This window comes from Schistocerca nitens, chromosome 7 (assembly GCF_023898315.1).
Source record: "Schistocerca nitens isolate TAMUIC-IGC-003100 chromosome 7, iqSchNite1.1, whole genome shotgun sequence".
In the NCBI taxonomy this organism is placed as follows: domain Eukaryota; kingdom Metazoa; phylum Arthropoda; class Insecta; order Orthoptera; family Acrididae; genus Schistocerca; species Schistocerca nitens.
In genome coordinates, this window is record NC_064620.1 from 87,228,873 (window position 1) to 87,300,961 (window position 72,089).

At 43.3% G+C, this 72,089-nt stretch overlaps 1 protein-coding gene across 1 annotated transcript; it reads left to right on the forward strand.

Annotated features, from left to right (window-relative positions):
- The first annotated feature begins 3,834 nt into the window (after positions 1–3,834).
- On the forward strand, positions 3,835–42,797 carry LOC126195483 (uncharacterized). The gene is made up of 3 exons (XM_049934112.1): positions 3,835–3,902; positions 18,904–19,356; positions 42,653–42,797. Exons 1-3 carry the CDS (start codon positions 3,835–3,837, stop codon positions 42,795–42,797), a joined length of 666 nt encoding a protein of 221 aa, XP_049790069.1.
- Positions 42,798–72,089: the final 29,292 nt, after the last annotated feature.

Here is a 72,089-nt window from a genome sequence, read left to right on the forward strand (position 1 = left end):
TTCACAACTGCAACGTTATAACAGCCTCTCTGGTGACTTTGTTTTTCCTAAAACCAAACTGAACGTGGTGTAACACATCCTCACTTTTTTTTCTCATTCTTCTCTATATTATTCTTGTCGGCAACTTGAATGCATGATCTGTTAAGCTGATTGTGAGAAAATTCTTGCACTTGTCATTTTTTGCTAGATTTGGAATTGTGCGGATAATGTTTTTGCGAAAGTCTGATGGTATATCGTCAGTGTCATACATACCGAACCAGGTGGCCTGCGTGCGGCCACACAGATTTAGATTTTTCGTGATTTTCATAAATCGCTCCAGACAGATGGGGGAATGGTTCCTTTGCAAGGGCCCGGCCGATTTCCTTCCACGTCTTTGACGCAATCCGAGCTTGTGCTCCACCTATAACGACCTCGTTGTTGACCAGTACATTAAACCCAATTTCCCTTCCTTTACCGATCAGAGAAGCCGGGTTTTTTTGCCACATACCCCGGTGATTTTAGAAATTCCAATGGAATGTTATTTATCCCTTCTGCCTTCTCTGCTCTTAAGTTGTCCGAAGCTCTTATAATTTCTGATTGTAGTACTGTATCCAGTATCTCTTTAGCGTGGACTCCTGATTCATCTTGAATCACAAGTCCTAACCTCATAGAGACAATGAGGTACTTCTTCCACCCATTCGCTCTCTCGTCTTTATTTACCACTGGATTTCCCATTGTACTCGTAACGTTATCGCCCCTGCTTTTAATTTTACCGAACATTGTTTTGAATTTTCTGAATGGTACGTTATTGCTTTCGACAATCATTTCTTTTTAGATTTCTTCACATTTTTCAGGCAATGAGGACACTAGACGGTCAGACTAACGACGAATGCTTGTGCGCTGTACACCTCCTACATCCGTCTGTCGGACGATGCCATTGCTCTATAGCTCCAGTTTCTGTGGTCGCGGCCATAAAAGTTACGCGACTACCACACACTATATTTACTTCATCGGTTCACCGGTGCAGTGCACGTGAGCCCCACTATCTTGGGTCAGAAATTAAGTAGCCGTCATTTCGTCACAATAGGAACACCAGCAGTCATTTATTATCATTGCTGTGTCCATGTTATAAAACAAAAACATTCGCTAAGTCTCCCTCCACTGTTGCCTTCCGCCTCTGGAATGAGTTATCTTGCTCTCTCCGCACAATTAAATGCCCTGTCGCTTTTAAATAAAAGCTGAAACACTTGCTTCTCTCACCCTCATATTGTTTCCGCAAAAATTAATGTGTTTGGCAGTTTCCTGTCTCTCAAACAGTAAAGTAAATGCTCATATCTGATCCCATTTACACGTCTTGCTGTTTTGATTTCTAAATCAGTCATTTCTCTTTCTCTTGCCTTATCTTAATTAACTATGTTCTATTATGTTCCTCTATCTCTCCCTCTTTCAACCCTTCCCCCATACCATTCCTCCTAGCACACCTAGCTTAAATCAACCTTCCTGCAACTTCTCTATGTTTGCACCCATGAATGAATGTAAAAAATATATATCTTTTTTCCTAGTTTTTCTGTATTATATTACTTTATAAATCGTTTACAATGTCTTTTATAATGCCTAAGGGAATGGGACACTTAAAGTAGTAAAGGAGTTTTGCTATTTGGGGAGCAAAATAACTGATGATGGTCGAAGTAGAGAGGATATAAAATGTAGACTAACAATGGCAAGGAAAGCGTTTCTGAAGAAGAGAAATCTGTTAACATCGAGTATAGATTTAAGTGTAAAGAAGTCGTTTCTGAGAGTATTTGTATGGAGTGTAGCCATGTATGGAAGTGAAACATGGACGATAAATAGTTCGGACAAGAAGAGAATAGAAGCTTTCGAAATGTGGTGCTACAGAAGAATGCTGAAGATTAGATGGGTAGATCACATAACTAATGAGGAGGTATTGAACAGAATCGGCGAGAAGAGGAGTTTGTGGCACAACTTGACTAGAAGAAGGGATCGGTTGGTAGGACATGTTCTGAGGCATCAAGGGATCACCAATTTAGTATTGGAGGGCAGTGTGGAGGGTAAAAGTCGTAGAGGAAGACCAAGCGATGAATACAGAAGGATGTAGGCTGCAGTACGTACTGGGAGATGAAGCAACTTGCACAGGATAGAGTCTCAGGACTGAAGACCACAACAACAACAAGGGTTACGTCTTTATTAATCAGAACGTTCTGTGCCCTGAGTTCGAACCCAACCGCTACTTAAGTTTTAAATAAAAATCATGACCAATGTTAGCCTGAAATTTTCGTCATAAGAAATTACCCACTTTCTGCCAAAGGCCTTGTCAAAAAGATCGGACGGAAGGGCCGAGGTTCAGGCCATTCTCTACACGATGTGGAAAGAAAAGGAAACACTGCAGTAAGACACACGATGTGCGCTCACAGGACATGAGATATACAACTGAAAACTTGTCATGATGATCTCTCCATTGAAAAAAGATTCTGGACATAGACCCTCACTGGCATTCTGATAAGCGCAATAAGGGTTAACGAAGAAAAACACCCCAATACCGTAACACCAGTTCCTCCGAATTTCGCTGTTGGAACTACGCATGACGGCAGGCAAAGTTCTTCAGATATTCGCTAAATCCAAACTCTTCCAGCAGGCTGCCACAGGATATAGCGTGATTCGTCATTCCAAATCTCTCTTTTCCAATCATCGACGGTCCAGTGGCATCGCTGTTTACGTCACTTCCAGAGTCTGTTACCACTGACTACAGAAATGTGTGGCTATTGAGGGGCCGCTGGATCATTTTATCCCATTAATTTTTATTCCCTACGCACAGGCATTCTATTAGCTGGACTCATGGCAGCACTTTGGAGCTCAAGAAGATTTCCCACCGCAAAGGTCGGAGGTGCCCGTCCGTCCGTACATGAGGTCAGCTTGGTCTTGCTTGAGCTGTGTTTGCTCTTTCACGTTTCCACTTCACTGTCGACTATGGCAGCTTTAGAGGCGTCCAAATGGTTTAAATGGCTCTGAGCACTATGGGACTTAACTAACTTCTGAGGTCATCAGTCCCCTAGAACTTAGAGCTACTTAAACCTAACTAACCTAAGGACATCACACACATCCACGCCCAAGGCAGGATCCGAACCTGCGACCGCTAGGTCGCGCGGTTCCAGACTGTAGCGCCTAGAACCGCTCGGTCACTCCGGCCGGCAGTCCAATTTTTTTTTTTTTTTTTTTTTTTTTTTTTTTTTTTTTTTTTTTTACTCGGGCAACATTCAGTAAACAGTTCACCCTTGAACTCAGTGAGCTCTTCTGACCTACTGTTACTGCTTTTCTGCTGTCAACACAATGCTCCTCGCCTCTTTTTTCACTCTCGAGTCCATATAATGGTCAGTTCTGCATATCATGCATAACATAGGAGTGTCCGGGTACTTTTGATCACTAGTATACGAGTGGAAGGCAAAAGTCCCCTAATGGATGAGAAGATTGCGTCGTTAAGAATGAAACTTTTTTTTGTGTTTGTACATGCCAGCCAACTAAGTAAGGCAAGTGTCAACTTGATCTACAGAAATGTTATGCAGTTGTTAAACAGCCTTGCCTTCTTCTTTTCCTTCAAACGAATAAATTTAAATATCACACTATCATAGTTTCTTTTGTGTTTTGCTGTTTCTTCCACTTCATAAATCAACCCAGAACACTTAAAAATGGATGTCTAAAATGTGCTGAAGGTCTCTTGAAAATTAGTCACCAGCACCACTTACAAAACTGCAACCACACCACACAACATGATATTGGCGATCGAAAGTGCGCCAACACAGTGCTGTGAATGAGGCGTTGAAGCACCAATTCACACCAGACATGAAACAGCTGTCAACATGGTGGCTGGCAACTGATGGCCCTGCAGCACAGCCGGCCGAGGTGGACGAGTGATTCTAGGCGCTTCAGTCCGGAACCGCGCCACTGCTACGGTCGCAGGTTCGAATCCTGCCTCGGGCATGGATGTGTGTGATATCCTTAGATTAGTTAGGTTTAAGTAGTTCTAAGTTCTAGGGAACTGATGACCTCAGATGTTAAGTCCCATAGTGCTCAGAGCCATTTGAACCCGCAGCACAGTAGAAAGCGTTTTCAGGTGCCAGAGAGGATTTGATGGAGTAAAAAGGGTTGTCCCAGTTGATCACCCTCTAACTTCTAGATCAGTGCTTTCGAATACTAATCAAGTGTTTGAATCAAATCGATGAAAAAAGTACATGACAAATTTATTCATTAAAGCACAAATTCTGAATCTGCCATTTTTGTATAATTATTCTGTAAGTTTAAGAACGTGTAATGCTTCGAGAAAAACTTGAATAACTGTTTGCTTGCCATTTACCCCAATGATGTTAAGAACTCCTATGAAACGTTATATATCTCTTTGGCCTTATTTGATCTAAGGGATCCCAGTGTTATTTCAAATTCTGACTCTGTTACTTTATCCTCTCTCTCTTCCATATCGATTCAAAATTCGTCGCCTATCGTTTCATCGGACAAGTCGTCCCTCTCATAGAGGGAAACCGAAGGTTTCTTTGACTTTTCTGTATGTTGAGTCTCTCCTTCCGATGTTCATTTCTTCTCCGTTTTCTTCACATTTTTCCTGCAGCCATTTCGCCTTGGCTGCATCGCATGATTTATATCGGTATATTCCTGAGCCGTGGCTGGCTCGTGTTATGCTTTGCATTAAACCTTGGTTGCTATTCTGTGATTAGTCTCCCGCGGTTATCGCGATTATGCTATTATCCTCTCTATCCGCGAGTCGCAGCAATAGCGTGTATCGATATTCGCACCCTTGTACTATTTTTGTCCTCGCGCTTATAGTTTCCGGCTGTGTCGTGTGCGGGCAGTTGGACGGTTGGCGTGGAGCAGCAAGGAAGTCTCCGTGGCGCGTGTCTGGCCGGGGCCGCTGGTGGCGTCCACACGCGGTCGGAGTGTGAGGGGCTGATCCCATTGCTATGGGGTCTGTGGCTCACCGATCCCGGACACGAAAGTTGAGTCTCTGCTTAACCTACCGGCCAGCCCCAACTGTTCACATTCTGTCGTCTGAATTTCGTTGTGGGCTGTTGGGACATTCCCGTGAGCAACAACGTGTGTTTTAAAGTTAGCGAAATTCTAGCCGCTATCCTGTGGAGTTTAACTTAACTTGATTATTTTTGAATTGAATTGCACCAGCGGAATCTTCTGCCTTGTGGCCGTTAACGTTCCGATTACCTGCCCTGGGCACTGATGTAAATTCAGGCAGTGTATTTTCCTCTTGGTGTTGTGGCTGTCCAGCCTGGCGTGTAGTTTGACAGCTGAATGTGTAATTCGTTGTGGGCGCCGATACCTTCTGCATTGTTCCATTGAACTCCCTGTTGTGTGCTGGTCGGGTGGAGCGGAAGTTATCCTGTCACTTGGTCCGTTGACTGTCTGTCAGTTGGGTTGCTGTCAGACTGAGAATTGTTGGGCCGTCTGCCTGTCTCACCTAAGCGAGCGTTAGTGTTTGAATTCCAGGCCAACCCTTGGAAACTTCTGAGCGCCGTTTGATGTGCTGCCTTTCTTATTTGTCCTTCTTGTTTGTTTATGTATGGCTTCTAGCCGATTTTAAATTAAAGTTGTTTTACCCTTAAGGCATGATATTGTTTGAGCCTTCAGCCTAATTTAGAGAAATGTTTTAAGATAAGGCCTTCTGCCTTTTAAATTCAAATTCCTGTTGAGTCTTGAGTGATTGGCCTTCAGACGGTTTTAAATTAAAGTTGTTTTGCCCTTTATGCGTGAGATTGAAAAGCGCATTTTGCCGGGAATTAAGTTCTAAAATTAATGTTTGGCTTGCTCTGTTTTTAATGTTTTCTTTACTCTTGTAATGTTTGTCAGATGAATAAAATAGTATGTTCGAGTGCAACTGACAGCCACTCATTTTGGCCCCTTTCCACAAATTAAACTATCTGCCCTGCCCTGCGGCTATAGCAGGGGATCTCAATTCCTGTCTTTCCCAGTAAATTTTTGTATTTCCTTCTTTCGCCGATCAGTTGAAGTATTTTGTCTGTTACCCAAAATTTCTTCGCATTTTGCTTCCTCATATCTATGTTTCGGCGTCCAACATCTGCGATTGCGCACTATAGAGATCTCCATTCCTCTCAAACTGAACTGGTCACTCTGGTATTCCTTATCGCAGTATCCATATTCTTAGCGAACATCTCATCTTTCCTCAGTACTGCAGTATCCCACATCCTTCCACACTGATTTTTCCTGGCTATTCTCTTGAACTTCAGTCAACTCTTCGTCGTTACTAAATTGTGATCTGAGTCTATACCTGCACCTGGGTGCATCTTAAATCAAATACTGCATATGATTTGAAATCTATGTCTGATCATGATGTAGTCCAACTACAATCTTCCCGTGCTCCGAGTCTTTGACAAGTATACCTCCTCTTCTTTTGATTCTTGAGTAGAGTATTCGTTACTACCAACATGACAATGCCCAACCAACATCGCTTCAATACTGTGGCAGAGCGGTATGTGGAATATGACACTGACACGAGAGTGCCTTGGGACCACATCCCCTCCCCTCCCCCCTCTTCCCAGGCGCGGATCCAGGGTGGGGGGAGGGGGTGCGCCGTAAGTGTTATGACCCCCCTACTAAAAAAGAATCCGAATATGTATTCATCTTTTCACATATATAAATTGTCAGATATCACACCTTGCTTTTGATGAATAAGGTAGAATCAAAATTGTCTCGAAATGCCACGGAATTTTAGAAATTGCACGCTATGGACACAGGATACTTTTCAGGTGACAGCCAACATTCATGGGCCTCCGACCTGACTGGATGCGGAGAATATTACAGACAGGGATAACAGCACATCCACTGGCTGACAGTACCTGATCTCACTAAGAAATCCTATGTAGACCGTGAGACCACTAGTAGAACCGGCAACCAATGGGCACTTGAGTAGACACAAACAAAATTTCTGACGTCCAGAGTATTGGCGGAAAGCACTGACAGAAAGAGTATAACCTCAATTTATGCACTCGCATAACTAGACCTGTGCCTGAAATCGTAATTTTATGTAGTGAATTACTGACAATCATGAGATTACACTACGGTTTAATGAAGTTGTCAAAGATATCAGAGGTTTTTGCTATTGAGATTCTTAAATCAATTGCATGACACATATACTTCCCAGTTTTTTTTTCTTTTTGGACGAATCCTTTTCTCCGAATTACAAATTCTCGGAAACTATGATAAAGCGATGTGCTAAGCACTGATATAATCAAATCATCTTTATATTAACATTAAAACATTTACTTTTTTACTTTTAATATTATTAACATGGCAGGCATATGCCGCACTTTAAACATAAAGGTGGCAACAAGTTCTGTTCGCATGTGTGTGTCTGTGTGTGTGTGTGTGTGTGTGTGTGTGTGTGTGTGTGTGTGTGTGTGTGTGAGTGTGTGTGTGTATGTGTGTGTCAGGGAGGGATTCATATTCATATACTTACTTATTGCAAAATTATAGATCTGTTAGCTGATGTTTTAAAAAGGGTCATACATTTTACAGTTTTCGTTTTTCATGTTTTTTGTAGTTTTTTTATTTTGTTTTTATCTACAACATTTTACAACTAACAATACCGATTGTGACTGACGGCGAATATCACTGAATGGCTGTTGATCGCGTCACAAAGTAAAATTTTGGGTAGTGGTAGAGAAATAGTATTGCTAATCCTATGCATTAACTTTAGGTGCTTGTTCATGTACAATATTTGACGCTTGCTTGGTTAGATCGCCAGCACCTTACGCTTATTTACTGTTACACCTCGTCTTTCTCATCCTTCTGTTCCTCTTCAGTGTCACTGTTTTCGCTTTCACTGTGAGTGTCGCTGTCCACCCTCTGGAGACTGTTGTCGTATTGCATGTAGGCACGTCTGTTACGTCGTGTCTGCAGGTACTCTTCATGTGTCGTTTTTGAAATACTGTTTGTCAGTGCGTTCAGTTATCCCCATCGTTCTTCGTCTCTTATTATTCTGTATTTATGCATGTCTGTCTGTGTGTAGTTTAAGCGTTCTATTGTTCTCGTATTTCCCGCAGAAGAAGACAGTGTGTTCTAGAGAACACTCTTCCCCGCGTGTGTATGTAGACTCACGCGGTTTAAGTACGTGTGATAAGGTCCGTGTCCGGTTAAGAAATGTACCATATCGCGGCTGGTATCGATACGTTTCTTTCTCCCTTATGTCAGGGAGGAAGTTGTGCAGTCTACGTCCCTTATCACTTACATCACACACGCCTTTTCATGGATCCAAACGGCCGCGCGGGGTGTTCAAGTGGTCTAGGGCGCCTTGTCACGGTCCGCGCGGCTTCCCCCGTCGGAGGTTGGAGTCCTCCCTTGGGCATGGGTGTGTGTATTGTCCTTAGTGTAAGTTAGTTCAAGTCATAGCAAGTAGTGTGTAAAGACTCGTATAGAACTGCAGCGAAATGGTCATCGGCCAGCCCAGTGCCAGCGGCATTCCCACTGGGGTTAGTCGGTAGGAAAGGCCAGCAAAATTAGGTTTGTTTCTACTGGCACACCTGTAACGCTGCACGTAGAGTAATCACAGTAACATACCAAAAGTAGTATTCTAGTTTAACACTTGTAGAGGAAGATATAATTCAATCATCATAAACAACATGTATAATAAATAATAGTAGATTAGTCCCCATAGTGGTGAAGGAATTGTAGTATTAACCTGTAGTGTTAGAAATTAAAGCTGCAGAATTGTCAATTATTAATAGTTGGAATTATGACCTACTAATGTATTTAGGTAGTAGGTTAACATGTATAATTATAATGATTGAATAACGAATTTTTTAAAAAAAAGTAGTGTGCAAGCTTAGGGACCGATGACCTCAGCAGTTTGGTCCCACAAGACCTTACCACACATTTCCAAATGTATCCAAACGCCGAATTTTACATTGACTTGTCGTCTGTATCGGTACACCAGTTATTGTGTGTACCTTATCTACTATCCCCATCTTCAACCGGTACCTTTCAGCTCTGTTTTTGATCGTGGTATCTATGGAGCTTATCCCCAGCACCACACACAGTGTATCCACAGAGGTGGTGCCGAAGGCTCCAGATAACCTAAGTAGCACACTTCTCTGCCCTCGTCTGACTGATTCTTTGTTGGTAACCAGGTTCAGTCTGTACTGATTCGAAGAGTGCTCGGTGGTGCGTCCGTATGAATGGTAGAGGTAGTCTGTACCGTTCTGAATTTAGCCTCACCAGTTTATTTAGTAATTTTCTGCTTTGTGTCTTGTTAGCCTTACGTGTTCGAGGAAATTTAATTTCTCATCTGTATGTATAGATAGCGGGTAACATGTGCTCGTTTGATATTTGTGTCCTTATTTTAACCGAAGGGTTCCTTAGAAGTGATCCTTTCTGTAATGTGTATGTTGTTTTCGGCTATCCTGAGTTTTTTCTTGTGTCACCATTGGATATTTTTTGCAGTACTCCACTGGCTTTCTCTTCTAGCTGCGCGGGGCGCGGGGGAGGGGAGGAGGGGGAGAGGGGGGGGGGAGGGAGAAGGTGAGACAGTAATGGTTGTGGATCGCCCCGTGCCTTCCTGGAAGCGATCCATGATGCTTTGTGTGGTGTCACCGCCAGACACCACACTTGCTAGGTGGTAGCTTTAAATCGGCCGCGGTCCATTAGTACATGTCGGACCCGCGTGTCGCCACTGTCAGTGATCGCAGACCGAGCGCCACCACACGGCACGTCTCGAGAGACGGACTAGCACTCGCCCCAGTTGTACGGACGACTTCGCTAGCGATGCACACTGACGAAGCCTCGCTCATTTGCAGAGCAGGTAGTTAGAATAGCCTTCAGCTAAGTCAATGGCTACGACCTAGCAAGGCGCCGTTAGTAACATTGCATGTATCTACAGAGTCTCACTTGTATCGTCAAGAGCGATGTACAACAAGGATGGATTAAAGTTAAGTATTCCAGGAGCTACGTACTTTTCTTTATAGCATTCATTACGTATGCTGTTTCAGACCTATCTACTAGCCTGCGTGAGTTAACGCGTGCCTTTCGGCTACTTCCGACTGGCGTGGCTGTCTTGTTACGCCACAACACTTCGCCTGCCCTGAGAGTCTTCTGAAACCTACTGGATACATCTGAGACGTTACAGAGCGAAGAGACCGCACTTTGGAGACAGGACCGACCGATCTGCGTAAAATGGCGGCAACCATTAAGCGTTTCTTTTGAGAAAAATATGTTATCTGATGTGGCAGCCATCTGACTTTTTCCAGAATTGCAGTTTCATCCGGAGTACGACAGGGTGTGCACCGGTCGAAATATCAGTGTTTGTCGTCGACGCCACCCGGATGCGTTCCATTAAGTTGTTTGAACACTGTATACGCCGGCAGAAACTCAGGTCTCACAGTATTGTTCGTGTTTAGTGTTGTTCCCGGGGATGAACAGTGTCAGATTTTGAGCGATCATAGTGAATGACACGGAGATACCGCGTAGTCATTTGAGACAGCATTATCAGCGCGTAACAAGAAATCACCGAACTATCAGTTTAATAAGTCACAGCTGCAAAATACTAACGCGAATTCTTTACAGACGAATGGAAAAACTGGTAGAAGCGGACCTCGGGGAAGATCAGTTTGGATTCCGTAGAAATGTTGGTACACATGAGGCAATACTAACCTTACGACTTATCTTATAAGAAAGATTAAGAAAGGGCAAACCTACGTTTCTAGCATTTGTAGACTTGGAGAAAGCTTTTGACAACGTTAACTGGAATACTCTCTTTCAAATTCTGAAGGTGGCAGGGGTAAAATACAGGGAGCGAAAGGCTATTTACAATTTTTACAGAAACCAGGTGGCAGTTATAAGAGTCGAGGGGCATGAAAGGGAAGCAGTGATTGGGAAAGGAGTGTGACAGGGTTGCAGCCTCTCCCCGATGTTATTCAATCTGTATATTGAGCAAGCAGCAAGGGAAACAAAAGAAAAATTTGGAGTAGGTATTAAAATTCATGGAGAAGAGATAAAAACTGTGAGGTTCGCCGATGACATTGTAATTCTGTCAGAGACAGCAAAGGACTTGGAAGAGCAGTTGAACGGAATGGACAGTGTCTTGAAAGGAGGATATAAGATGAACATCAACAAAAGCAAAACGAGGATAATGGAATGTAGTCAAATTAAATCAGGTGATGCCGAGGGAATTAAATTAGGAAATGAGACACTTAAAGTAGTAAAGGAGTTTTGCTATTTAGGGAGTAAAATAACTGATGATGGTCGAAGTAGAGAGGATATAAAATGTAGACTGGCAATGGCAAGGAAATCGTTTCTGAAGAAGAGAAATTTGTTAACGTCGAGTATAGATTTAAGTGTCAGGAAGTCGTTTCTTAAAGTATTTGTATGGAGTGTAGCCATGTATGGAAGTGAAACATGGACGATAACTAGTTTGGACAAGAACAGAATAGAAGCTTTCGAAATGTGGTGCTACAGAAGAATGCTGAAGATAAGGTGGGTAGATCACGTAACTAATGAGGAGGTATTGAATAGGATTGGGGAGAAGAGAAGTTTGTGGCACAACTTGACTAGAAGAAGGGATCGGTTGGTAGGACATGTTTTGAGGCATCAAGGGATCACAAATTTAGCATTGGAGGGCGGCGTGGAGGGTAAAAATCGCAGAGGGAGACCAAGAGATGTATACACTAAGCAGATTCAGAAGGATGTTGGTTGCAGTAAGTACTGGGAGATGAAGAAGCTTGCACAGGATAGAGTAGCATGGAGAGCTGTATCAAACCAGTCTCAGGACTGAAGACCACAACAACAACAACAAACAAGAGTGTGCATCACTATTAAGCCGGTTGGTCGAATCGTGCAATATTCAGAATTGTGGGTCATTCGAATGTGACAGTGACCAATGTTCGATTGCATGGGAATGTGGGGACAGGCATACTCATCGTGAGAGTTCCAGTGGACAACGCCCATCGGCCACAAAGAAGGATGGCCGCATTCCGCACCAAGCACATCATAACGCCTCCACAACTACGCTTGCCATCCGACAACAAGTAATGGACTCCATTGTCTGTCATTACACATTTTCGGTCAGAGACTAGCAACAGGCGGACCAGGGAGTTACCGTTCCACCTGTAGGCTGCCGTTAACACCACAACATCAACGGCTGTGTTTGTAGTGGTTCCCCGACCGGGAAGCACGAACTGCTGATGAATGGCGTCGCATTGAGTTCAGCGATGAACTTCGGGTCCGCTTTACGCCGGATGACAACCGTCGGCAAGTATGTCGGCGACCTGGGGAGAGGTCCCACTCTTCCAACGTTTGGTTCAAAAATGGCTCTGAGCACATGGGACTTAACATCTGAGGCCATCAGTCCCCTAGAACTTAGAACTACTTAAACCTAACTAACCTAACGACATCACACACATACATGCCCGAGGCAGGATTCGAACCTGCGACCGTAGCGGTCGCGCGGTTCCAGACTGAAGCGCCTAGAAACGCTCGGCCACACTGGCCGGCTCCAATGTTTGGGAGAGGTTGGTTGGTTGGTTCGTAGGCTCATCTGTCCCTTTTTCCTTGGTAACACAGATTAAGGATTGAAACCATACCCCAGAAGAAACCTATCGCCTGCAATCTGCGGAAGCAACAAAATGCGTGAAATTAAGTGTGTAACTACACTGAAGGAGAAAACGAAAGCAGCAAGCCAAAGATGAAAACATTATCTAAAAGGATAGAAGGTGTTAAAACAATACAGCAGATGGTCTGGGATAGCTAACCGCAAGAAAAAAAAAGTATGAGCCAAACACTCTGCAAGACACTAAAATTTCCAACCTAAAGACACAAGGCAAGAGAAACACAGATTGTGAAAAGACAAACACGAAGTCAGACAGCGCCAGAGGGAGCGAGGAAGAGTTAATCTGGAGGCAGGGTGAGGGTCTGACAGAGAAGACCACATGCCTTCCCTTAGACTGAGTGATATAAGCCCCCTCTCGAATGAAACTTAAAACAGATCAGCCGTTGAGACATTGTCACCTAACACGTAGGTAGTGCGTCAGGGAGGTTAAAGGCGCGTCTCAGGGCCGCTAAATTCCGACAGTCAAGCGTGAACCACAGTGAAGTGAGGTGGGCCCGTCCTCGGCACGTGGGAGGTGAACGTGAATAAGCAAAGTATGGCCGATGCGGAGCCGGCAAAGGACAACGCAGTCCTTGCGATCACCGCACATTCGGCGTCACCTTTAAGATAAGTAACTTGTTTGGCAAAGTCAAGGGATAGTATTCCAGAGCCCAAAAAGTTTGCGGTGTAATATCGATTTGCGTTCAGATTCCTGTATATCGGTCTCCAGACTCAGTTTACGAGCAGCCTGTTTGGCTAGCTTGTCGGCAAGTTCGTTTACCGAGATTCCGACGAGTCCTGGGGTCCACAAGGAGACCACTGAGCGTCCACGGTGTTCGAAAACGTAAACGGAGCCTTGGATGTCCAGTAGCAAGGGATGGTGAAGATAGCACTAGTCGAGAGCTTGTAAGGCGCTCAAGAAGTCGCTATAAATGAGGAAGGACTTCCCGGCTCAGGAACGGATGTGCTCAAGAGCGCGAGAGTTGGCTACCAGCTCTGCAGTGAAAACAAAGTTGCCATCTGGCAAGGAGCGCTGTGCGGTACGTCCTGCATAAGCATAAGCAGAGCCGGCCGCTGTGGCCGAGCGGTTCTACGCGCTTCAGTACGGAACCGCACTGGTGCTAGGGTCGCAGGTTCGAATCCTGCCTCGGGCATGGATGTGTGTGATGTCCTTAGGTTAGTTAGGTTTAAGTAGTTCTGAGTCTAGGGGAGTGATGACCTCAGATGTTAAGTCCCATACTGCTTCGAGCTATTTTGATGCATAAGAAAACACACCGTGACCATCAACCACAGAGGCATCAGTGTAAACTACCGCTGAATCCTGGGACGAGTCAAGAATAGAGAGAAAGAGGCGGCGGAGAGCCGCAAGGTCAACTGAGTCTTTTGGGACTTGTGAGAGATCTAGACGAAGCTGTGATTGAGGTATACGCCATGGAGGTGCACGTGAGTGGATCCAGAGGAGAAGTGGTAGGGAGAAAGGCTCGAGTGCAGTGAGAAGGGACGGACATGGATTGCAGTTGGGTTCCCCAAGCTTTTGGGAGAGCCACAGCGGTGGTACTCCTGGTGTCATGATGTTGGAAGCCACCAGGAATAACTTCAGGTCACGGATGGTAGTGATTCAGGGAACTATGACTGCACCTCTCATGTGATAGCAGCGTATAAAGCCTTGCTTATATGTCACGTTCTCAACCGAAGGTATTCTGCCAAATGGGTTGGTGCTGGAAGAAGAGTGGACTGTCCTACTTGGTCCCGTGATTTAACTCCTCAGGACTTTTTTCTATTGTGATGCGCAAAAGACGCTGTCTATTACGATATTCTAACACCTACAAACAACATTGAAAAACTTATGAAGCTTGCTTGTAGTTCAGTTCAGTAGGCAACGCTGAAACAGCGATAACTTATCGTATCCAACGCATCTACCGGTGTACCACTGTCCATGGTCACCACTCTGAGGGCTTGGAATGTTCTGCACCTTTTTGTGTCCACAGTGGTTCACAGCATCAGCCGGAAGTTGTGTTTACGTGAATAGGCGATCTACCTCCGTAATTCAGCCATCAGTGTGTTTGACTACAACACGAAGGCCTATGGTTGGATTACCGATCGTTCCTGGATTCTTCTTTTGGGGGAGGACTGGAAGGGGGTACACATAGCCTCGTAATGCCAACTGAGGAGATACCTGAATAAGCAGTAGCGGCTCCGAAGACTAGAAAGCCAGCAACAGCCCGGAAAACTTTGTGCTGACGTTATGCACCTCCATAATACAGCCAAATGGCGCCATCGGCGGTCGGTCGGTTCCAATCGACCTGTCCGGAGCATTGGATTTCGTTGTTTACGTGAATTCTTTACAGGAGAATGTAACTAGTTGAAGCAGACTTCCGGGAAGATCAGTTCAAATTCCAGGGAAATGTAGGAACGCGCGAGGTAATACTAAGCCTACAACTTACAAGACAGGCTAAGGAAAATCAAACGTACGTTTACAGCATTTGTATATTTGGAAAAAGCTTTTGACAACATTGACTGGAATTACTCTTTGGAAGTTTGAAGGTACCAGCGGTAAAACGCAGGGAGCGTATACACAACTTGTACGGAAACCAGACAGCAGTAGAGGGGCATGAGAAAGAAGCAGTGGTGTTATTCAGTCTGTACATTGAACAAACTGTAAAGGAAACCAAAGAAAACTTGGTGGAGGAATTACACTTCAGGAAGAAAAAATAAAAACCTTAAGTTTTGCCGATAACATTTTAATTCTGTCAGTGAAAGCATAGGACATGGAAGAGCAGTTGAAGTGAATGGACAGTGTCTTGAAACGAGGATATAAGATGAACATCAACAAAGGAAAAACATGGGTAAAGATATGTAACCGAATTAGATCAGGTGAAGCTGAAGCTATCAGGTTCGGAAGCGAGACACTTAAAGCAGTACAATAGATGAGGTTTGCTATTTCGGCAACAAAATAACTGATAATAGACGAATAATAGAGGATATAAAAAGTAGAATAGCAATGACAAGAAAAGCGGTTCTGAAGATGAGAAATTTTTTAACATCTAATACAGGATCTTTATAGTGCCGACAACATAGATGATAAATACAATGCTTTCTTTAACACATTTCTCATGCTCTTCGAGAGTTGCTTTCCATTAGAACGTTCTAAACGGGGTCCTAGCAGTAATAGGCAGCCCGGGTGGCTGACTAGTGGGGTAAGGATATCTTGTAGAACAAAGCGGGAATTATATCAAAATGGCAGAAGTAGTCACAATCAAGCTGCAGTAGCCCATTACAAACACTACTGTGGGGTGCTTAAAATGTTATTTGGAAGGGAAAAGAGAATGTGGTATGCAAATAGAATAGCTAATTTACAGGATAAAATTAAAACTATATGGTCAGTTGTGAAGGAAGTGTCTGGTCAGCATCACAAGGTCGACTATATAAAGTCAGTTCGCTGTGAAAATATTTTTGTTACTGATGAATCATATATATGTACAGTATTTAACAATCATTTTCTGAGCATTGCTGGCGTGTTAAATAAAAATTTAGTTTCTAAAGGGAATCATATAACTTTCTTGGAAAATGCCTTTTCGAGGTTGATGTCTGAAATACTCCTCTCTGATACACACAAGAGGGAGATTGAGTCAATAATTAAATCATTGAAGACTAAGGACTCTCATGGTTATGATGGAGTATCTAGCAGAATATTAAAGTACTGTGCTGTACATGTTAGCCCTGTTTTTAGCCATATTTGTAATTTTTCCTTTAGGAATGGTCAGTTTCCTGAGCGATTGAAGTACTCAGTAGTAAAGCCACTTTATAAAAATGGAGAAAGGGATAATGTAGATAATTTTAGACCTATTTCTATGCCATCAGTGTTTGCAAAAGTTATTGGAAAGGCTGTGTCTATAAGGATAATTGATCATCTTATATAACATGATTTGCTATCTCTGTGAGGTACTGGATGGGTTAAACAAAAGGTTTCGAACGCTTGGAATATTTTTTGATTTAACTAAGGCATTTGATTGTGTTGATCACAAAATATTGCTCCAGAAATTGGACTATTACGGAATACGGGGAGTAGCTCACAATTGGTTCACCTCTTACCTTAGCAACAGGCAGCAAAAGGTCATTATTCGCTATTATGATAACAGCTGTGATGTGGGGTCTGAGTGGGGTACTGTCAAGTGGGTGGTGCCCCACAGATCAGTGTTGGGGCCACTCCTGTTCCTTATTTATATAAATGATATGTCCTCTACTATTACGGGTAACTCTAAAATATTTCTGTTTGCTGATGACACTAGCATGGTAGTAAAGGATGTTGTGTGCAACATTGGCTCAGTTTCAAATAGTGCAGTACATGACCTAAGTTCATGGCTTGTAGAAAATAAACTAACGCTAAATCACGCTAAATCACAGTAAGACTCAGTTTTTACAGTTTCTAACACACAATTCGACAAAACCTGACGTTTTAATTTCACAGAACGGGCATATGATTAGTGAAACTGAACAGTTCAAATTTCTACGTGTTTAGATAGATATTAGGCAGTCGTGGAAAGCCCATCGTTCAGGATCTTGTTCAGAGACTTAATACTGCCATTTTTACTATTCGAACTGTGTCTGAAGTGAGTGATAGCTCGACACGACAGTTTGTCTACCTTGCTTATTTTTATTCGCTTGTGTCGTTTGGTATTATATTTTGGGGTAATTCTTCCCATTCTAAAAGTATATTTTTGGCGGAGAAACGGGCGGTCCGGGCAATAAGTGGTGTAAGTTCACAAACCTCTTGTCGACCCCTGTTCACGAGTCTGGGTATTTTGACACTGGCCTCTCAATATATATATTCCTTACTGTCATTTCTTGTTAACCATATTGGCTTATTTCCAAGAATATGGAGCTTTCCCTCGGTTAATACTCGTCGGAAATCAAACCTGCATTTGGATCGGACTTCCTTAACTCTTGTGCAGAAAGGTGTGCAGTACACTGCTGCATCCATTTTCAGTAAACTACCACACGAATTCAAAAATCTTAGCTGTAATCCACGCGCTTTCAAATCGAAACAGAAGAGTTTCCTCATGGGTCACTCTTTCTATTCTGTCGAGGATTTCCTTGAAAAATTACGCTTATTCTTATTGTATTGTTGATTGCGTTTACTTAGACTTATGGACTGACTTTTTTCCGGTTCACAAACATTTATTTTTATCTGTTATTACTTTTATGTTATAATTTCATGTACTGACACGTTCCATGATCTTGGACATTTGCTCCTCAATTTGGTCCTACGGAACGTGACGTGTAAATAAATAAATGGAAAAAGACTTGTGTATTTTCTGAAGGTCAAAAAAATGGCTCTGGGCACTATGGGACTCAACATCTTAGGTCATAAGTCCCCTAGAACTTAGAACTACTTAAACCTAACTAACCTAAGGACATCACACACACCCATGCCCGAGGCAGGATTCGAACCTGCGACCGTAGCAGTCCCGCGGTTCCGGACTGCAGCGCCAGAACCGCACGGCCACCGCGGCCGGCTTTTCTGAAGGTACTTGGAGTGAAGCCATGTATGGAAAGTGAAATATGGACTACAAATAGTATAGACAAGAAGAGAATAGAAGCTTCTGAAATGTGGTGTTACAAAATAATGCTGAAGATTGTATGGTTGGATCGCGTAAGTAATGAGCAGATACTGAATATAATTGGGGAACAAAGACATTTTTGTGTATTACTTGACTAAAAGAAGGGTCCAGTTGACAGTAAATATCAAGGGATCGCTGATTCACTACTGGAGGGAAGTGCAGGTAGTAAAAATGTTAGAGGGAGACTAAGAGATGAATATAGTAAACACGTTCAGAAGGATGTAGGTTCCATTAGTTATTAGGAGATGAAGAGGCTTGTGCGGGATAGAGTGGCACGAAGGGCTGCAGCAAACCAGTTTTCGAACTGAAGACGATAACAACAACTTGAATATGCGATACGTTATAACGAGAGGAAGTGGATTATCGAATAAGAAATATTAAAAAAAAAAAAAGATATACTACTGTTGATTTCTTCGTAAACAACATAGTTCACAAGACTGGTCAGTGTTCTCCTCATGGCTGAACAACAATCACTTGACACGTATATATATATATATTTTATTTTATTTTACTTCTGGGCAAAATGTTATTTGGGGTGATCAAGATAAATGGAGCGCAGTGTATATTATTTCAAACGACCATTTCTGTCATCCCCTGGAATGCTGACCTTTCTCAGGACACCCTGCAGGTATCGGTCCTCGTTAGCATTCGGGTTGTTTTGCCTGACAAACACAGCGCGAGTGCACATATCGCTTTCAACAACCCCACGCCCGAGGCTTTGTTAACAGCAGGCAGCGCGTGGTCAAGCCGCGGCGCGCGCCCCGCCGCCCCGGGCAGTGGAGTGGTCGTGTGGTCGTCGGCTGCGGTCGAGAAGACGCGCCCCGCGGCAAGACGCGGCCGCCGGCGGCGCTGCAGTCGCCGTATCGAGCGCGGGAGGCGACGCCGCGCCCCCTCCGCCCCCGCCGCCGCCGCCGCCCCCTCGCCGCCCCCCGCGTGGCCCCGGGCGGTGATTGGAGCGCCGCGGCGCACGCGTCTTGCCCCCGCCCTGCCGCCGCCGCCCCCGGGGGCAGCTAGCGCGCTGCCACCGCTAGCGCCGCGGGCTGCGCCGCCGCCACCGCCGCCGCCACTGCCTTACGCGCACCCCGTATTGAGCGCCAATCACATTCCTCCTATCAGCACACTGCTCCCGTCTGTCGCTCTTTTCTTTCCTCTGTTGCCTCGCCGCTGAGGTAACCTAAGAGCCCCCCCTCCTCCCCCCCCCCCCTTTTGTGATAACTTCGACACCTTGGAGGTCACATCAGCACACCGGAGAAAATTTGCAGCAGACACCACGCTGATACCATGCAACACCTTCTCTAGCACTGACAGCGACATTTGAGAAGAAGAATATTCATAGCTTTCTACAAGTATGCCGTATGTAACTGCAGACATGATTAGATTCCACACAGCTACCAAATTGTAGTAGCTTTCTACAAGTATGCCGTATCTAACTGCAGACATGATTCCACACAGCTGTCAAACTGTAGGGACATCAGTTGCTGTTATCACCCGTTGTTCCTGATACTCCCAAACATTTAATTTGTGGTTCAGCCTAGAACACTAAAAAGGAAGGGGGGAGGGACTGCTGCATTGTTACTAAACCATCATAAATTTTACTTCTCCATATTTTATTCAAAGAAAGTCATAATTTATAGTTTATGCACTATTTAATTTAAGCACTCCGTCTTCAGGCCACGAGTGGCCCACCAGGACCATCCGACCGCCGTGTCATCCTCAGTGGAGGATGAGCATAGGAGGGGCGTGGGAACAGCACACCGCTCTCCCGATCGTTGTAATGGTATTCTTGATCGAAGCCGCTACTATTCGGTCGACTAGCTCCTCAATTGGCATCACGAGGTTGAGTGCACCCCGAAAGATGGCAACAGCGCATGGCGGCTTGGATTGTCACCCATCCAAGTGCCGACCGCGCCCGACAGCGCTTAACTTCGGTGATCTCACGGGAACCGGTGTATCCACTGCGGCAAGGCCGTTTGCACTATTTAACTACCATTATAAAGTCTCTAATGGTATGTCACAAGTGGCCTTGCCACTGTGTTAAGACAGGTACCCGTCACCATAAATTATGCGGTGTCGGGGTTGGTAAGCTCTCTGACGGGTGACTGCCCGTGTCTACCGAGTGCTTTTGGCAGGGGGGGGGGGGGGGGGGTGGACTCAGACTTGTGAGGCCAATTGAGGAGCAACTTGATTGATAACTAGCGGCTCCGGTCACAAAATCATAACGGCTGGGAGAGCGTGCGCTGACCACATGCTTCTCCGTATTCGCTTCCAATGACGCCTAGCGGTGACGATGAAACGGCTGTCGGTCGGTACCGATGGGCCTTCCGAGGCCTGTTCGGAAGTTAGTTTGGTTTTAATGGCATCTCACACATAAAATAAACACAAAATTCCTGTTTTAAACCCGACACTGACAATACCGTATTGGCAGGAACGACGATTTGGTACCAACTGCAGTCGTAAATTTTACAAGGGCTTAGTAATCTAGGGACTGATCAGGTGATTTAGCGTGCCTGTCGAGATGCCATAGGAAATCTGAGTTTCCATCGAACTAAAGGCATACCTGTGCGAACATGACTGTTGTCGTTTTGGAAGACGTGATTGTCCACAGCGATGCACTGTCGTTCAAATGGTTCAAATGGCTCTGACCACTATAGGACTTAACATCTGAGGTCATCAGTCCCAAAGAACTTAGAACTACTTAAACCTAACTAACCTAAGGACATCACACACATCCATGCCCGAGGCAGGATTCGAACCTGCGACCGTAGCGGTCGCGCGGTTCCAGACTGAAACCCCTAGAACCGCTCGGCCACAGCGGTCGGCAGCGATGCACTGTCCTAACTGTGTTGCAATCCTTTGCTGGAATTCGGCAATGGTTCTTGCACGCTCTAGAAGACAACTTACCGCTTCACAGTGTAGCATACGTGTCCAGTTGATATTGCGAAGATATGAAATGCTTTTTCCACCTATTATTACTAATAGTACCATACATTTTCTTTTGTGATTAACGTTGGACCACTAAAAGGGGGAAAAGTTAGATAGATTGTCCCACGTATCTTGTTCCCTTTGTTGCAATTCGGCAACGGTTCTTGCATGCCCTGGAGGACGAATAAGTCACCGCTTCATCGTGTCCCTTATGAGTTCAATTGGCGAGAGGTCTGTCGATCTTGATAGACAAAATGGTTCAAATGGCTCTGAGCACTATAGGACTTAACATCTGAGGTCATCAGTCCCCTAGACTTAAAACTACTTAAACCTAACTAACCTAAGGACATCACACATATCCATGCCCGAGGCAGGATTCGAACCTGCGACCGCAGCGGTCGCGCGGTTCCAGACTGAAGAACCTAGAACCGCTCGGCCACAATGGCTGGCGATCCTTATAGACACTACAGTTGTTGTACACCGCAACAGCCGCGCATGGATGTGCTTTGTCCTGCTGAAAAACCACATCACCTTTCTGTCGAGGAAATGGCAGTAGCACGGAATAATAGCACAGGGTATCTGAATTTCCTTCAAACTCTGGACATACCTGTACGAACATGACTGTTGTCGTCTTGGAAGACGTAATTTCCCACAGCGATACACTGTCCCAAATGTCTAGTACCCTGAAACCCGTGCTTTGTAGTGGGCACTAGTTACCTATAAATAGCGATCAAAACAGCTTCCGTTTCAGAGAGTTCCTGCAGCTCGCATGCAGTGTAACAAGACTCCGATGCAGCTATATAAGGACCGACATCTAGGCAAGGGATTCGTGAGGCATTCGTGTCTTTCCTGCGTGCGTGCGGTAAATGCGTAAACGTGAACTACAGCGAAGTTATTGCAAAATGCGTCCAAACAGGACCATCTTGCTATTATTCCCAAGGACAGACACCGGTAGAAAACCGGCAGACGTCCATCAAAGAATGAAGAACGAGTATGGGGCAGCATGACAGTCGAAAACCACGAAGAAGCTGAAGAGCAAGACATCTACATCTGCAGGATTATCCTGCAATTCACAGTTAAATGCCACGTAGAGGATTCACCGAGCCGCCCTCAAGCTATTTGTCCACCGATCCACTCTCGAACAGCGAGCAGGAAAAACAAACACCGAAATCTTTCTGTGCGAGGTATAATTTCAGGTGGGCGCCAACAAAATATTTTCGTGAAACATAGACATGTTTTGTGTTGTGATCGTGTGTGTGTGAAAACCAACATAGCTTTATTTTAAGACCTTTATTCCAGTTACTAGTTTCGGCAGAATCCTGCTATCATCTTCAGATTGGCCTTATGCTATTAGAACTACACGCCCTGTTAAAACTACGCGCTATGTCGACGACTTCACGTCACGTCACGTGAGGCCCGTCGATATAGCGAGTAGTTTTAACTCTATTATTGGTGCTATCGATGTTGTACTTTTACCTTTTATTCATCTGACAACGCATGTGAGAGCATTCTGTTCTATAAATGACATACCATCTGGAGTTGTTTAATGTATTTACACTTTGTTCTCAAAATCTCGACCATATAGTTTATGTACGTGAAAATATACGCAAAGTGTGATGCAGATTTGAAGATGTCACCACGTTTCTGTCAAAATCAGTAATTGGAGTAAAGGTCTTTCAATCAAGCGATCTTGGCTTCCTCAAAAAAATATATACATAAAATATTTTCGCTCTCTGAGCAGAAAGTTGGTGACTAAAATTTCATGAGATGATCCAAACGCAACGAAAAATGTCCTTCTACATCTACATCTACATGGATACTCTGGAAAACACATTTAAGTGTCTGGCAGAGGGTTCATCGAACCACCTTCACAATTCTCTATTATTCCAATCTCGTATAGCGCACGCAACAAAATATTTTCGCATTCGGAGGAGAAAGTTGGTAACTGGAATTTCATGAGAAGATTCCGTCGCAACGAAAAACGTCTTTCTTTTAAAGATGTCCATCCCAAATCCTGTATCTTTTCTGTCACACTCTCTCTCCCATATTTCGCGGTAATACAAAACGTGCTGCCTTTCTTTGAACTTTTTCTATATACTCTGTCAGTCCTATCTGGTAAGGATCCCACACCGCGCAGCATTATTGTAAAAGAGGACGGACAAGCGTAGTGTAGGCAGTCTCCTTAGTGGGTCTGCTACATTTTCTAAGTGTCCTGGCAATAAGACGCAGTCTTTGGTTAGCCTTCCCCACAACAGTTTCTATGTGTTCTTTCCAATTTAAGCTGTTCGTAATTGTAATACCTAGGTATTTAGTTGAATTTACGGCTTTTAGATTTGACTGATTTAATCGTTTTACGAATTCCTTTTAGCACTCCTTGTTTTAATGAATACCATCCCAATTTACGTATCATATCATTGGTGCTCTCTCCCCTATTTCACCACAGTACAAAATCGAGGAGCCCTTCTTTGAACTTTTGGGATGGCTCCCGTCGATCCTATCCGATGAAGAACCCACACCGCACAGCAGTACTCCAGAAGAGGACGTACAAGCGTTGTATAAGCAGTCTATTTAGTAGACTTGTTGCATTTTCTGAGTGTTCTGTCATTAAATCTTAGTCTTGGGTTAGCTTTATCCATAACATTATCTACGTGAGCGTTCCAACTTAAGTTATTCGTAAATGTAATCCCTGAGCATTTAGTTGAATTTACAGCCTTTAGAAATAGCTCTGAGCACTATGGGACTTAACATCTGAGGTTCTAGAACTTAGAACTACTTAAACCTAAATAACCTAAGAACGTCACACACATCCATGCCCGAGGCAGGATTCAAACCTGCGACAGTAGCGGTCGCGCGGTTCCAGACTGAAGCGCCTAGAACCGCTCGGCCACCAGAGGCCGGCTACAGCCTTTAGATACGTGTGGTGTATCGTGTAACCAAAATTTAGCGGATTTATTTTGGTACTCATGTCGATAATTTCAACTTTTCATTATTTAGAGTCAGCTGCCACTTTTCGCACCATACTGGTACCTAAATCGTTTTGCAATTTGTTTCGATCATCTGATGACTTTATAAGACGGTAAATGACAGCGTCATCTGCAAGCGTATGTTGGAAAGGTGATACTCACTCCGTTCTTTGATTACTGGGGCTCGCTGTTCAGTTCAAGGAACCCGGTAGATCCGTCACTGGGGAAGGGTACGGCGCAGTGCTGGAGAAATTACGGCGACAAGTCGTGCTGCTGCTTCCTTATAAAGCACGTCCACATATCGCAAATGTCGTATGGCAGAAGTTACACCAACTCATTCGGGAGACAGCAGACCTACCACCCCTATAGTCCGAAATTCTCCGACTGTGATAACCACGCCTTCGGGGCCTCAAAAAAGGCCGTGAAGGCCGGGTGTCTCTGTTCAGCAGTCAGTTACACATTTCTTCACTCAGCAGGACGCGGCGTTTTACCAAACAGGTATCGTCGATCTGGTGCGTCGTGGGAGCGATTGCCTCAGTCCTCACTGCGATTTTGCCTGTTTGGCATACAGATTATGGACTTTACGGCCTTCAAAAGGAAAATTTTTGTTCGTTCCTTAAAAATTTATATCGTCCCTCATGTGGACATGGATTTCATCCCAAGTTAAGTATTCTGTTCTACAGAGTTTTACTGAAACTGAACAAATATTCCTTATATGTTGTGGCAATCACTCGACCTTCTCCAGAAGTCAAACCTATTGAACTGTTTTCTAGGCTTGCTACGACGTATATAAAACCTATCTGCGTTACTATCGTCCGCACAATGTTAGTTATACAGCCTGCCTCGTTTTCTTGTGGCTGCTCCTTATCTAACCTTTTGATGCATAACAGGGGGTCTTTTAGATCCGGCAACCTTTCATTCTCTCAAGAAACTATCTTAGAATTTATTTATTTTAGTTGATGTTCTGTGTTATAAATACAATTGACGTTCTCCATAAGGTACATTATTTATTGCAAGTCAAATTAAATATTTTGCTTTATGAATTTTGTAGTACTACTCGAATAATGCATGACAAGCATCTTTTAGTCCCCGTAGCGAATGAGGTGTCTCTCCAGTACTGTATTTATATTTTACCAGAATGACGTATTAAAGTAGCTAGATTATTGAAGCAGTTATCAGTTTGGCACAATTACACTCTGTATTGCGAGGTCATAAGAACTGTAGAAGTTACATCCCAGTACTCGACTGAAGGTAAGTGTATTTCTCAATGCCAAAACCCATTCAGAGGAACTCGAGTTTTGCATCTTAAACAGATTATATATTTAAGATACTATTTATCCCTTTCTTAGAACATAATTATATACCACACTACATGTAGAGACAGAAGAACATCTGAAGTCAGCAAGAGTGATCAAAACCTCGAGGCTCGAAGATAAAACTCTCTTTGATGAAAAAGACAAAAGAGATTCAGACACTGATGGTCATCAAGCTAATGAACCCATGTCTTCTAGCATCCTAGGTGGAACAAGCCGTGAAGAATTAGATGACACAGTCTACAGAACTGCTGATTACCTTATCAGTAAATCGCTGCCACCAATGAGTAGAATACGAGTACACAGAACCATGAAACTTCCACCTTGCCCGGAAAACGGTTGTTGTTGTGGTCTTCAGTCCTGAGACTGGTTTGATGCAGCTCTCCATGCTACTCTATCCTGTGCAAGCTTCTTCATCTCCCAGTACCTACTGCAACCTACATCCTTCTGAATCTGCTTAGTGTATTGATCTCTTGGTCTCCCTCTACGATTTTTACCCTCCACACTGCCCTCCAATGCTAAATTTGTGATCCCTTGATGCCTCAAAACATGTCCTACCAACCGATCCCTTCTTCTAGTCAAGTTGTGCCACAAACTTCTCTTCTCCCCAATCCTATTCAATACCTCCTCATTAGTTACGTGATCTACCCACCTTATCTTCAGCATTCTTCTGTAGCACCACATTTCGAAAGCTTCTATTCTCTTCTTGTCCAAACTGGTTATCGTCCATGTTTCACTTCCATACATGGCTACACTCCATACAAATACTTTCAGAAACGACTTCCTGACACTTAAATCTATACTCGATGTTAACAAATTTCTCTTCTTCAGAAACGCTTTCCTTGCCATTGCCAGTCTACATTTTATATCCTCTCTACTTCGACCATCATCAGTTATTTTACTCCCTAAATAGCAAAACTCCTTTACTACTTTAAGTGTCTCATTTCCTAATCTAATCCCCTCAGCATCACCCGATTTAATTTGACTACATTCCATCATCCTCGTTTTGTTTTTGTTGATGTTCATCTTATATCCTCCTTTCAAGACACTGTCCATTCCGTTCAACTGCTCTTCCAAGTCCTTTGCTGTCTCTGACAGAATTACAATGTCATCGGCGAACCTCAAAGTTTTTACTTCTTCTCCATGGATTTTAATACCTACTCCGAATTTTTCTTTTGTTTCCTTTACTGCTTGCTCAATATACAGATTGAATAACATCGGGGAGAGGCTACAACCCTGTCTCACTCCTTTCCCAACCACTGCTTCCCTTTCATGCCCCTCGACTCTTATAACTGCCATCTGGTTTCTGTACAAATTGTAAATAGCCTTTCGCTCCCTGTATTTTACCCCTGCCACCTTCAGAATTTGAAAGAGAGTATTCCAGTTAACGTTGTCAAAAGCTTTCTCTAAGTCTACAAATGCTAGAAACGTAGGTTTGCCTTTTCTTGATCTTTCTTCTAAGATAAGTCGTACGGTTAGTATTGCCTCACGTGTTCCAACATTTCTACGGAATCCAAACTGATCTTCCCCGAGGTCCGCTTCTACCAGTTTTTCCATTCGTCTGTAAAGAATTCGCGTTAGTATTTTGCAGCTGTGACTTATTAAACTGATAGTTCGGTAATTTTCACATCTCTCAACACCTGCTTTCTTTGGTATTGGAATTATTATATTCTTCTTGAAGTCTGTGGGTATTTCGCCTGTCTCATACATCTTGCTCACCAGATGGTAGAGTTTTGTCATGACTGGCTCTCCCAAGGCCATCAGTAGTTCTAATGGAATGTTGTCTACTCCCGGGGCCTTGTTTCGACTCAGGTCTTTCAGTGCTCTGTCAAACTCTTCACGCAGTATCTTATCTCCTATTTCATCTTCATCTACATCCTCTTCCATTTCCATAATACTGTCCTCAAGTACAAGGCCCTTGTATAAATCCTCTATATACTCCTTCCACCTTTCTGCCTTCCCTTCTTTGCTTAGAACTGGGTTGCCATCTGAGCTCTTGATATTCATACAAGTGGTTCTCTTCTCTCCAAAGGTCTCTTTAATTTTCCTGTAGGCAGTATCTATCTTACCCCTAGTGAGACAAGCCTCTACATCCTTACATTTGTCCTCTAGCCATCCCTGCTTAGCCATTTTGCACTTTCTGTCGATCTCATTTTTGAGACGTTTGTATTCCCTTTTGCCTGCTTCATTTACTGCATTTTTATATTTTCTCCTTTCATCAATTAAATTCAATATTTCTTCTGTTACCCAAGGATTTCTATTAGCCCTCGTCTTTTTACCTACTTGATCCTCTGCTGCCTTCACTACTTCATCCCTCAGAGCTACCCATTCTTCTTCTACTGTATTTCTTTCCCCCATTCCTGTCAATTGTTCCCTTATGCTCTCCCTGAAACTCTCTACAACCTCTGGTTCTTTCAGTTTATCCAGGTCCCATCTCCTTAAATTCCCACCTTTTTGCAGTTTCTTCAGTTTCAATCTGCAGTTCATAACCAATAGATTGTGGTCAGAATCCACATCTGCCCCTGGAAATGTCTTACAATTTAAAACCTGGTTCCTAAATCTCTGTCTTACCATTATATAATCTATCTGATACCTATTAGTATCTCCAGGATTCTTCCACGTATACAACCTTCTTTTATGATTCTTGAACCAAGTGTTAGCTATGATTAAGTTATGCTCTGTGCAAAATTCTACAAGGCGGCTTCCTCTTTCATTTCTTCCCCCCAATCCATATTCACCTACTATGTTTCCTTCTCTCCCTTTTCCTACAGACGAATTCCAGTCACCCATGACTATTAAATTTTCGTCTCCCTTCACTACCTGAATAGTTTCTTTTATCTCGTCATACATTTCATCAATTTCTTCATCATCTGCAGAGCTAGTTGGCATATAAACTTGTACTACTGTAGTAGGCATGGGCTTTGTGTCTATCTTGGCCACAATAATGCGTTCACTATGCTGTTTGTAGTAGCTAACCTGCACTCCTATGTTTTTATTCATTATTAAACCTACTCCTGCATTACCCCTATTTGATTTTGTATTTATAACCCTGTAATCACCTGACCAAAAGTCTTGTTCCTCCTGCCACCGAACTTCACTAATTCCCACTATATCTAACTTTAACCTATCCATTTCCCTTTTTAAATTTTCTAACCTACCTGCCCGATTAAGGGATCTGACATTCCACGCTCCGATCCGTAGAATGCCAGTTTTCTTTCTCCTGATAACGACGTCCTCTTGAGTAGTCCCCGCCCGGAGATCCGAATGGGGGACTATTTTACCTCCGGAATATTTTACCCAAGAGGACGCCATCATCATTTAATCATACAGTAAAGCTGCATGTCCTCGGGAAGAATTACGGCTGTAGTTTCCCCTTGCTTTCAGCCGTTCGCAGTACCAGCACAGCAAGGCCGTTTTGGTTAATGTTACAAGGCTAGATCAGTCAATCATCCAGACTGTTGCCCCTGCAACTACTGAAAAGGCTGCTGCCCCTCTTCAGGAACCACATGTTTGTCTGGCCTCTCAACAGATACCCCTCCATTGTGGTTGCACCTACGGTACGGCCATCTGTATCGCTGAGGCACGCAAGCCTCCCCACCAACGGCAAGGTCCATGGTTCATATTGTAACTAAATAAAACCGAAAATCCACTCTAAATGAAGGCTCCCATTACGTGAGAACTTTTATAATCATCATTTTCGTCTGAAAGACAATTTCAAATTTTTATTCTGTGTGAGCAAAATGAACAAACGTATGACTTTGCTAATTCTATAAAAAAATTTACCTCATGAGTTGATTCTCTTGATCAAAAGGCAAGTACATGCACTTGGAAGAGACAGTGAAGACGCTGATATTTTGTTTAAGGGCAAACGTATGTGACAATAAATATCCTGTGTTCTCACAGTAACTTCCCACCTACTTGGAAGGCAGATTTGATAAACACAGAACTCTTCTCTTGTGGAGAGGAAAATCTACAAGCCACATCTCCAAAAGAAAGTTCTACGAGCCGTCGCAAGCTATGGAACAAGATTGCAGCAGATTGCAGATCACCAAAAGGAAGATGCTTCATATGCCCACATCTGTAAAACAGACAAGCTGTGAATTATTGTACAAGTGCACAAAAATACATATGCAAAGACCTTAGTGAAACTATTTCTGAAAAGTATGAGCAAAATTCTGGCATGGATCAGTAAAGCTGACAGTCAGTTATTAAACTCTGGAAAACTACAATATACTAACATACATATAATTTCATATTATACTAAAACAAAAATCACAATGTCATTATAAATAGTTTCTCATTCACAATGTGCCACCAACCCTTCACTATTTCATTTGATACCATCATTTAGCACTTGTTTTGAGGTAGGTGTCTTACAGATCCCTCTATTGCATTTTTGCTGGCCCAGCGACTCACACATTCAAGGGTTAATGAACAATATAGGGTGATCCACTATTATATCTTTATTTTCATTTTACTATTATTTACTCACTAACAATATTACATGGTCCTTTTCAGTTCTGTTTTGTACTATGGCCCTTACCATTTCATATTTCCACATAGGCATCGCTACTATCGGAGTGAAACGTTCCTGACAGGTCGTTGCAACGTTATCATTTGTTCCCTAACGACTGCTGCTAAATTGTCAAAGTCATGTGGTTTTCTGGCAGACACTTCCCCTTTCAAATTTCCCCAGAGGAAATAATATAGTGGGGTCAAGTCTGGACTTCCCGGTGGCCACTCAACATTTCCGCGACGTCCAATAACACGGCGTGGAAAAGCACTGTCAAGCTATTCTAGCGAAATCAACGCAAAATGGGGAGGTAGCCAAGGTGCATAAAGTGCACATTGTCCACACCGTCCCATGTTAAAACAAACCTTGTGACGTATGCACATGCCTCTGTGCATTTATTGTTCCACGAAGAATGTAAACCGATAAGAGTACCATCATGCGCAAACACCACACTCTCCACGAAGGACGTGACTGCAATTTTTCAATCGCAGCTACAGGACTTTCGTTTCCAGGACCCAGTAACGGCAATTACTGCTACTTATGAACCAACCCACATGGAACATGGCTTCGTTTGATCACAAAATTTTACTCAGGATATTTGATCCTTGCCGGCCGCGGTGGTCTCGCGGTTCTAGGCGCGCAGTCCGGAACCGTGGGACTGCTACGGTCGCAGGTTCGAATCCTGCCTCGGGCATGGATGTGTGTGATGTCCTTAGGTTAGTTAGGTTTAAGCAGTTCTAAGTTCTAGGGGACTGATAACCACAGCAGTTGAGTCCCATAGTGCTCAGAGCCATTTGAACCATTTTTTTATTTGATCCTTCTTCCATCCATTGTCATGTGGATTCAGCGAACTCCATCCAAACATCACAGTCTTCCGGTGACAATGTTTGGTCAAAGTGTGGTTTCCATGGTTTGCAGAAGACGACCTATATTATCCGTTGGCCCAAACCATATGAGAAACCAGTTTCACTCTCATATTGTCTCAGGGACTTCGTGGGACTTTGCCCAAACACCACAGCAGCGCCGGCTTTGGCCTCACCAGCGACAACTCTCCTTTGGGCCCCAGCAGCACTTTGGCGAGTAACCGAACATGTGCGCAACATATTCACATGCATTCTCTTTATTGTTTCGACGTTCAGAGTCGCATGTTTTGCCCTCTCCCCTCTTCACCATCGTTGCACCACTAAAGGCGACTGCCATACTCCCATCCTAGCTGCAATCCGAGCACGGTCAGAAATATGTAGTCTCTGTGCCATCTTCACTTAATTCGCAATTAGAACTGCCACAAACAACAAATACGTCTATACAGGGTTGTTCTAAATGATGGATCCATTTTCAAAACTTCGTACGTATTCAAGAACAAATCCAAAATGAAAAAGCTTTTTACCAATGAAAAGAGCAACTTTCAAAGTTTTTTTTTTTTCATAATGTTTGATATCGATTTAATAAATTTAATAATTTGTAATTCATTAGGTTTTAATAATTATTTAATAATTAGAAATGTGATAAATGTTATAAATGTTCAATGTGGCCATCGCTGGCTTCACGGAAAACATCGACGCGGTAGCCAAACTCGTCCTCGTCCCACACACGCGAAAGCGTATCTTCTGTAGCCCAGTGCACGGCAGCCGTGATCCGGTTCCGCAGATCGTTCACATTGGTTGGTAGAGGCGGGACGTGAACAACTTCTCACACAAAACCCCATAAGGAATAGTCGCAGGGTGTGAGATTAGGAGATCTCGGTGGCCAGAAGTGCAGAGCCAGGTCCTCAGGTTCCAAGCGACCGATCCAGCACTGAGGGAGGAAGTCATTCGAAAAGCCTCGTACATCACGGTGTCAATGGTGTGGAGCTTCATCCTGTTGGAAAACGAAGTCCTGGGAATATTCCATAACTTGAGGGAATAGTCATTGTTTCAACATGTCCAGGTACGTGATTCCCGTTACAGTTCTTTCCGCAAAGAGAAATGGTCCGTAAACCTTTGTATGGGATATGGCACAGAACGTGTTTGAAATCTGGTTTCGCAGGACAGAGCGGATCAGTTTGTGGAAAGTGGCCAAGGTCAATTACTGTTAGTTATACAAGAACACACACAACTTTATTCCTCAAACCGAAGCACAGTTATTTCTTTAAAACAACAAAGATCAATCCACGGCTGAGGGCCCAACTTCTCCAGAATAAGTTTAAATGATTGCATTTAAAACACCAGGATTTAGAGTAACGGCTGAAGGCCTAATTAAGTAAAATTACAATATCTTCTCGGCTAAAGGCCGAAATAATATTTCAGATCAGCTAAGCAAATTCTTTAAAAGCCAAGCATTTACAAATCTGGCTAAAGGCCATATTAAGGAAATTTCAAGTTAATTCTTCGGCTGAAAGCCCAATTAAAAAACTTTTTTCTTTACATAAAAAAGAAACTTTAAAGATAAGCCTAAACACAGTACAACAGAAAAACATCTTAAGAAAACATGAAGTATCTTGTCGGCTGAATTCCCAAACACTCAAGAATAATTAAAGACAACCTTAAGATAAAAATTTACAGAACATGGCCGAATGCGGTTTCAAGAATTCAAGATAATTAAAGAGAAATCTTACAGACAAGGATTTACCTATTAAAGCCACAGATTCTGAACCAAACGCGAATGAAGGCCTAAATACAGAGCAAAAAGAATTTTAAAAGAAACACGGCTGAAGGCCTAATCTCAATATTGCTATGAAATTCGGCTGAAGGCCATATACTAAACATAAAACAGACAATATTAATGCACGGCTGAAGGCCTGGCACAGTACCTGCGACCAAATAAAATGACATCACAAACAACAAACAGTGGTGCTCAGAAGTGTTCGAAGGGTCGGCCTGGGGAGGTAACTCTAACCACAGTTTAGGTGAGACAGGCAGCCAAGCGTAACACTAAACAAACGGGTTGCAATACGACCTATGGACGGCTGACGAACCAACCAACCGCCCAATCAATTCCCTTACACCCGACCAACAGCACGACAACCAAAAGTACCAGCGAAAACGAGGATATCAGCAGGATTATGTCTTAATAATTGGCGTATAAGCACAGTCAAGGCACAATAAACACTCAAAGAGAAAAGAGAACAACACCGAGCTGCCGAACTACACGCCGTGCCGGAAGCATCAATACGGCGACGAAAACACACTGCCGCGAAACTACACTAACGACCAGGGCAGGTAACCGGAATGTTAACGGCCACAAGCCAGATGATACAGCTGGTGCACTTCACTAATAAATTGTAATCATTCAAAGGTTAAACACCATACAGGGAGACGGCTGCAAAATTTTGCCGACTCCAACACACCATCATGTTGCTGCTTGCAGGGACAGCCCAGGACGCAACAATCAGCAGTCAACGAAGAGATGTCACAACGGTTGAACTTTCATGACAGGTTCACTGATTACCCAACTCCTGCATGCAGGTGCGGTGGGCGACGAACTTAGCACTTCTCGCAGCTAGTGCCACGCAACTGCGACCGCGCGTGCACGCCGCCAGTGGCCCTGGCCTGATCACACTCCGCAGAGACTTCCTCGCTGCTCCGCCGCCACCGACCAACTGCCACACACACCGTGACACAGAAACATAACTGCCACACCAAAGAAGTTACAGCAGTACTAGTATCGATAAAGGCTGCTGTTGCCACTAACAGAGGTAAGTGAGCAAATCGTTCAGATAGCAAATGTCGGAGGAGTAAGACGCCACCCGATGGTGACAAAATGCTCAAAAGGAAAAACGGCATTAACGCAAGCCGACCACAGTTAAGTGTCGATCTTCAGTGAGTCTCTTTCGTGTTGCAATGGTGAGTGTGTCTGTTGACTTTTGCACTGACGTGGAACCAAGCGTCATCACTAAAAATTCCACGCTGTAGAAATGCGTCATCCTCCATCTTTGCTAGCGTGTAACCACAAAATGCGAGACGCTTCTCTTTGTCATTGGGGTTGAGAGCCTGCACAAGTTGTAATCGCTAGGGTTTGTACAGCAAACGTCGTGTCAGAACTTTCTATACAGTTGGTTTGGGTATTCCAAATTCTCGACTAAGACTTGCTGGGGCTGCGCACAAAACTTTCTTGAATCCGTCGGACATCATCCTCTGACACACGCAGTTGGCTTGTGCTTTTTCCTTTGCACACACACCCAGTCTGTTTCGATAGCTTAAACCAACAACTAATGCTTTCGCGAGTTGGTGGCTAAATACCGAAATTGGTACGAAATGCCCGCAATTTGCGACTCACTTTCCCCGAGTTCAAGAACGCAGAAAACCTAGTGCTCCACAGTCATCATCTCACTCGCAACTGACAGTATAAACGGAATGACGGCCCCATTGCCGCGCGAACTCTATCGGCCGCTTCTGAAACCATCACTGCCCGCTCACCGCCGCCCGCCAAAAACTTTGATACTTCCTCTTTTCATTGGTATAAAGCTCGCTCATTTTGGATTTGTACTTGAATACATACGAATTTTTGAAAATGGGTCCATCTTTTAGAATAACCCTGGATACTGGGATAAAATAGAGCATAATATAATGGTAGACTCATTGATCTTGCATCGTTTGTGATACAATAGCAGTAAAATAAAAGCCAGGATATGATAATGGAAACTTGTGGGGGTTGCACGCCTCTACCATCCTCCACACCTACTAATCCTTAATCTGTCCCATCCTCTGTTATGCCAGTCCCGCCTGGATATCTGTCTCCCCCCCCCCCCCAAATTCTATTGGTCCCTCCAGATCCTTGAGTGTCATGCACTCTGCCTCGCCTTCCGTATACGCCTCCCGTCCCCAACGCGGATCCTCTATGACCTCATTCCTTTCCCCCATCTGCTCCTGTTCCTCAAACATATCCGCATACTCTACACCTCCCGCTGCCTTGATCCCCCTCACCACCTGGTTGCTCCTCTCCTCTCCCATCCCCGCCTCCTGCCACACCTTCACTGTTGTGTCCCCCCTATCCTCCATCTCTACACCCTTCATCTCCTTTACTAAGGTGGCTTCCATCAACTCCCCCTCCCGGATGACGACATTTCTCCCTCCATCTAACCCTCCTATCAACTCCGATCCCCACCCCTCCCTTCTTTCCTCCATCCTTTCCCTGGGATCCCTTTCCCCCCCTTCCATCCTGTTTTCTCCCCACCAAACCTCTCCCTACCTAACTTCTCCCCCCCAAGTCCTTTTGTATTCCCCTCGCCTTCCCCACTCTCTGTCATGTCTGCCCAGCACCCCCCCAACCCCTCTTATGGGTTCTCATCCTCCATCGGCTCCTTTCCCGCCTCCCCTCTTCGCTTTTCCTCTCCTTCCCCCCTTTTTTATTTTCCCATCATCTGACCAGTTTTCCCCCCACCTGCTCTCGGCTGTGGTAGGTCACATTTGCCAACATTTTAGTGCAGTGTTTCAGTGACTGTTCAGTGTTGTTCATCTCTCTCATGTTGCGAACAGAAACCATGCTGTCCCTAGGTGTGAATTTTATACCTTTTGGGAACAGAAACCAGACTATCACCGTGTTTTTTTTAATTGTCTGTCTATTGTTTTACCTGTCTGCTTCATATGTATTTTATCATCCCTCTGTTCTTTGTTTTCAGTTTCACGATTTCTTTTTCCCCATGTTACTCTTTAAGTTTCCGATTTTATCGCCTGTTTTTATTATTTATTCTCTTCATCTTTTTAACAAAGTCTGTAGGCTGAAGAGCGGCATACTAAGCTGCTGCCAGCCTGCCCCCTTTGGGGGGAATTGAAATTCAATAAAGAAAAAAAACAAAAAAAAAATGGAAACTTGCTCCTAGCTTCCAGTACTTGGGCCACACACCACCATATGAACATAACACTCCCACCACTACGCAGGACATCAGCCTCACACTCCGCACTAAACGCAACACTGCTCCCCAACACCCAATGTGGCTTTTGACCTTCCTTCTCTGCCGATGACCAACTCCTCTGCCTCACTCATCTCCTCTCCCTCCAGATTAACTCCCGTCGCTCCGCCATTTTTGTCTCCCTTGACCTCGAAAAGGCCTACGACCGTGTCTGGCATCCCGGTCTCCTGTTTAATCTCCAAACCTACGCCCTTCCTATCAACTACATCCGTCTGATGGCCTCCTTCCTCTCCCACCGCCCCTCCTATGTTACCATCCATAATGCCAATTCCCACACCTTCTACCCCTCTGCAGGTGTGCCCCTGGGCTCTGTCCTCTCCCCTATCCTCTACCTTCTGTACACAGCAGATATGCTCCAACCCCCCCTTCCAGTGCACCTCTTGCAATATGCTGATGACGCCGTATTCCTCGCCCTTGCTCCTGCCATCCAATGGTCCCGACGCCTTCTCCAGAATCACCTTGACCTTTTTGCTGCATAGTGTAACCAGTGGCTCCTGAAAATCATTCCTTCCAAGACCCAGGCAATCATCATAGGTTGTACCACTCGCTCCTTCCGGCTCCTGGATTTCTCCCTTACTGTCTGTACCCGTCCTGTCCGCCTCACCCCCACCCCCACCCTCACCTATCTTGGCCTCACCATTGACCGTCACCTCACCTGCATCTCTCACCTCCGCTCCATCCAATCCAAAGCCACAACTGCCTCCGAATCCTGAAACTCCTCTCTGGCTGGACATGGGGGTTGCACCCCTCTACCATTCTCCACACCTACAAATCCTTAATCCGTCCCATCCTCTGTTATGCCAGTCCTGCCTGGATATCTGCCCCCCCCCCCCAAATTCTATAAGTCCCTCCAGATCCTTGAGCGCCATGCAGTCCGCCTCGCCTTCCGTATACACCTCCTGTCCCCCACGCAGATCCTCTATCATCTCATTCCTTGGCCGGCCGCTGGTGGCCGAGCGGTTCTGGCGCTACAGTCTGGAACCGCGCAACCGCTACAGTCGCAGGTTCGAATCCTGCCTTGGGCATGGATGTGTGTGTTGTCCTTAGGTTAGTTAGGTTTAAGTAGTTCTAAGTTCTAGGGGACTTATGACCTCAGCAGTTGAGTCCCATAGTGCTCAGAGCCATTTGAACCATTTTTGAACCTCATTCCTTTCCCCCCATCTGCTCCTGTTCCTCAAACATATCCACATACTCTACACCTCCCACTGCCTTGATCCCCCTCACCCCCTGGTTGCTCCTCTCCTCTGCCGTCTCCGCCCCCTGCCACACCTTTACTGTTGTGTCTCCCTCCTATCCTCCATCTCTACACCCTTCATCTCCTTTACTAAGGTGGCTTCCATCAACTCCCCCTCCCGGATGACGACCTCTGTCCCTCCATCTATCCCTCCTATCAACTCCGATCCCCACCCCTCCCTTCTTTCCCCTGTCCTTTCCCTGGGCTCCCTCTGCCCACCTTCCATCCTGTTTTCTCCCCACCAAACCTCTCCCTACCTAACTTCTCCCCCCCGAGTCCTTTTGTATTCCCCTCCTCTGCCTTCCCCACTCTCTGTTATGTCTGCCAAGCACCCCCCACCTCTCTTATGGGTCATCATCCTCCATCGGCTCCTTTCCCGCCTCCCCTCTTTGCTTCTCCTCTCCTTCCCCCCTTTTTTATTTTCCCATCATCTGACCAGTTTTCCCCCCACCTGCTCTCGGCTGTGGTAGGTCACATTTGCCAACATTTTAGTGCAGTGTTTCAGTGACTGTTCAGTGTTGTTCATCTCTCTCATGTTGCGAACAGAAACCATGCTGTCCCTAGGTGTGAATTTTATACCTTTTGGGAACAGAAACCAGACTATCACCGTGTTTTTTTTAATTGTCTGTCTATTGTTTTACCTGTCTGCTTCATATGTATTTTATCATCCCTCTGTTCTTTGTTTTCAGTTTCACGATTTCTTTTTCCCCATGTTACTCTTTAAGTTTCCGATTTTATCGCCTGTTTTTATTATTTATTCTCTTCATCTTTTTAACAAAGTCTGTAGGCTGAAGAGCGGCATACTAAGCTGCTGCCAGCCTGCCCCCTTTGGGGGGAATTGAAATTCAATAAAGAAAAAAAACAAAAAAAAAATGGAAACTTGCTCCTAGCTTCCAGTACTTGGGCCACACACCACCATATGAACATAACACTCCCACCACTACGCAGGACATCAGCCTCACACTCCGCACTAAACGCAACACTGCTCCCCAACACCCAATGTGGCTTTTGACCTTCCTTCTCTGCCGATGACCAACTCCTCTGCCTCACTCATCTCCTCTCCCTCCAGATTAACTCCCGTCGCTCCGCCATTTTTGTCTCCCTTGACCTCGAAAAGGCCTACGACCGTGTCTGGCATCCCGGTCTCCTGTTTAATCTCCAAACCTACGCCCTTCCTATCAACTACATCCGTCTGATGGCCTCCTTCCTCTCCCACCGCCCCTCCTATGTTACCATCCATAATGCCAATTCCCACACCTTCTACCCCTCTGCAGGTGTGCCCCTGGGCTCTGTCCTCTCCCCTATCCTCTACCTTCTGTACACAGCAGATATGCTCCAACCCCCCCTTCCAGTGCACCTCTTGCAATATGCTGATGACGCCGTATTCCTCGCCCTTGCTCCTGCCATCCAATGGTCCCGACGCCTTCTCCAGAATCACCTTGACCTTTTTGCTGCATAGTGTAACCAGTGGCTCCTGAAAATCATTCCTTCCAAGACCCAGGCAATCATCATAGGTTGTACCACTCGCTCCTTCCGGCTCCTGGATTTCTCCCTTACTGTCTGTACCCGTCCTGTCCGCCTCACCCCCACCCCCACCCTCACCTATCTTGGCCTCACCATTGACCGTCACCTCACCTGCATCTCTCACCTCCGCTCCATCCAATCCAAAGCCACAACTGCCTCCGAATCCTGAAACTCCTCTCTGGCTGGACATGGGGGTTGCACCCCTCTACCATTCTCCACACCTACAAATCCTTAATCCGTCCCATCCTCTGTTATGCCAGTCCTGCCTGGATATCTGCCCCCCCCCCAAATTCTATAAGTCCCTCCAGATCCTTGAGCGCCATGCAGTCCGCCTCGCCTTCCGTATACACCTCCTGTCCCCCACGCAGATCCTCTATCATCTCATTCCTTGGCCGGCCGCTGGTGGCCGAGCGGTTCTGGCGCTACAGTCTGGAACCGCGCAACCGCTACAGTCGCAGGTTCGAATCCTGCCTTGGGCATGGATGTGTGTGTTGTCCTTAGGTTAGTTAGGTTTAAGTAGTTCTAAGTTCTAGGGGACTTATGACCTCAGCAGTTGAGTCCCATAGTGCTCAGAGCCATTTGAACCATTTTTGAACCTCATTCCTTTCCCCCCATCTGCTCCTGTTCCTCAAACATATCCACATACTCTACACCTCCCACTGCCTTGATCCCCCTCACCCCCTGGTTGCTCCTCTCCTCTGCCGTCTCCGCCCCCTGCCACACCTTTACTGTTGTGTCTCCCTCCTATCCTCCATCTCTACACCCTTCATCTCCTTTACTAAGGTGGCTTCCATCAACTCCCCCTCCCGGATGACGACCTCTGTCCCTCCATCTATCCCTCCTATCAACTCCGATCCCCACCCCTCCCTTCTTTCCTCTGTCCTTTCCCTGGGCTCCCTCTGCCCACCTTCCATCCTGTTTTCTCCCCACCAAACCTCTCCCTACCTAACTTCTCCCCCCCGAGTCCTTTTGTATTCCCCTCCTCTGCCTTCCCCACTCTCTGTTATGTCTGCCAAGCACCCCCCACCTCTCTTATGGGTCATCATCCTCCATCGGCTCCTTTCCCGCCTCCCCTCTTTGCTTCTCCTCTCCTTCCCCCCTTTTTTATTTTCCCATCATCTGACCAGTTTTCCCCCCACCTGCTCTCGGCTTTGGTATGTTACATTTGCCATCTTTTTAGTGCAGTGTTTCAGTGACTGTTCAGTGTTGTTCATCTCTCTCGTGTCGCGAACAGAAACCATGCTGTCGCTAGGAGTGAATTTTATATCTTTTGCAAACAGAAACCAGACTATCGCCGTGTTTTTTTTTTTAATTGTCTGTCTATTGTTTTACCTGTCTGTCTCATATGTATTTTATCATCCCTCTGTTCTTTGTTTTCAGTTCCACGATTTTTTTCCCCGTGTTACTCTTTAAGTCTCCGATTTTATCGCCTGTTTTTATTATTTATTCTCTTCATCTTTTTAACAAAGTCTGTAGGCTGAAGAGCGGCATACTAAGCTGCTGCCAGCCTGCCCCCTTTGGGGGGAATTGAAATTCAATAAAGAAAAAAGAAAAAAAATGGAAACTTGCTCCTAGCTTCCAGTACTTGGGCCACACACCACCATCTGAACTTAACACTCCCACCACTACGCAGGACATCAGCCTCACATTCCGCACTAAACGCAATACTGCTCCCGGCCACGACAGCTTTACCTATCGCCACCTCAAACACTGCCCTCCCTCTTTCCTTGCAGTCCTTGCCACCCTCTACAACGTCATCCTTGCCACCGGTTTCTACCCTGACCTGTGGAAAACCTCCCGTATCCTGATGTTCTCGAAACCCAACAAGCCTCCATCTGATGCCTCTCCCTATCGCCCTATATCTCTCACATTGGTGTTCAGCAATCTCTTGGAATCCATCCTTACCTGGCACATCCATCACCACCTCCACCGAAACCACCTCCTCCCCAACACCCAATGAGGCTTTCGACCTTCCTTCTCTGCCGATGACCAACTCCTACGCCTCCCTCATCTCCTCTCCCTCCAGCTTAACTCCCGTCGCTCTGCCATTTTTGTCTCCCTCGACCTCGAAAAAGCCTACAACCGTCTCTGGCATCCTGATCTCCTGTTTGAACTCCGGATCTGCGCCCTTCCTGTCAACTACGTCCATCTGATTGCCTCCTTCCTCTCCCGCTGCCCCTCCTAGGTTACCATCCATAACGCCCATTCCCGCACCTTCTAACTCTCTGCAGGTACGCCCCAGGGCTCTGTGCTCTCCCCTCTCCTCTACCTCCTGTCCATGGCAGATATGCCCCCCCCCCCAGCTCCAGTAAACATCCTGCAGTATGGTGATGACACCATATTCCTTTCTCTTGCTCCTACTCTCCAACAGTCCCAACGCCTTCTCCAGAATTACCTCGAACTTTTTGCCGCATGGTGTAACCAGTGGCTCCTGAAAATCAACCCTTCCACGACGCAGGCAATCATTGTAGGTCGTACCTCTCCCTCCTTCCGGCTCCTTGGTTTCTCCCTTACCATCTGTGCCCGTCCTGTCCGCCTCTCCCCCACCCTCACCTACCTTGGCCTCACCATTGACGGTCACCTCATCTCCGCTCTATCCTATCCAAAGCCAACAACCGCCTCGGACTCCTCAAACCCCTCTCTGGCCGGATATGGGGGTTGAACACCTCTACCATCCTCCACACCTACAAATCCTTAATCCATCCCGTCCTTTGTTATCCCAGTCCCACCTGGATATCTGCCCGCCCTCCCCAAATCTATAAGTCCGTCCAGATCCTCGAGCACCTTGCATTCTGACTCACCTTCCGTATATGCCTGCTGTCCCCTAGGCAGATGCTCTACAACCTGATTCCTTTCCCCCATCTGCTCCTATTCCTCGAACATATCTGCATACTCTACATCTCCCACTGCCTTGATCTCCCTCATCCCCCGGTTGCTCCTCTCAACCCCCGCTCTCTGCCACACCTTCACTGTTGTGTCCCCCCTACCCTCCATCTCTACACCCCTCATCTCCTTTCCCAAGGTGGCTTCAGCCAATTCCCCCTCCTGGATGATGCCCTCTCTCCCTTCATTTATCCCTCCTAACAACTCTGATCCCCACCTCCCCCGCCTTTGTCGTTTCTCCGGGCTCCCTCTCCCCCCTTCCATCCTGTTTGTTCCCCACGTACCCTCTCTCTGCCTCCCTTCTCTTCCTCCCCCCCCCCCCCCGAGTCCTTTTGCATTCTTCTCCTCTGCCTTTCCCCACTGCCTCTCGCGTCTGCCCAGCCTCCCCCCCCCTCTTATCAGTCCTCATCCTCTGTTGGCTCCTTCCCCCTCCTCCCACTTCGTTTTTCCTCTCCTTCCCCATTTTCTTTCCCACCATCTGTCCAGGTTCCCCCCATCTGACCTTTGTTGTGGTGTGTCATATTTGTGCCAACTTTTTAGTGCAGCGTTCAAATGAGTGTTCAGTGTTGTGCGTCTTTTCCAAAGTGTTACGAACAGAATCCAGACTGTCGCCATGTTTTTTAATTGTCTATCTATTATTTTACCTGTCTGCTTCCTGTTTATTTTATTAGAATCTCCAAACCTTTGTTTTATGTTTTAAGTTCCACAATTTTCCGCCAATGTACTATTTAAGTCGCCGCATTTATCGCCTGCTTTTATTATTTATTATCTTCATTGAAAAAATCTGTAGGCTGAAGAGTGGCGTACTAAGCTGCTGTCAGCCCGCCCCCTTCGGAGGGAATCGAGTCTCAATAAAGGAAAAAAAAAAAGATAATGGAAACTGTACTTCCACCGTCGGAGGGTGGCACGGAACTTAAATTTCCACCGCCACACCTTCAACGTGCTACGCTCGGCTGCAATTCAGCCGTAGCCGTAGCTTTCAGTCTCCTCTCACTTGTACACCGGGGCAGTTGGACCGGATCTGAACCGGTGACGCTGTGTATTAGTAAACTGCCACAAAACAGAGATAATGTAATCCGATGGCGCCAGCATGTCGACAATTCTCTTTCACTTAAATCTGCAGCATCCTGCATCACAGTGCAAGGTGTAGCTGCAAAGAAACGGGCGATACGCGTCTGCGGGTAGGTGGCCGCTGTGCGGCTGCAGCCGGCGGCCACCTGACGCGAGAGAGCCGCCCCCGGCGCCACAGTATCGAGTGTCGGCCGCGTTATTGGCCGTGAAAGCGCCGCCGATCGCCGACGCTGCCCCGCCAGACCCGGGCCCGCTGTAATGGAGACGGGGGATCCGCGCCACGACGCCCCGGGCGCCTGCACCTCCCCCCCTCCCCCCCTCTCCAGCCAACGAGGGGGACACACCGCCACCCGGTACGGCGGGGCAGAGCCTCGCCTTGCCTCAAATAATAACGAATTATATCGGGCCCAGTAATCGAAAACACGAGACGGTGAAATACTCTCGTCGCCAGTTACTTCGCACCATAGCCACACGTGCAGAATCACGACTTAAGTCTGGAATATTACACCTTCACCTTGTAATGGTACTTGATTTACGCAACCATCACGGCACCTCACCTCAACCTCTCGATACCAGCAATATTCTACTGTGTTTCTGTAAAGTAGTTAACATATATTTGAGACAACATTCAGATTTGATTTCATTAATGTAGAGGTACTTTGATACATCGATATGTTTATATTGCAATGATATTATTCTTATATGAATTCTTTCTTTTGTCACTATGATCTTTGACGTACTTTTAACTCTGATTTTTGGGCGCGTAAGCGGTTATTGGAGAATCAAGTCTTGGTCGTCATGTTGAAAAGACGCAAATTGTAGTCAGTTTATAAAATGTGAACTTTAACAGTGAGGAAGATATTTTCAGGTATGTTTTATATTGTGAAGTGATGTTTTGTGAGTTACGTGATATTGTAACAAAAGTAATAAAAATAGAAGTGTAACTTAAATTCGGAGTGCTGATTACTTTTTTACATCACCTTTGTGCTAACTTGCAGAAGTTTAATCTTCAAGATTGGTTTGTGAAGCGCATCTATAAACTTTTGAATATCGCAGAATAATACCTAGGCCTCTTTGCATCCGAGCTTGGAATCATCACTGCCTAGATTTTCGACGATTAAGCCATGATTTCACAACGAGACCAGCGTGGGAAACACGAAAAGATGAGTGCCTAGTTTATCTATTATTTCATAAAATGACTTTATTAACTGTGCTCTAATGACACCTGCCATATAATATAACTTTGTTGTTGCCCGAAAATGCAGTATTTAACAGCGTGAGCAACACCACAATCATAATTAATTTTTGACCTTTGTTGTGGTAGGGTTGTTAGAACCTCACGTCATTAACTAGGACAAAAGAGACGGAGCACCAGTTCGAATTAGGCGGGAATGTCTGAAGATGCTGTCTGCAATCTCGTTTAACTACTCACCCGAAAACTCTGCCATAAACAACTAGACCAAAATATTATTGACCTGATGGACTTATATTTTTCTTGAAACATGTGAGTCCCAACTTTACCTTCGGTAATGACAGAAGCTGAAGAAATTATTAGATGAGTATGTGCCAAGCAAGACCGTAAGAGATGGAAAAGAGCCACCGTGGTACAACAACCGAGTTAGAAACCTGCTGCGGAAGCAAAGGGAACTTCACAGCAAACACAAACATACCCAAAGCCTTGCAGACAAACAAAAATTACAAGAACCGGAATTTAGTGTGACGAGGGCTATGCGAGAGGCGTTCAATGAATTCGAAACTAAAGTTCGTTGTACTGACTTGGCAGAAAATCCTAAGAAATTTTGATCTTATGTCAAAGCGGTAGGTGGATCAAAACAAAATGTCCAGACACTCTGTGATCAAAATGGTACTGAAACAGAGGATGACAGATTAAAGGCCGAAATACTAAATGTGTTTTTCCAAAGCTGTTCCACAGAGGAAGACTGCACTGCAGTTCCTTCTCTAGATCATCGCACAGGTGACAAAATGGTAGTATCGAAATAGATGACAAAGGGATAGAAAAACAATTAAAATCGCTGAAAAGAGGAAGGGCCGTTGGACCTGATGGGATACCAGTTCGATTTTACACAGAGTACGCGAAGGAACTTGACCCCCTTCTTGCAGCGCTGCACCGTAGGTCTCTAGAAGAGCGTAGCGTTCCAAAAGATTGGAAAAGGGCACAGGTCATCCCCGTTTTCAAGAAGGGACGTCGAACAGATGTGCAGAACTATAGACCTATATCTCTAAAGCCCATCAGTTGTGGAATTTTGGAACACGTATTATGCTCGAGTACAATTACTTTTCTGGAGACTAGAAATCTACTCAGTAGGAATCAGCATGGGTTTCGAAAAAGACGATCGTGTGAAACCCATCTCGCGCTATTCGTCCACGAGACTCAGAGGGCCATAGACACGGGTTCCCAGGTAGATGCCGTGTTTCTTGACTTCCGCAAGGCGTTCGTCACAGTTCCCCACAGTCGTTTAATGAACACAGTAAGAGCATATGGACTATCAGACCAATTGTGTGATTGGATTGAAGAGTTCCTAGATAACAGAACGCAGCATGTCATTCTCAATGGAGAGAAGTCTTCCGAAGTAAGAGTGATTTCGGGTGTGCCACAGGGGAGTGTCGTAGGACCGTTGCTATTCACAATGTACATAAATGACCTTGTGGGTGACATCGGAAGTTCACTGAGGCTTTTTGCGGATGATGCTGTGGTATATCGAGAGGTTGTAACAATGGAAAATTGTACTGAAATGCAGGAGGATCTGCAGCGAATTGACGCATGGTGCAGGGAATGGCAATTGAATCTCAATGTAGACAAGTGTAATGTGCTGCGAATACATAGAAAGAAAGATCCCATATCATTTAGCTAAAATATAGCAGGTCATCAACTGGAAGCAGTTAATTCCATAAATTATCTGGGAGTAAGCATTAGGAGTGATTTAAAATGGAATGATCATATAAAGTTGATCGTCGGGAAAGCAGATGCCAGATTGAGATTCATTGGAAGAATCATAAGGAAATGCAATCCGAAAACAAAGGAAGTAGGTTACAGTACGCTTGTTCGCCCACTGCTTGAATACTGCTCAGCAGTGTGGGATCCGTACCAGATAGGGTTGATAGAAGAGATAGAGAAGATCCAACGGAGAGCAGCGCGCTTCGTTACAGGATCATTTAGTAATCGCGAAAGCGTTACGGAGATGATAAACTCCAGTGGAAGACTCTGCAGGAGAGACGCTCAGTAGCTCGGTACGGGCTTTTGTTGAAGTTTCGAGAACACACCTTCACAGAGGAGTCAAGCCGTATATTGCTCCCTCCTACGTATATCTCGCGAAGAGACTATGAGGATAAATCCAGAGAGGTTAGAGCCCACACAGAGGCATACCAACAATCCTTCTTTCCACGAACAATACGAGACTGGAATAGAAGGGAGAACCGATAGAGGTACTCAGGGTACCCTCCGCCACACACCGTCAGGTGGCTTGCGGAGTGTGGATGTAGATGTAGACAGCAGTGGCAGATCGTACAGTTACCACATCAGAGATAAGAGGGCTTGTTAGCTCAGACGTGTCAACACGAACTGTTGAGAACCTGTTATTCACAGTGGGACTACAGGCACGGACATCTCTAGCCCGTCTCCCGCTCACACCACAACAATGCTGTGCACGGTTCGAGTGTAGCACCACTGGGATCTCGAGAAAACACTAAAAGGGCTTTAGTCACAAAGGGTGCAGGCCGAACACAGGAAGAACATAGCTGTGTCGGGAAAGTACCACAGCTCCAAGCGCTAATAGAAAGCACTGACGCTCAAATCGTTATAGGCACTGAAAGCTGGCTAAAGCCGGAGATAAACTCAGCCGAAATTTTTGTGAAGAACCTGTTTTCCGAAAGGATAGGCTAAACACGGATGGCGGTGGCGTGTTTTTTGCTGTTATAAGTAGCTTATCTTGTCGCGAAATTGAAGTAGGTAGTTCCTGTGAGGAGTTAGTATGAACAGAGGTCATTGTTGGCAACCGGAATAAAATAATAATTGAATCCTTTTACCGACCTCCCAATTCAGATGAAACAATTGCTGAAAGTTTCAAAGAAAACGTGAGTTTGATTTCAGACACGTACCCGACTCATACAATCATAGTTGGTGGTGCCTTTAATTTACCCCCGACATGCTGGCGAAAATACTTGTTTAATTCCGGAGGTACGCATAAAACATTATTCTAAATTGTGTTAAACGCATTCTCTGAAAGTTATTTCGACTTGTTAGTTAATGAGACCACGCGAATAGTAAACGGTTGTGAAAACACACTTGATCTCTTAGCAACAAATAATCCTGAGTTAATAACGAGCATCAAAACGGATACAGGGATTAGTGAACACAGTGCTGTCGAAGCGAGACTGAATATTGTAACCCGCAAATCCTCGAAAAATGAACGAAAAATATACCTATTCAAAAAATCAGATAAAAATTCGCTTTATGCCTTCCTGAAAGCCAATCTCCACTCACTCCGAATTCACAATATAAGTGTAGACCATATGTGGCTTGAATTCAAAGAAATATTATCGGCAGCAATAGAGAAATTTATGCCAAATTAATTAACAATCAACTTAGCAGATCCTCATCGGTACACAAAACGGGTCAGAACACTGTTGAAGAAGCAACGAAAAAAACATGCCAAATTTAAACAGACGCAAAATCTCCATGATTGGCGATCTTTTACAGCAGCTCGAAATTTATCGCAACCTTCAATGCGAGATGCTTATAACAGTTTCTACAGCGAAACTTTGTCTCGAAACCTGGCAGAAAATCCAAAGAGATTATGGTCGTATGTGATGTACGCTAGTGGCAAGACACAACCAGTGCCTTCTCTGCGCGATAGTCAAATCAGAGTTACTAAACACAGCCTTCCGAAATGCCTTGACAAAAGAAGATGAAGTAAATATTCCAGAGTTTAAATCAAGAACAGTTGCCAGATTGAGTAACGTAGAAGTAGATATCCTCGGATTAATGAAGCAACTTAAATCACTTAATAAAAGTAAGTCTTGTGGTCCAGACTGTATACCAGTTAAGTTTCTTTCACAGTATGCTGATGTAATAGCTCCCTGCTTAACAATCACTTACAACCGTTCGCTCGACAAAAGATACGTACCCAAAGACTGGAAAGTTGCACAGGTCACACCAATATACAAGAAAGGCAGTTGGAGTAATCCACTAAATTCCAGGCCCATATCATTAACGTCGATATACAGCAGCAATTTGGAACATATATTGTGTTCTAACATTATGAATTACCTAGAAGAAAACGGTCTATTGACACACAGTCAAAACGGATTTCATTAGAAAACACAACTAGCTCTTTACTCGCACAAAGTGTTGAGTGCAATCGACAAGGGATTTCAGATCGATTCCGTATTTCTGGATTTCCTGAAGGCTTTTGACACTATGCCACACAAGCGGCTTGTAGTGAAACTGCGTGCTTATAGAATATCGTCTGACTTATCTGACTGTATTCGGAATTTCCTGTCAAAGAGGTCACAGTTCGTAGTAACTGGCGGAAAGTTATCGAGTAAAATAGAAGTGATTTCTGGCGTTCCCCAAGGTAGTTTTATAGGCCCTTTGCTGTTCCTTGTCTATATAAGCGATTTGGGAGACAATCTGAGCAGCCGTCTTATGTTGTTTGCAGATGACTCTGTCGTTTATCGACTAGTAAAGTCATCAGAAGATCAAAAGAAATTACAAAACGATTTAGAAAAGATATCTGTATGGTGTGAAAATTGGCAATTGACTCTAAAGAACTAAAAGTGTGAGGTCATCCACATGACTGCTAAAAGGAATCGGTTGAACTTCGGTTATGCGATAAATCAGTCAAATCTAAAGGCAGTAAATTCAACTAAATACTTAGAAATTACAATTACTAACAACTTAAATTGGAAGGAACACATAAGAATATTGTGGGTAAGGCTAACCAAAGACTGTCTTTTATTGGCAAGAAACTTAGAAAATGTAATAGATCTACTAAGGAGGCTGCCTATACTACGCTTGTCCGTCTTCTTTTAGAATACTGTTGTGCGGCGTGGGGTCTTTACCAGATAGAATTGACAGAGTACATCGAAGAAGTCCAAAGAAGGACAGCACGTTTTGTATTATCGCGAAATAGGGGAGAGAGTGTCACTGAAATGATACAGGATTTGGGACAGACATCATTAAAACAAAGGCGTTTTTCCTTGCGGAGCAATCTTCTCACGAAATTCCAATCACCAACCTTCTTCTCCGAATGCGAAAATATTTTGTTGACGCCGGTTTATACAGGAGAAACGATCACCATAGTAAAATAAGGGAAATCAGAGTTCGTACGGAAAGATATATGTGATAGTCCTTGCCGCGAGCTTTACAAGACTGGAATAGTGGAGAATTGTGAAGGTGGTTCTACGAACCTTCTGTCAGACACTTAAATGTGATTTGCAGAGTATCCATGTAGATGTAGATGTAGATGAACCCAAGACCGGGCACAACTTACGTACTGTCTCGGTTGGCTTTCAACATGTGATAAGACATATTTTTTATTTTTTTTATCTTCCAAGTGACTCAAACTGAAAGTCAAACCTGATAAAATGTGGGCGGCATAGGAGAAAGTGGCCTGGTTCATACAGACGACTACAGATACCCAAGTGGAACGAAACTTTCGAACACCGTATGGTAGTCAACAGCCGTCACGATCGACTTTTCGGGCTTTGCATATGTCATTTAAGGAAGTAAGTAGTGTTCTCCATCAGGTGGGGGGGGGGGGGGGCGGTTCGGACGCCAACGTGAACAAGATGCGGCAGGTTTTTGCAAGCAGTTCGACGAAGTCGGCGAGTACGGTGGTCAGAATGGAGGAAATGAGACGATCAAAATTGCACATTGCCTTGCATAACATGTTACAACCATATCCCTACAAGTTTCGTTGCACTTGGGTATCGGGCGTCGTCTATATGAACCAGGCTACACACTGACCTTTCTCCTGTGATTTCCGTTTTTTATTATGTTTTCAAGTTCAATTTTAAGTCAAAATTGTGTCATTTGGACGGTAACAAAAAAGTTATGAGTTATCACACGTTGAAAACCATTTGTTAACATCTAATATAGTTTTAAATTTATTAAAGTCTTAAATTCGAAAGAGAACTTTTGGACCCTCTGTGTATCTGCACTACGCATAAGAATAACTGAAATAGCAGTCATACTATCAAAGAAAATGTATTCACTGCCAAACACAGTTGTCCTCATATTATTATGCTAGGGATGGTATACAAGGAACTAGCGTGGAGGAACCCATAACTTTATACGAGAGCAATAGTAACATGCTAAGCATACCTTTAACATCGAGTAATCTGAACTAACCGGAGTACAAATGCTAAAGAGCAGGTAATTATTGGTCTGATTTGAAGTTTTATGTCATTCAGGTTTATGAGTTCCTCCCCGCTAGTTCATTGTATACCGTCCCTCGCATAATAAAATGAGGACTATTGGGTTTGCACTGAATACGTTTTCTTTGATAGCACGACTGCTATTTCAGTTATTCTCATGCGTAGTGCAGTGTCGAAACTGGTAGTTTAAAGAAGAAAATAAATAGGAACTGATTTAAGTAAGATTGTTGTTTGGTTTCTATCCTACATACCGTTTGATAAGCCACTAATTCGCGTCCACTATGGATCCAGGAAGATGCTCTGGTTTTGGCTCCTGAGGAAGAATGGATTCAGATTCCTCCACAGGCTTCAGGCGCCTACTTGAAAGTGTCTGCAACGGATTCAAAACCGTGATAAAGGCGAATGGTAGTCACATCCCATATTAATATCCACTAGTAGGTGACAGAATAATTTTGATCAGATGGTGTACAGCCGATCATCAGAATTAAAAGTACATACTCTTAGACGATGCGTACTCTTGATCGAACATAGAGGGAGTAAAAAAAAATGAATTACGGATTTTAGCAGAAGATGAAACGTCCCCTTAGAAAAATTATACATGACTGTGCTTAAACTGACACACAATATTTTTTAACGCAACGCAATCTGACTTTCAATAATCCCTACAAGAGAATGGCCCTGACTAAATTAACCTATAAGTTTCACAAATCACTTACCTCACAAAAATCTTCGTTACTCGAACTACTGCAATACAGCGAGCGCCACTACTGCCAGGTAAATAAAAGACTCTAACTACTGAAGACACTAACTACTGATAGGCATAGTTAGCAAATGAAAGATTTTGATAGAGAACAAACTGTATTTACCTTGTAACGTTATAACATGCATTGTGAAATGCTGGGATCGTTACTGCTAATCAATAAAAGTGAAAGCTGGTTACAAGCCGTTGAGCTGTCTGGGGAGAAGTTAACCGTGCGTTTACTGGGCCACTGTTTCACGACTGGGTAACTAGTCTAGGTTTACCACCTTACCAATCAGACTAACATTGATTATAATCTTTTACAGTCATACAACAACCGGTAATATATCTATATAAAAGGAGAATTTAAATAAAAAGAAAGAAATCAGTTTATATTTGCAAATTTATTTTAAAGATTGTTCATTGAAATTTCAGCATATTATACGTGAGTTATAACTGAGCTGGTGCCTTATTTACGATTGTGAGACTGTGAGATTGGAATATTACGGAACACATAAAATATGGAGCCAAGATTGGGAGACTGGGTACAACACTGCATTCATAAAACAACACACAAAGAACATTGAAACACATGCAACAGAAAGTTAACCACAACCAATAGATTCAAATTTTCAGTTAAAGAAATTACTTTCGTAGCACAATCCTGTCCGTCTTGTAATTACCCTTCACGTGGTCAACTTGGTTTACAGAAAGCGTATAACTCCGCAATAATTTAGATAATAAAAATAAATTAGATCAAAAAGCAAATTACAAACCAAAAACCTCGAACTGGTTACTAACGTCTTACTATTAACCTGATGGGTCAAACAGTTATATAAGCACGTGGTACTGGTCTCACAAAGTACACGCCACGTGGGTTGAACATAAAGAAAAGTTGGTATATTCAAAATCTTTTCAAGACGATACGTTATAATCACACAAGCATTTGCATTTAAGATTGATCTTACTTAGAGTTACTGACCAACACGTGGTTCCACTTTACTCACAAAGTAGTAACAAAGCAACTACCGCAAATTAATCTGAACTGGACACGAGAATTACACTCCGCTGCAATTAAAGATAACCTTAGCTATTTTAAAGCTAACCCGAAATAAAATGATTAAATTCTCAGTTAACCTGAACTTAACAAATCCATTGTCCTATGGACTTAACAGACACGCGCTTGGCCGGAGATCTTACCACTTCAGACGCTCGCTACCGCCAGACTGCTACTGCTGGACTGCCCTGCGCTACCACTGGACTCCAACTGCCTACTGCTCGGCTGCAACTCTCCAACTGCCAGACTCCCACTGAACTACCCAGCGTGCTCCCGAGAGTCCCTCACAAAGACCAACGGAAGGCGCCAGAGGGGCAGCTTCCTATACCAACATGACAGGGGACGGACCGGACCATACTAAGAATGGAAACCTCTCTGCTTTTAGGAACCGTAGCTACCTGTTTCAACGTTGGTCCTACTGTTCTCTAGCAGACAGCCTTGTCTGCTACCCTCAAGCATGCAGCTACAAACACATTTGATCATTCATCCTCTCACACAGAAGGGAAGGGGGATGACAGTATCTTATCATACACAGTATATAAAAGAAAGCGGATGTAGGTTCCGTATGAGACTGTGTGACATGAATTACATATAAGAATTACATATAAACTGTGCTTTAAAGTGTAGTAGTGTGAGAGATCGTTCTTGTTTACGTGTAAAAGTAACACGTTCCACTACTCAGTCTCCTCCCAGATAGTCAGAAACGCCACAGTAAATTTAGAAGAGGAATTTATTCCTTAAAAGACAACAAATTTGAGAAATTAAACATGAAAGGAATCCAACAGAGACCTTTCATAACCCCAACGCTCCGGGAAAAGACTGTGCAGGGAATTTTCTGGCCATGCTAGGACATTCCCAAGCAGGCTTCTCACACCCTACTTAAACCAAAAGTGTAAAGAAAAAAGGCAAAAGGTCACCAGCTACTTGCTAAAACACAATAATTTCAAACATCTTTACAATCTACCAATTTCAAAGAGAGAGAAAAAAAAACACACAATCTGTGACATCTATTTAAAAGGTCGTGTAGACCTAAATCGGTCAGCAAGTAAAAACAATGGTTCCTGAGTCATTGATATGAAAACAATTTCTGGTTGTTACCCTTATGGAGTTCACCAGTATTTGCTCCTTGCAAGAGCCAACTGATCACAGGCAAATTTATGACTGTTTATTAACAAGCAAAATTTATGAAAATAGCAAAGGTGCCACAGCAATTAAAAAAAAGAACATGAAATAACATCAGTATTATAAAGCAGAACTTTACAATGCACAATTCGCAAAAGCAAAATAAAATTGATAAGAGAAAAAACATGTTTTACAAAGCGGTTATCGCAAAAAAAAATTCTATATCTTACAAAACTAATAATCTGCAGAATTAACCTAACTATGTGGCACTAATTTAATCATTCTACAATATTTCAGTTAGTTAGCAAACAATGAGCACTGTGTCATTATACTGAAACTACAATAATTGTGTGATTGTTACCCTTAAGGGGTTCCTCACAATAAATATGCCCCATGCAAAGGCTAATCGATCACAGCCCAATGAGAATGAATAGCAATCTGACTGATAAAGGAAGCAGTGCCACAGTAATGAATTTATGAAACAAAATATCACAAATCTAATACCTAACACAAGAACAAACATTGATCAATAAAACAGTACAATAGTCAACATCTAAAACAAAACACCAATAAATAAAACACCTGCAAAATACAATAGTCAAAGTTTAAAAAAATATAGAACACCTGCAAAATACAAGAGTCAGAGTTTAATAAACACCAATAAATCGAGTCCCTGCAAAACACACGAGTCAAAGTTTCTGTGACAGAAACACACGTATATGCATTGAACTAAGAACCGTATAATCACTGTTCACTTATACACTCACTAGTTCCACTGTTCCGTGGCACAATATAAGGGGAGGGGGAGGGGGTTCGTCGCCGCAGCTGTCAGTAGGGATTTTTGTCCATCTGTTGCGTGCGATCCCGCCGTCTCTGCCCTCTCATGAAGTTTCTCTTGTGTCACGTACATCTCGATTTTGTTCCATGTTTGTATTGTCAAATTCGTGTGGTATCCTCTATTGACATGCCAGGTTGATATTCTTGGGCAAGGATGACACTTAATGGCTCTTCTTCGTGTCACCCTTAGCGACCAGAGAACATCGAACCATGATTCACTGTCGCTTGACAGTAGGCATCCGTCAGGAAATGTCGATAGGCGTCGTTGACGTCTGCAAGTTTCTTTGGACAGTACCTGTAAAAAGGCTCCACGCCCCTTGTTTTGTTTCACCGCGGCCGTCTCGTCACGGTCGCGTGCGTGGCCAGGAGATGGATTTCCGCGCGGTGGACCGCTCGCCCATCTCAGGTCATTCCCTTCAGCTAGGGTCGCGCGGGGCGGCCGCCCATTAGCTACAGGTGCAAGGGAAAGTGTTTCCCGCGTCCTTTTGTTGTCGGCCGCGCTCCCGAAGTGGCCTGGCTGACAGCGTGTCCCGCTGGGAAACCCGCCAGTTTACAACTACCTGGCTGCTCCCGCTGTCTCTTAAGAGTTTTGCCGGTTCGCTTTCACGTTCTCATCTGCATTCACAGAAATTTTTCATCATCCTTATGTGATTACACAATGTCATACATAATATCACTTAGTATTGTCTTTCACAATTTTTAAGAACAAAGTTAGATGAATCGACAATATAAAATTAAAAGTTAAATGACTTGTCAATATAAAAAATAAAAGTGAAATGACTTTACAATGTAAAAATAAAAATTAAATGAACTGACAATACAATATTTAAATCCACATCACTAATGTGGTTCACTTGTGTTTTAATAAATCAAATGCCACTTATTAATTCACTAAAATGAATAGGGTTATGCCTTGCGCAAGTATAGGTTAGGAGAGCATGGGGTTCACATGTTATTTACACACACACATGCACACCTGTTGTCTATTCTACAAACTAACTACCCATAAACATGCATTACTCAAAATTCTACTTCTATCCACTACTAATTAATCCCACAAGCCACTTCAATGCTACTTCAACAAAGTGTTTACACCACTACAGAAATGTTCTAATTCGCCCTCTTCTTGATGCTCGCGGCATACGTCTTGTCACATGATAAATGGAGAACTTTCCTTAAACATACACAGTAAAAAGAACAATGGTTATTTACACGCAAAAACATTTATACCAGTTCACACACCTGAAAAGAGACTCGCAATTATACATTTATCATACTCATATATTCACACATAACACAGTAAGAAAATTTCATCTAAAATTACGTTACTACAAGAATTAATCACACAGATGGCTCTGAGAAGGTAAAATATTTTAATTATACAGGTTATATTACATTTTCTTACCCATTTTGCTTCGATTTCGTTCCTTCTTTACGTTACCTTTCGCCTTCAAATCAGTTATTTCGCCTGTGGTGGTTATTCTGGATTCATTTCTCATGAATGGCAAAATTGTGGTGACCTCTATTCTGTAAAACAGTTTCATCTTTACATATTTGAACTTACAACAGACACAAAAGATTCGAATCCTCTTGTAGTTTAAATGACAAATGTTTTGCTTCATCCTTATTACCTTAAACCAAGCTTTCCTTCGTTCCCATAATCAAAATTATTTAATCATCCTCTACCTTCAAGAGGGAAACTTCCTCAGTACAAACCACATAAGCTGCAGTGCATCCCGCACCAGCGAAAACAGTAAGCTGTAATGCTCACAGCATCAGCAAAACACATAAACGTCGCTTTTCTAGGACAAGTATTAACGCAGAATATTTTTTCAGGCTTCGGCTTAACATCAATGAAGACAACAAAAAAAAAAAGGATCCATATTTCCGTTCCATTCTCCATTTGCTGAAAAACTGCTCGTATTTGAGTACCACAATAATATTTCAGAGCCACGTAAATTACACAAACCACAATTCTTCTTTCACCTTAAAGGGAATCAATATACTTACGAAATCCACAGACAGCACTTTTCGTACTCAGCTATAAAGAACAAAAAAAAAAAAACATATATCATCAATATTAACATATCATCGCATATTGGGAAGCCAATGGTTAAACAATCGTATTATCACATCCTGTTTTCAAGATTCCAAACTTACTCATTCCTTTCTCAGAGTTCTCCTATCTTAAAATATTCATACAGCACGCATACTATAGTAAGAGATCCTCATTTACACTGACAGACATAGAATAGTAATAGATAGATAGTAGCACTGAAAACAGAAAATTGGAAACACGGCTACTAACAGCTGGGGACCTGGGTTTGCCAGACCCATAATATCCACAGATCGGATATTCCCCTGAGTTCTTGCACTAATTCAGCAACGATCGTGCTTCTCTCAGGAGCGACTCCTTTTCAATTTACTCACACAAAAAAAAGCATTTCACTCGTTCACAAGGAAACCTTTTATCTTTACGTTTGAGTCAAACTAAATCCTAATTGCACAAGGAAAGAAAACGAATTAAAACATCACTTCAATCAATCACATAGAAATATCTTTATCATTATTTTTACTAACATATTATTCAAAATTCATACGCCACAAATTTAAACTAATCAATTCTTTCTCCTCTCTATAAATCCTATGTACTCATTTGCCATGTCGCTCATTTGTTCCGATTGGCGCCTTCTGGGCTGATCATTTGTCATTGCCGGTTTCGTTCATTCCCATTTGTTGGATTATGTCTAGGGTTGGCCGGCCGAATTTCGACATCATGTGGTGCTCCGCCTACAATCCTATTTCCACCGTGTTCATCGTAATAACGACTCTGGTTGCCGTACCTGTTGCGTTCACGATCTTGTCTACGTCCTCTATCATTTCTGTTGTTCCACCTGTGTTCGCGACTGTCACCCCAGTTTCTATACGGCCTGTCCCGATTACTGTTCCGTTCACGTCGCGACGACCAGTCACGCCGTTGATTAGTAATACGGCCACGACTGCGATCGCGCTCCTGTGCCCCGTAATAACTTTGTGCCTGATTAGGCGGACATTCTGCTGTATTGTATTCCATCTCTTGGAGAAGCGTTTTAAACGTTTCCACGTCCTCTTTGCATCGTCCCGCAAGAATGACGTGCCGCAAGTGCATCGGCAATTTGGTGATGCATATCCTAATTAGTTCCGCAGGTCCGTATGGGTCGTATAAAAATTGATTTGCCTGCAGCATGTGGTCGAATAGGCGTGCAGGGCTGCCGAAACCAGACTGGTCCAAATTTGGCAGCATAATTATGCCATGTTTGACCCTATCTTGTGCCGCTTCCGACCAATAGGCGGACAGAAAGGCTTGTCGAAACTCCCGAGTGGAGTTGCAGTGACGCGCTGCCGACCTCATACGACTCGCCGGTTCGCCTTCCAAATAGCCACACATATACTCTATTTTATGTGAACTTGCCCAGTCGGGAGGAAGACAGAACTCAAATTGCTCGAGCCATGCTCGTGGATGTATGCCTTTTTGAGAATTACGGAATATCTCAAATTTTCTTACCGTAAGGAAATGTTTGAAATCAAATCCCCGCATTTCCTCCTGGCGAGGCCCTTGAATGTTTCTATTTGTCTCATGTCTGCCCCTTAAATTACATTCTTCCCTGTCGTCAAAATCTCCCTCGTGGCCGGAGTCCCTCTCTGCACTGTTCGTACGGCTATTTTTATTGCTATTGGCGAGTTCGGAATCACACGCCATGCGGTTTTCCAGATGCGCCACGCGTTCTTGTAAATCGCCTGTTACAGCTTTGTGCTGTCTGTTCACTTCAAACTGTCCCTTCTGGAATTTAAGAAGCGAACGCACTTCTTCGGTCTCTGCGGCCGCTACCTGTGTGATATTGTTCTCGCTTTCCGTCAGCTTCATCGTGCCTACTATGTCCGCTAATGCCGCGATCTTCTCATCTATTTGTCTCTTGTCCTCCGCCCCAGTCTGCTTCAATTGTTCGACCTGCAGTTCCAACGCGTGGATCGCTAAACTGTTGTCCGCTATTGTGTTGCTAACGGCCGTGGGACAATGCGTTTCAGCCTCTTGGACCCTCGAGAGTACCTGCTGACGATCTCTTTGGCATTGTTCTCTCAGCTCTTGGAAATTCCTAAGTAGCCGTTCTTCGCTTTCTTTAGATTCGGCCTCGCCACTGCGCTTGCTCTGTTCTAGGACTTGCAGACGGTCATCGATTTGTTCAAATGTACGGCCTAATTCTTTCATAATGTCACTTTTTATTTCACTTGCCAGATTGTTTATTCTTTGTGAGATATCAACGGACACTCTCTGCATCGACTTGTCAACTTTATTTGTCTGCTGGATTAATTTTTCGTCTATTTGTTCGCCTAGCTCGCGGATCGATTTTTCAGATTTCTGCGTCATTTGTTCGCCTAGCTCGCGGATCGATTTTTCGGATTCTTTTTGTTCTCGGAACAATTTTTCTGATAATTCTTTTTGTTCTCGGAACGATTTTTCTGATGCTTCTTTTTGTTCTCGGAACGATTTTTTTGATGCTTCTTTTTGTTCTCGGAACGATTTTTCTGATGCTTCTTTTTGTTCTCGGAACGATTCCTTATTTTGTTGTAATAAGGCTTTCACGAGTTCTGCCAAATCAATTTGGTTAGTTGGAGGCACATTAATTTGTGGCTCTGATGTGAGGCCGTTCGTGCTGTTTTGCATTTCGTCTGAAGTATTCCCCATTGCATTTTCGGAACCGCCCGACGCGTTAATATTGGAAATCAAATTATCCCCTTGGTCCATGTTGCTTAAGTTGTCGGACCGCTTACTTTTAGCTTGGTTACGTGTCAGCATTAGTGCAATTCACACCCAGTACGCAACACACTAATCACAATAAATGTGTCCCCCAAAAATTACGACAGTCACACGAAAGATACCCAACCTAGTATGCACTTTTTCATACGCAAAACAAATTTTTATCTTTGTTCGAAACAGTGGAATTTACAAGCGAGAGAAAAAAAAAACACACATATATAGAACAAACAAATATAGAAAACAAAACAAGACAAACAACACAACGCCGCTCAACAACGCCGTGAATCTTTTGAACGTCTGCTCAGAAACAATGCAAAAGTTGTTTGAGCGCTGTAGGGAAAAAAAATTAAGATTATACAACGCTTGCAATCAAACGTCTCAGAGATTCCAGAGTCTAGCGGAATCACAGAACAGGGTCGCCATGTGCAACGTTATAACATGCATTGTGAAATGCTGGGATCGTTACTGCTAATCAATAAAAGTGAAAGCTGGTTACAAGCCGTTGAGCTGTCTGGGGAGAAGTTAACCGTGCGTTTACTGGGCCACTGTTTCACGACTGGGTAACTAGTCTAGGTTTACCACCTTACCAATCAGACTAACATTGATTATAATCTTTTACAGTCATACAACAACCGGTAATATATCTATATAAAAGGAGAATTTAAATAAAAAGAAAGAAATCAGTTTATATTTGCAAATTTATTTTAAAGATTGTTCATTGAAATTTCAGCATATTATACGTGAGTTATAACTGAGCTGGTGCCTTATTTACGATTGTGAGACTGTGAGATTGGAATATTACGGAACACATAAAATATGGAGCCAAGATTGGGAGACTGGGTACAACACTGCATTCATAAAACAACACACAAAGAACATTGAAACACATGCAACAGAAAGTTAACCACAACCAATAGATTCAAATTTTCAGTTAAAGAAATTACTTTCGTAGCACAATCCTGTCCGTCTTGTAATTACCCTTCACGTGGTCAACTTGGTTTACAGAAAGCGTATAACTCCGCAATAATTTAGATAATAAAAATAAATTAGATCAAAAAGCAAATTACAAACCAAAAACCTCGAACTGGTTACTAACGTCTTACTATTAACCTGATGGGTCAAACAGTTATATAAGCACGTGGTACTGGTCTCACAAAGTACACGCCACGTGGGTTGAACATAAAGAAAAGTTGGTATATTCAAAATCTTTTCAAGACGATACGTTATAATCACACAAGCATTTGCATTTAAGATTGATCTTACTTAGAGTTACTGACCAACACGTGGTTCCACTTTACTCACAAAGTAGTAACAAAGCAACTACCGCAAATTAATCTGAACTGGACACGAGAATTACACTCCGCTGCAATTAAAGATAACCTTAGCTATTTTAAAGCTAACCCGAAATAAAATGATTAAATTCTCAGTTAACCTGAACTTAACAAATCCATTGTCCTATGGACTTAACAGACACGCGCTTGGCCGGAGATCTTACCACTTCAGACGCTCGCTACCGCCAGACTGCTACTGCTGGACTGCCCTGCGCTACCACTGGACTCCAACTGCCTACTGCTCGGCTGCAACTCTCCAACTGCCAGACTCCCACTGAACTACCCAGCGTGCTCCCGAGAGTCCCTCACAAAGACCAACGGAAGGCGCCAGAGGGGCAGCTTCCTATACCAACATGACAGGGGACGGACCGGACCATACTAAGAATGGAAACCTCTCTGCTTTTAGGAACCGTAGCTACCTGTTTCAACGTTGGTCCTACTGTTCTCTAGCAGACAGCCTTGTCTGCTACCCTCAAGCATGCAGCTACAAACACATTTGATCATTCATCCTCTCACACAGAAGGGAAGGGGGATGACAGTATCTTATCATACACAGTATATAAAAGAAAGCGGATGTAGGTTCCGTATGAGACTGTGTGACATGAATTACATATAAGAATTACATATAAACTGTGCTTTAAAGTGTAGTAGTGTGAGAGATCGTTCTTGTTTACGTGTAAAAGTAACACGTTCCACTACTCAGTCTCCTCCCAGATAGTCAGAAACGCCACAGTAAATTTAGAAGAGGAATTTATTCCTTAAAAGACAACAAATTTGAGAAATTAAACATGAAAGGAATCCAACAGAGACCTTTCAACATTAATAGTGTTCAAAAGTCATAATATACAGGGTGTCCCAGCTATCTTGTCCACCCAAAATATCTCTGGAACAATAACAGCTATTGGAAAACGACTTTCACCGGTATCAATGTAGGGCTGGGGCCCATGAATGTACATATTTGGAAACATTCTACAACGAAAGCATATGTGTTTTTTAACACAGACTTTTGTTTTTTTTTAAATGGACCTCCTATATTTTTTCTTCAGAAATCCATAGCACGACGAAGCACATACACAATGGCGTTGATTGCATCGCAATATTCCCATTACATCCCAAGATATTAAGACGCGAGGTTGACGCTTGAAACACCCGACATACGCTGCTAGCGCACGTCCTGAGGCTCAGCGTGAACCCCATGCTGCCCGAAATCGCGATGTGATTGACATGCGTAACCACACCTCCATACTTATCAAGAGGTCCGAAACGAATAATACGGCCTGCTGCCATCCTGCATTAACGTCGTACATTGCAGCAGGTACACTCCTTGAAATGGAAAAAAGAACACATTGACACCGGTGTGTCAGACCCACCATACTTGCTCCGGACACTGCGAGAGGGCTGTACAAGCAATGATCACACGCACGGCACAGCGGACACACCAGGAACCGCGGTGTTGGCCGTCGAATGGCGCTAGCTGCGCAGCATTTGTGCAGCGCCGCCGTCAGTGTCAGCCAGTTTACCGTGGCATACGGAGCTCCATCGCAGTCTTTAACACTGGTAGCATGCCGCGACAGCGTGGACGTGAACCGTATGTGCAGTTGACGGACTTTGAGCGAGGGCGTATAGTGGGCATGCGGGAGGCCGGGTGGACGTACCGCCGAATTGCTCAACACGTGGGGCGTGAGGTCTCCACAGTACATCGATGTTGTCGCCAGTGATCGGCGGAAGGTGCACGTGCCCGTCGACCTGGGACCGGACCGCAGCGACGCACGGATGCACGCCAAGACCGTAGGATCCTACGCAGTGCCGTAGGGGACCGCACCGCCACTTCCCAGCAAATTCGGGACACTGTTGCTCCTGGGGTATCGGCGAGGACCATTCGCAACCGTCTCCATGAAGCTGGGCTACGGTCCCGCACACCGTTAGGCCGTCTTCCGCTCACGCCCCAACATCGTGCAGCCCGCCTCCAGTGGTGTCGCGACAGGCGTGAATGGAGGGACGAATGGAGACGTGTCGTCTTCAGCGATGAGAGTCGCTTCTGCCTTGGTGCCAATGATGGTCGTATGCGTGTTTGGCACCGTGCAGGTGAGCGCCACAATCAGGACTGCATACGACCGAGGCACACAGGGCCAACACCCGGCATCATGGTGTGGGGAGCGATCTCCTACACTGGCCGTACACCACTGGTGATCGTCGAGGAGACACTGAATAGTGCACGGTACATCCAAACCGTCATCGAACCCATCGTTCTACCATTCCTAGACCGGCAAGGGAACTTGCTGTTCCAACAGGACAATGCACGTCCGCATGTATCCCGTGCCACCCAACGTGCTCTAGAAGGTGTAAGTCAACTACCCTGGCCAGCAAGATCTCCGGATCTGTCCCCCATTGAGCATGTTTGGGACTGGATGAAGAGTCGTCTCACGCGGTCTGCACGTCCAGCACGAACGCTGTTCCAACTGAGGCGCCAGGTGGAAATGGCATGGCAAGCCGTTCCACAGGACTACATCCAGCATCTCTACGATCGTCTCCATGGGAGAATAGCAGCCTGCATTGCTACGAAAGGTGGATATACACTGTACTAGTGCCGACATTGTGCATGCTCTGTTGCCTGTGTCTATGTGCCTGTGGTTCTGTCAGTGTGATCATGTGATGTATCTGACCCCAGGAATGTGTCAATAAAGTTTCCCCTTCCTGGGACAATGAATTCACGGTGTTCTTATTTCAATTTCCAGGAGTGTATTTATCCCATAGGCTAGGGGTGATGCGGTTCTGTACAATATCTGTGTAACGCAACGTTAGTCACAAAGTTAACTTCGCTTATCGTTAATCAGTTACTAAAAAGGTAATGCCGTTCAACTTTAAAACTTTACTTGACTGTAGATCTAGCGCAAGTGACAGTTAATCATTCACTCGTAATAGTAAAATTCATGTTGATGGTTTTAGTGAAACGTGCAAGTGGACTAAAGTTTTACCGTTGTCTGCGGACCAATAATGCATATTCCTCATATTGACAATTCCTTTGTTGGAGAATGATGCCTCGTCGGTAAAGAGAACATCTGCAAAAAAATTTGGATTAGTCAGAAGTTTTTGCTGAGCCCACTGACAAAATGTTACCCTATTGCGGAAGTCATTTCATGAAGATCCTGGTGTAAATGAACATGGTAAGGATGAAATTTATGACGTTTAAGAATACGCTGTGCACTTGATTTCGACACACCAACTTCACGTTCAATTTGACGTGTGCTGATTTGAGAATTCACAGCTATGGTAGCGAGCACAGCAACTTCAGCACGTCCATCTGTGCGTGTTCTAGGACGATGTCGAGGTCTTGGATTTAAGCTTCCCGTTTCACGTAGACGAGATGTGAGACGACCAAACATCCGGAGCCAAGGCGATGGCTTGTCAGGGAATCGTCTTCTGTACAGTCGTTCTGCCTGAACAGCATTTCGTCCACCTACAACAGGGTACAGTACAGGTGTGTAGAGTAGGGTAGAAAACAGACATATTAACTTAATAATCATAATGTTCGCTAACAGTACTATCAACAAACAAGCAATCTCATAACGTATTTCCCGTCAACGTACATTCCCCATAGATCAGCAGCATTTCTACCATATCTTCATGTGTGTACATTATACTGTACAGTATAAGTTCCACAACACAACGTTTATTCACAATGTGTACTACTTCCGTGCCGTCACTAGATTACTCTGATGCACGACTACACTGGCAAGCGGTGTACTGCACGCCAAAGTAACAACAAATGGGATGATCGGAGGGTGGTGGAGTACAGGAGTTTGCATGGGTCGCAAATCATAAACAAGGCGAAGTGGTAACTATGGCAGTAGTGGGAACTACGTTGGACACTTGACTAGGTAGACCAAGGCCCTGCGCGACAGTCACAATGGGTCATAAAACGCATTAGATAAACCTTATTTTGGGTGTGCAGGATAAGTAAGACAACCTGACGGGTGTACACCGATCGGAACTGGTTCATATTGTGTACGTAGATACGTAAAATGTGCAAGAGGGAAACCATTATGTGCTTATGAGAGTTGATGGCAGCAGGCCGTATTATTCGTTTCGGACCTCTTGATAAGAATGGAGGTATGATTACACTTGTCAATCACATCGCGATTGTGGGCAGCATGGGGTTCACGCCTGAGCCTCAGGACGTGCGCTAGCAGCGCATGTCGGGTGTTTCAAGCGTCAACTTCGCGTCTCAATATCTCGGGATGTAATGGGAATATTGCGATGCAATCAACGCCATTGTGTATGTGCTTTGTCATGCTATGGATTGCTGAAGAAAAAATATAGGAGGTCCATTTAAAAAAACGTAAGTTTGTGTTAAAAAACACATATGCTTTCGTTTTAGAATGTTTCCAAATATGTACATTCATGGGCCCCAGCCCTACATTGATACTGGTGAAAGTCTTTTTCCAATAGCTGTTATTGTTCCAGAGATATTTTGGGTGGACAAGATAGCTGGGACACCCTGTATATAGCAGTTCATGGCATCCAGTCTTACGAATTTACTGTGTCTGATGGTCACACGTCCAGATCGTCCGCTCTCAAAATTCCGTCATCTCTCTCCCCACATCCACCACTGCATAAAGACAGTCCTGATCAGTCATCACAGTACGATTGCAGTGTTTTTCTCAAAGTTTGAGCAGTAAAAGAAAATGCACACGGAAGTAGTGGAGTTCCATGCTGTCTTGAAGAAGTAGTGTTGTCCTTCCAGCGGAAGCACAGTGCTGACTCTTGACATGCAGGCAGGTAATGGTCCACAACAGAGTAAACCCACAACAGAGTCAGTCGAAGTTTTGAAGAATATTGGTAGGTAGGTCATCACAGAGCAGACCCACTGTAGTCCTGGTAGAGATTGTGGTGGGCCACCAGAGGTGTAGAACCACTGCAGTCCTTGTAGAGATAATGGTATTGGTGGGTCATCGAAGGTGCAGACCCACTGTAGTCCTTGTAGAGATGGCCGTAGCCATCTGTTGCGACTGTGCAGGTGCACAATCACCATCGAAGAGTCTTAGAGACAATATAGCAAGTCCATAAACCACCACTTGTGCACTCACAAAGTTTTTGGAATTGATCTTAGAACCAGCAATGCAGTCTCTTTTTATCATATATTGTGCATATACTATGACCAACAGAAACGTGTGCAGTGAAATGTAACTTAATTTGAAGAACTGGTGTCTATACAATTATAAATTTACAACAGAAGAATACAATTACAAATGTACAAAATACATCATTAAAGAACATAACAATACAGATAATATTTGTAGTAATACAGGCTCTACAAAAGAATATAAATAAACATGTGCATCAGGGTTACATAAGAAAATAAGAGAATAGTTTTCGAAACATTAATTTTACACAAGAGCATTGAAACAGAAGAGAATAAATAATGTCTAAACATCTTTACATAGTAAATAACATATTATTAATGCAAATTATATTTGAGGATAACAGTATTCCTCATCATAGTGAATGTAGCTGAGTGTTAGAAAAATTCTACAACATAAGTCTTATCAGATAAACACATAAAGACAGGAAAAACACAAATACACAAGGGTACACAAACACATAGCAGAATAACACAGGATGAAAGGACAGGGTTTGTTTTCAGTGTAACATTTGGTACTGCAGTCCAACCCAAAACTTCATTCCATAGATCTTTCGTCTTATTTCAACATTTGTTTCCACCAAAAAAATCCTATCCAAGCATGCTTTCTGTATTTATATGTTCACATATTTCTTACCTCATTATTTATTTTCCATTATCTTACCTCATCATTTATTTCCAAGAAAATCCTACCTAAACCTGTTGTCCCTAAACCCTACTTTTTTGTTCACATCCTCTTTCAAAAATACTTTTTTTGCCAAACCATTTTCTCATAGCTTCTCAATGCATTTCTTCGAATTCATCACAACTCGTTCTCTTATATAGCCTACCCCATCTTAAGCTAACTTAAATCTACTGAGCTCAGATGCATAAACAAAGGGACGAGGCAATGCAGCAGCACAAAACAATTAACACAAACAGCAATGACAAAAAATGCAAATTGACAAAGCAAGCTGCGATATAAAAATTAGCAAAGCAAATACAACTACTATGAGGCAATGAGCAGCAACAAGAAAAATAAATCAGTAGTAAAACTAGCTTAATACAATGTAAAATTCAGTAGAACTATGCCTGGCAAACAGGAGCAGAAAATGCAATAACTGATACTTAAACATGACAAACCCACAAGCAGAAAAAATAGTACAGTAAAGATGGCCATGTCTAATACCTATGTCACATCTTAACACTAGAGTGATGCATCACAAAAGTTTACTCTGCAAAAAGTTATCAAATCGTTGACAAAAATTATGTATGCAATTCCTGTGAAGTGGAAATGTCTTTTTGTGCTCCCTCGTTTTCTTTGGAAGTAGATCATAAAATTATTATTTACTGGATCTGTAGGCATAAAATAACTATATTAGTACATCTATTAAATTTTATTTTAACCAATGCTGCAGTGCAGCTAGAAACTAGATATTAAACAAAATGAGCAATCTCTCAACTAGAGAGACAATAGATGTAAAATGTTTCTCATCATTTCATTAGGCATTTTAGTAAATATCATAAATTAAGAGCTCCACAGTGTAATCATATGTTTTCAAGTTTGAGTGTGTCGTATTTGAGATGCTTTCTACAAAGAAATGTCAATAGCGAGGATAATGGCTTCTTTTTTTTATCTACCTAATGGCTTTCTTTTTTCCTGGCGGCTGGCAAAACTGGCTGCTCACAATGCGTTACGTCAAGGTCACTTGGCTTTCTTACCGAAATATTTACGACAGCAGTATGCACTACAGTGACAGTCTCATATAAAAAATTTCACAGGTCGAGAATTTGCGTTACAAATGTGTAGAAACAAAATCCTATAAATATAACAGTGTCCAAAAAATTTTCGTTGAGTTACTAGCCACTACTCATAATTCCTTGCCTTATTACACATATACATATTCGTTGACAATTCTTCAGTATTTCATCATAATAAATTACTCATATAGCATCAGCTTATTGATCATAAACATACCTCAACAGCATAATACACATTGTCATCGTAATAATAACATCATAAAAACTCAGCCAAATCTCAAAAACGTCGTAGCTTTCTGCAATAATTTCAAAACCAAAAATAATTCTCTGCTCATTTCAATAGTGTCATCTACCTCAAATGTACTTTAAAAATCATAATCCCATACCAGATACGTCATTCAAAGCTCTCATAGTACCACAATGGTTCTGAAAAAGATATCAACAGTTCACGAAGTACAGACAAAATACAATTTCGTAAGTGTGAAGTTATGCAGCTGTGTAATTACGTAAACATCTGTCACTGATGTAGTAAAAAAAAGTTTGTCTCTCTCAGTTAAATGATCAGATAGCTGTGTAATTCTGTGTTACAGAAATATGGTACCGATGTGTAAAGTTGTATAAGCAAATACCATATTAGCTAGGGCTCCTTGTGCTTGCCAAACACATGGTACACAAAGTAAGCGTGTACCCCCCCTGAGGATTAATGTAATTATACCCTCAGGTGTTACAGATTACAGCAATGAAATGAAATGTATCACGGAAAACCTTTGTATCATTGTAATTCAAAAAATCTTTAAAAATAAATGTTTTACGTACAAAATTTATCACTCAAATGCGTGTCCTGTAGCGCTAAATGTGCGTTTGATGTAAGATAATTCTGTGGAAGTGTCGTAGATATCGTCCTCTATAAGCAACGTTCTTCTGAAGTCAATGTACTCACCTCCTCACAAACAAAATTGAAATGCTTTGCGTATAGATATCTGAGTTATTACGCTTATTGCCGTGATCGAGAAAGTACTGTGCTGTAATGTTTTGTTGTGCTACGGAAAAGGCTGTCTCATTGTAGCTATACCACCAAACTTACTACTAAAACATGTTTTACTTTCCAGAAGAATTCAGACAGATACAGCGCAAAAGCAATAATATAAATTGTGTCACTCATTAGTAGCGTCGTGATATAATCGTGTAGCTCTCAAATAAACTAACAACTGTGTCATCTGGTATCTCTCAGAAAGTACTTTAAATACAGAATGTATTTTCAAGTAAACCAAAATGTGGCATTAAAATCTCATTAGCAGTACTGGTACATGTTCTAAGTATGTGAGCCTTATAGTCATTACGTAATCGAGCAACTAACAAGCAAGAATGTACACACACAATAACACTGTGTCGTCTGTTCACTATAACAATGCACTCGTAAATACTTTCTAAATATGTTCCCTAGGTTCTAGACTGGATAGTTAACTTCAAAACATTGTTGCATGTTAACAGTTTCTCAGTATGACAAATTGTACTAGTAGCGTGAAGTGAAAAATTTTATGGCAAAGACTAAGTTAAAAAGCAGATTATCTCTCAATAAACGGCTTTACATGTGAAATGTGGTGCAATCCTTTACTCTTCCTAGTACGCAGCGGGTTCCCGGGTTCGATTCCCGGCGGGGTCAGGGATTTTCTCTGCCTCGTGATGGCTGGGTGTTGTGTGCTGTCCTTAGGTTAGTTAGGTTTAAGTAGTTCTAAGTTCTAGGGGACTTATGACCACAGCAGTTGAGTCCCATAGTGCTCAGAGCCATTTTAGTACGCAGAGTTTCAACTTCAACGCAATTATCATGTGGTATACGTCGGATTCTGTAAGGTCCATTGTAAACTAGAAAGAATTTGTGACACAAGTGTTTCTTCTTATGTGACAATGAATGAGCTTTAATGAGAACTTTCTGACCAATATATAATTTCTTTGCATTTGCTTTACCGTGTATTTTTCTCCTTTTATCTGCTGCAGATTTTATATTTTTAATAGCCAAATCAATTATGTCTTTGTGTCGAAGTTTACATGTATTCGGAAAAGGTACAAGCTCTCTGATTCTGTTCGGTGGTTCTTCATTCTTTAGTACAAGAATAGGTCGTAAAGCAGTGGAGTCATGAGGCATTTCATTCAGCACGTTTTGAAATAAGTGTAAATATCTGTCCCATGCTGATGCTTTCTGTGACAATAAAGTCTGCAAAGCTTATTGATTTTTTTCATAATCCGTTCAGACGAGTTACAATGTGGTGAGTACAATGAAATAAAAATAGGTTTGATTTTATGACTCCGAAGCACGCGTGACCAAACAGCAGACCTGAATTGCGGTCCGTTATCTGAAATGACTTTATTGACGTGTCCAACTTCACGTAAGAAATTTTTAACAAAGACGTTGGATACAGACCGTCCAGTGGCTTTATGTAACGGTGTGAAAGAAACAAATTTTGAAGTAAGTTCAACAGCGACTAGAACGTACGAAAATCCATTAGATGTTCTGAGAAGAGGTCCCAAGAGATCCACAGCAGCAAATTCTTTTAATTTAGAAGGAATGATAGGAAACAACGGAGCACGATGTGAGACAGTAGATGGTTTAGCCTTTTCACAAAGTTTACAAATAGACAAGACTCTTCGAGTTTTCTTTTCCACGTTGTTAAAATAACAAGTCATCCGAAGAATGTGATAACATTTTCGTGGACCAAAATGTGCATAGCTGAAATGAATGTACCAAATGAGCTGAAATGAATGTACCAAATGAGCTTATTAACAAAATCGTCTAGAATGCGGAGTACCCATAGCTTGTCATCAACAATGCAGCGTTTGAAGAGTATGTTGTTTCTAACCAGACAATAATGCCGAATCTGAGTGTGTGTCTTTACATGCCATTTACTTTTGATGTCTTTCCAAATCTGATCTTTATCTTATTCATGAGCAATGTCCTTTAAAGATGTGGTGATGAAGTTTTCAAAGGCGACTTTCTGAATGTAAAGAATACTGAAATTTTTCTCGAGGTTGCCTTCTGTGTCACTTTTCTCAAGCCCAGCCGGTGCGCGTGACAGTGCGTCCGCAACAATGTTCTCTTTGCCGGGAATGTGGACTATTGTGAAGTGGAATTCTTGCAGAAACAATGCCCAGCGTTTTAACCAGTCATGATTTAATTTTGAAGACATAAGAAATTGTAATGCATGATGATCACCGTATACTTTTAAGTGCTTACCAGAAAGAAAGAAACGGAATTTGTTAAATGCCCAAACGATAGCTAAAGCTTGTAATTCAGTAACGGAATAATTTTTTTCACATTTTGTTAGCACTCGGCTAACAAAAGCAATGGTTTTCTGAACAGTAGTGTCATTTTCTATGGCTTCTTGAAATAAATGGGCACCAAGACCGACTTTAGAAGAATCCGTGCTAAGGCAGAAATCTTGGGACAGATCTGGATGAGCTAGTATTGGCGCGTTAAGTAGCGATTCTTTCAAAGAACTGAATTCCAACTGTTCTTGTTCGTCCCAGTTCCAAAGAGTTTTTTTTTTTTCTTAGTGAGAGAACAAAGTTTTGGTGTAATTAGAATTTGCATATTCAGAAAACGACGGTAAAAATTTACGAGACCTAGAAAACTGCGGACTTGTCTTTTTGTGGATGGAACTGGAATGGCTCTGATTGCTTCTAACTTTTCAGGATCCGGCTGTATGCCTTAAGGAGAAATAATATGTCCCAAAAACCTCACCTTTGAGCTACCGAATTCAGACTTTTCCAAGTTAACTGTAATTCAAGATTCCGCAAAAATACGTAACAAACTGTTGAGGATGCGATTATGTTGTTCCCATGAGGCTTCTGCTATTATAATATCATCCACATATAAGGTGATGTGACGTTTTAAGAAATCAGGTAATATGTAATCTAGCCCGCGAATGAATGCTGCCGAAGAAATGTTCAAACCAAAAGGAAGTTTCCGAAATTGATAACAAACGCCGAAAGAAAGAAAAGCTGTGTATTTTCTACATTCTGGATGAAGTTCGATCTCATAAAATCTGGATCTGAGATCAATAGAAGACAACACTTTTACACCATTAAAATTTTGAAGAAGTTCTTCCATCGTTTGTTGCCTGTCTGTTTCAGGAATGATGATAGTATTGATTTGTCTCGAATCTAAGACAAGTCTGATCGATCCATTTTTCTTCTCAGCAACATGTAATGGATTGTTGTTTGAGCTTACTGCAGGCTCAATAATGCCCTCGTCAAGCATAGATTGTATTTCTGTTCTAACACGGTCCCTATAATGTGCTGGAATTACGTATGTTCTAACATAAAATTTAGTATGCTCACGAACACGAAATTGGTATTGAAATCCCTTGATTGTTCCTGTTTTGTGAGTAAAACTGTGGAATGTGCTTGTAAAATCTCAAAAAGGTCCTGACTATCAATGTCATTACAGTTGTCAATTGTTTCAATTTTATTCTGAATTAACTCATTAGTATCAAATACGCCGTCGATATCATCCCTGTCAGTACTTGCAGAGTGATTGTTAGTGTCAAGTTCCGTCGAAATTTCCGAACTGGTGTCTAACAGAAGGTAAAGACAATTAATTTCCTCGTCAGGGTTTGAGAGCCAATCTTCAAATTTCAAAATTAATTGACTTACCTTGTTTCTCTAAACTTATTTCAGCACCGTGAAAGTTTAAGATTGCTTTGTATCCATTCAAAAAGTCTACTCCCAATATAATTTCCGTCAATAACAATGGAACAATAAGAAATTTCATAGAGAAGCTGTGGCTTTGACAAAAGAATTCTAAGTTGGTTTGTTGGCGTACATCTACACTTTTTCCAAAGATTGCACCTTGTAATTTAATCTTACGTAAAGGAAATGTGTGGCAATCGTTCGATTTGTTGAATTTGCTAAAAGCTGTTTCATTAATTACTGAAATGGGACTGCCAGAGTCAAGTACTGCCATAAATTTTACGTCATTTACTGTAATGTGAATCACAGGATATGCAATGTTGTTACGTTTTACCTCGTGTTCCTGGAGTAAGATGTCCCTAATGTCTTCCATTTTTACGTAATTACTAGCCATGGCAGCTACGTTGTCAGCTTCATAAGTACATATTGTAGCTGCCAGCGGTGTGAGTCATTGCCTATTGTCTCTTTGTTGGCGCACGTCGTTATTGGGATTTGGAGATCTAACTTCTACAAATTCACGTTGTCGAGAGGGCCCTGCCCTGTTTGAATCCCGCCAGTTCTGATGTAATTCAGGTCTGTCGTTACGATCATATCGTCTGTCGTCATGTCGGTAGATTTCATAGTTTCTTTCTTGTCGGTGACGTGGTGGAGAATTTCTCCCTGAATCGTATCTGCGCGCTGGACCGATGCGTCTGAAGTTATTCTG

Excerpts from the sequence above, each read along its gene's own strand:
- LOC126195483 (XM_049934112.1), top strand. The coding sequence starts at position 3,835 with ATGAAACAGCTGTCAACATGGTGGCTGGCAACTGATGGCCCTGCAGCA. Across the intron at positions 3,903-18,903 it reads CAGCCGGCCGAGGTGGACGA|CGCGAGTGCACATATCGCTT; the intron begins GTGATTCTAGGC and ends TGACAAACACAG. Across the intron at positions 19,357-42,652 it reads CCTATCAGCACACTGCTCCC|GTGGCCGCTGTGCGGCTGCA; the intron begins GTCTGTCGCTCT and ends GTCTGCGGGTAG.